At 42.7% G+C, this 72,089-nt stretch overlaps 1 protein-coding gene across 2 annotated transcripts; it reads right to left on the reverse strand.

The window, feature by feature from the left end:
• Window positions 1-563: 563 nt before the first annotated feature.
• On the reverse strand, window positions 564-44,814 carry RYK (receptor like tyrosine kinase). Of its 2 annotated transcripts, none has more exons than XM_056849304.1 (15): window positions 44,598-44,814; window positions 30,533-30,654; window positions 29,096-29,195; window positions 27,467-27,601; window positions 26,056-26,112; window positions 21,322-21,466; window positions 18,745-18,845; window positions 17,743-17,868; window positions 17,097-17,183; window positions 13,561-13,630; window positions 10,894-11,026; window positions 7,583-7,692; window positions 5,267-5,426; window positions 2,575-2,711; window positions 564-1,017 (listed from the first exon to the last, which is right to left on the reverse strand). In XM_056849304.1, the coding sequence occupies exons 1-15, from the start codon at window positions 44,812-44,814 to the stop codon at window positions 906-908; spliced, it is 1,812 nt and encodes a 603-aa protein (XP_056705282.1). In that variant the 3' UTR covers window positions 564-905. The 2 variants fall into 2 exon arrangements, with proteins under 2 accessions (XP_056705282.1, XP_056705281.1); XM_056849303.1 differs by having other exon boundaries at window positions 17,743-17,876; window positions 18,744-18,845.
• Window positions 44,815-72,089: the final 27,275 nt, after the last annotated feature.

The following is a 72,089-nucleotide window of genomic DNA, read 5'->3' on the forward strand; positions in this document are numbered from 1 at the left end:
TAAAAAATCCTAAACACAAACCAGTACCTTTTAAACAAGAAAAACTGAATTCTACAGTCCATAGTGAAAGATTCCTAATACATGGGCTGCTGTGGCACTTTTACCATTTGGAACATCCTGTCTGCACAATAAGAGGTTCTGTATTATTAATGCTGTGAATGAGGTAAACATGAACCAGTTTTACCTGACTGTTGTCTTAAAGGGTGGATAATGCACCCAAGTTTCCCCCCTAAGATCTGCTATTGAAAAATGGGATTAAAACATAATAAAAGGCCACTCGTGGTTCCAACCATATTGTGCTGTCGTCGCTAAAGAAAGTCAATTGATACTAAAAAAAAGGCTATTCCAGATACACTACAAATCTGAACACCAAAACCAGTCAAATCAATTTAAATATTTGATATGGCAACACTAACATTTTGGGGGTGGGATAAGGAAAAATTATTTGTTGGTTCAGTTTTACACACAAGTACCCCCCATAACTGCCAATTCAAGCACCTCTGAAATTAAGTTTGCATCATCTTTAAGAATGCTAAAATTAATCAAATTCCTGACTATGGTAACTACATTCGAGGAATTCTGGTGGGAATTAAAATGTCTTGCTTTCAACACAAGTGATACGCAGAATAGAATCTAGTCGTACAAAAATGCCAGATTATTTTAAGGCACAGTGATTTTGAAAGAAATTCTTCTGCTAGTGTTGCTGGCTTCATACCTTGGCTTCCTGATTCCTAACCATACTATGTGGACCTTCCACTGAAATCCGTGGAACTTACTTCCACATAATGAGTTTGGGATGGAGGTTTCAGCGGGTATAAACAGATCCGCCCAATGATGCCTTTTTGCTGTTAAGTGAACCCACTGTCCCCTGGTAAATAGTGCAGAGATGGTGTGTGCGGCTGGTGTCAGACGTAGGCTCCCAATGCTGCGTGGAATTCTGTGAGGCACTGCACCAACTGCTGAAATTTGGGTCTCTCCTCCGGATCTAGTGCCCAACAACAAGCCATCACAGCAAATCTGCAAGATAAAGCAAGCAATGGTCAGGAAGCTCGTCACAAGGTCATCCCTCTGCTGCTTCCCTGCAGTGACAGTTCTAAGGTCAACATTTGTGACTAATTCATTCCTGTAGGGTCTGGATCTCCTTCCCTCCTGATACAAATCCAACGCTTCTCAAATTACAGCCACCATTGTTTTACTTGGCTCTTCCTTTATTAGCAAAGAGCAACAACTGATTCAATTACACTGAGTGCATACGTGTAACATGATCCTTCTTAGGTTGCAATGGTTTTAAAGGGTTTCTTTAGTATTCCTCAGCATAAAGAGAAGAATGGGGGGGGGGGGAGAGTCAAACATTTAAGCATGCTTAGGTGTCATGGATAGTACAACCTTTGCCTCTCATTCTTTGTGGTCACAGCCGTCAGTAATAAAGCAGCACAGAATCAATTTGTTTCCCTTGTCTCTGTATCTACCTCTTGTCATGAGGCAAAGAGATATGATCCATCTGCCTACTGAAAGGCCCCACAGTGCATTGTGGGGAAAGCAATCAAATCATAAAGGCTGACATCGGATCCATTCAATACTTCTGCTGACCATACATATCACTGGTTCTTGTAGGTTATCTGGGCTGTGTAACCGTGGTCTTAGTATTTTCTTGACATTTTGCCAGCAGCTGTGGCAGGCATCTTCAGAGGAGTAACACTGAAGGACAGTGTCTCTCAGTGTCAAGTGTGTAGGAAGAGTAATATATAGTCAGAAGGGGGTTGGGTTTGAGCGGAGTCATTGTCCTGCAAAGTATTAAAGGTAATGTGCAAATCATTGTCCTGTAAGTATCAAGATAATGTGCTAATGAGGGTGTGGTATGTTAATGTGGAACCATTGTATCCTGAAGTGATCTGTTAACATGTGGAATCCAAGGCTAATCCGCATGGCTATAGTGGACTGTAGTCTTCGTTAGTCTGGAGGTTTTCAGGACAGGAAGCCAAGCCTTATTCATTCTTAAACTCTCCTCTTTTCTGTTAAAGTTGTGCTGATGTTTATGAATTTCAATGGCTTCTCTGTGCAATCTGACAAAATAGTTGGTAGAATTGTCCAGTCTTTCAATGTCTTGGAATAAGACCGTGTGTCTTGGAATAAGACCACGGTTACACAGCCCAGATAACCTACAAGAACCAATTGACCATGAAAGCCTTCGACAATATACATATCACTATTCCATCTATCCTTCTCCAAAGAATCGGTCAGGAAACACAGAATGGAGAAACCACAGTATATGGAAAGAAGAATTCACTCTGTGGCATGTGGAGTCTATTTTGGGGGAAATATTAATCAAAGAGAGGTTTAACAATATTTAGTTGTAAACCTCTGCTCTCAGACTCACAACATCTCAGTTCAGCCAAAGTTATCATTCCATCTCACATTTTGACTCCAAGCACAGAGAAAAGCTTATAGGAATGTAGTACTATTTTTCAAAACACAATCTGAGTAATTCTTGTTGATTATCTTTATACTACCTCAGTGTAATGGGAAACAGCAGTAGTCTTGTGAAACCAAACAATCTATTTAGTCACCACTTACAGTTCATCAGGACAGTTGATAGGCTGAGCTATTCTGTATCCATCTTTTAGATAGGCAGCCATCTCAAAGGGGTCGATATCAACATACGGAGTTTGTCCTAATGTCATCAGTTCCCACAAGGTCACTCCAAAAGACCACTGGAAAGAATATTCCAAAGAATAACTGGCTGTATTTAGAAGTGTTGTTTCCATTCTCTCCCAGAAATATCAATTATATGCAAATATTTAAAAGGCACACCCTCGCTTTTCATATATTATTCATATAAATATTTTACACACAAATATCTAAATTCTTACAACTGCTGTGGTATAAACAGGACTGTTAGTCCCCTACTACTATGATTACTCTACTATTAGAGTTTACTTCAAATAATGCTGTTTTGTACGCAGGCATTATGATCTCCCAAGCAGCAAATATACATGCTCTCTCTTAATTTGAAGTATTTACATACACACACAGGTGATATTTGTGGAGTACGCATTTTGTAACATTACCAAGTGAGCTTTATGGCAGATTTTTAGCTCAAAAATAAATATGCACTCAAAAAAAGTATCATCTTTATTAAACACGATAATAATTTAGTACAGATAATATTTTGGTGTGAATGAGTTTTCTATTTACCGGTAAGTAAAAGTAGCCACATTTAACACAATTATTTCCTAAAAACAACTAAGTTCTCTCTGAATTAACAAATTCCAGTGAACGATTTTGATACTAATAGTGCTATTAATACTGTCCAAATTAATCTAATCCCATTCAGCATTTCATTAGCACCACTAAATGCATTAGCTTAACAGGAGAACCTCCCACTGTTTCAACCTGAATGTCTAGAGCAGTGGTTCTCAACCTTTTTCGAGTCGCGACCCCCTTTTACAATTGCCAAGTAACCTGTGACCGTCGTCACATTTGCATATATTTGCATAAATTTGCATAAATGACATTTTCAATAGGATAAAGAAAACACATTTGTTTTTTGGCAGTCCAGGGTCTCCATATATATAATTACTTTAAATTTTAAAGTTAAAAACAAACAAGCAAACGGTACTACCACCTGTTACGCAGCGGCTATGACTGTGTGGTGTGGCAACCTTTCCTGGCACGGAGGAAAGAGTGCCTCTGAGCATGCACTGCGTTCCTTGTCCTCCCCTCTCTCCCCAAAAACTCTTCCAAGCAGGCCGGGGCTCTCGCGAGGAAACCCCCTCTCTTGTGACTGGGACACTGCTTGTGCACAGAACTGCAGTTATCCCTCAAAGCGGAGCTCCGTTTAATCACCTCACGAGAGCGAAGGGCCAGGAAAGAGCCGAGGGCCGCTTATCCCGCTCGGACTTTTTGTGCCTTTTTCTCCCCTCCGCCAGTCACCGCTCCTTCTGCGCCTCACCGAACCTGCGCGCTCGAGGGGGAAATCCCGAACTGCGCATGCACCTCGACTCTCTCCCCCTTCGCCTTGCCAGAGCGGAACTGATGACTCCGGGCAGAAAAGCGAACCTACACTACCGACATGCACACTTGGATTCCAGGCTGAAGCTCCCGCCCCGCCCCACCCCCCGAGCGCGGCTAAAAGTAAAAACAACGTGGCTGTAACGGCCTCAAGGGGGACCGCCCTCTTCTCCTCCTAGACCTGAACTGGCCGAGCCAGGGGAGCTTCCTTGGCCTCCCACACATCCTGTCGCATCATCCACCCGGCGCAGGTGCGACCGCGCCCAGGGCTGGCCCGCCCGCCTCTCAGCTGGGCAGCAAGGCTACAGCTGGTGTGCGGTGGCATGCCGCCGCGTCTCTGCAGCCCGGCTCCTTCTGGCTGTCGATCAGCCAGTTCCTCACCTCTCTGCTTGGGGTCTTCCCTGCCCTCGCGGACGGATCAGGGTTACAGGGCGTCTGGGTTAGTCCTGGACAGCCCGGGATGGGGGCTGTCCCAGGACAGTGGCGGCGACCCCCCAGAAAACACTTCGCGACCCCCTTGGGGGTCCCGACCCCTAGGTTGAGAACCACTGGTCTAGAGAGTGCGATCCAAGAAATAGTGACAATGGCATGGGAATTACTAATGACATTAATTTAAAATTGATTTGTTACAATTCGATTTAAACAGAATGTATATAACAGAATGTATATAAGGCAGCTTTAAACCACATCATAGCCTTGATCCACTCTGGTTATGAGGTCTCCTCTGGTAACTACAAAGGCAAAGGAGTATCTTTTCAGCTAGTAAATATATGTAGCCAATTCCTCCTTTCTTCTGGAAGCAGGATACAAAATAACTGGATGCATGGGTTTAAGAAATTGAACAGGTGAAGTAGTTAAAGTTTAAGAAGCTGGAAATGCCTTGACCATTCATCAATACTTTGATCAACTAAAACTAAGACAATGCAAAAAAGGCAGAACGCTCTAGCTTCTACTGACCAGTTCTTGCTTGTACAAATCTGAAGCTTTTAAAAGCTCTGTTAAATTTGGTTTACACTTCTGAAATACAACTTCTAGTTCCATCATTGTCAAGAACTGCTTTGGCAATCACTTTATCATCACAAAGGATACATTTAAAGAGCCCAACTAACAAGAGAACTGCCTTCTGCCTGGATGATGCGCAAGCATGTGTAACTCCTTAAGGTTAGGACGTAAGAGTAGTTGTGACATGTCCCAGGAAATACATGGTGGGAAAAACAGGGACAGGAGCAACATACAGCTTTGGCTGATAACTTACCACATCACTGGCACCTGAAAACTCATTGTTCACCAAGCTTTCAAGAGCCATCCACCGCACTGGCCTGTTTTCATTGTCTCCGAGGCAATGGTAATCCATGGGAAACAGATCTCTGGACAGGGCATTGTCTGTAATCTTTACCTGAAGTGCCTCATCAATGCTGCATATTGAAATAAATACAGACAAGAACTTATAAACGATTTACATACAGGCCAAAAAACGATTTACATACTGGTGTTAAGTCATATGGAGAGAAGGCAGCATTGTATAGCCCCATCTCATCAAATCTCGGAAGCTAAGCAGGGTCGGTACTGGGATAGGAGACCACCAAGGAAGACTGCAAGGTAGCCCAGCCCTCACTGACAAAGAAGTAACCATTAAAGAACAAACACCCCACCTCTGTGCCAAAAAATATTTTCAAGGTGGCTCACCTATGTGGTGGTGGCTAAGCCTGCTTTGGTGGCCCAACTCATTCATCAAGCCAACCCATATGAGCATAGGAGTCTGCATTCTGTTTCTTGGTCACAACAGAGTAGGGTGTAATGTTGGGAACTGGCTTTATCACCGCCATCATCACTCCTAATGGAAAACTCGACTGTCCCTATGCATGTTAGTAGACTCCCCAGGCATGCAGATCAGTGTTTGTAAATATTTGGATGACACTTGCAGTCTTTTAAGCAGAGGCTGGACAAACACTTGTCAGGGATGCTCTAGGCTGATCCTGTATTAAGCAGAGGGTTGTATGGCCTGTATGGCCCCTTCCAACTCTATGGTTCTATGAACCCAGGGAGGCTATAGAAACCCTAAACCGGTGCCTGGAGGCAGCTCTGGAATGGATGCAGGCGAATAAACTGCAGCTTAATCCTGAAAAGATGGTAGTACTACTGGTGGGGAAAAGCTCTGACCTGGGAATTAAAGTGTCCACTGTCATGGATGGGGTTGCACTCTGCCTGCTGTGGTGCATGGCCTGGTTACATCTAGATTAGATTACTGCAATGCGCTCTGCATAGGGCTGCTCTTGCGAAGCATTCAGAAACTTCAACTGGTGCAGAATGCTGCTGCTAGGATGCTGGCTGGAATGACAGCACTGAATGAGGAATGGAATTAAAAGTAGTGGTTGCTTGCCATGAGAGGTGCATTCCCCAGCCTCAATTTCACTTCCTACATACTCTCATACACTATTTATCTCTCCTTCCCTGTGCTGCCCCCCCCCCCAACTTTATGCTACCCTGGTTCAGACTAGGCGAACAGGTTCCAAGCCTGTACGGTCAGTGCAATCGTGTAATAGTACTCGAGAGCTAAAGTTCAGTCCTAGGTGAGTAGGAAGATAACCAATATAGCCCCAGGGCTCAGCAGTATTGAACTACTGTGTCACTGGGGTGGTGGTGGTAGTTTATTTCTTGTTGCCGTTATCAGGCTGCTTGCAGGTCCATCAGCAAAGCAAAGACTATAACTGCAATTTTATGATAATGTGTAAGGGAAATACACATTTTATCTTGTTACCACTTGGTGACTTGAAGCCTATTGATGATGGCCAACATCTGTCTCACCAGCTGATTCTTTGCGCCAACTTAATGGCTGCAGTACGGATACTGCAAGTTATAACATTCTCTGTAAGCATCCCTTTGCCATGCTGCATCTACACCTGTGTAAAATGGGTGTGCCCTGACTTGGATGGCCCAGGCTAGCTCGATTTCATCAGTTCTCCAAAGCTAAGATGGGTAGGCTCTGGTTAGTATTTGGATGGGAGACCGCCAAAGAATTCCAGGGTCGCTATGCAGAGGAAGGCACTGGCAAACCACCTCTGTTAGTCTCTTGCCTTGGAAACCCTACGGGGTCACCATAAGTCAGTTGTGAATCTGAAGCTTTTAAAAGCTCTGTTAAATTTGGTTTACACTTCTGAAATACAAATACTAGTTCCATCATTGTCAAGAACTGCTTTGCAATCACTTTATCGTCACAAAGGATACATTCAAAGAGCTCAACTAACAAGAGAACTGCTTTCTGCCTGGATGATGCGCAAGCATGTGTAACTCCTTAAGGTTAGGACGTAAGAGTAGTTGTGACAGGTCCCAGGAAATACATGGTGGGAAAAACAGGGACAGGCGCAACATACAGCTTTGGCTGATAATACACACACAAGAATGCAGCTACAAGCTTGTGATGGAAGACAGTGGTTTACACACACACACGAAGGGTGCAGCTACAAGCTTGTAATGGAAGATGGTGGTTAGAACACAGAACAAACAGCAGGGTGCTTTACAGTACATCCACTGAATGGACACAGAGTGACTTCAGATGTACTGCAGTACTTACACACAGTTTCTAGCAGCCAGATCTTTGTGAATGACCTCCCTTCTAGCCAAGTAGCTCATTCCGCAGGCAATCTGAATAGCCATATGTACAAGATCTTGTTGTGAAATTGCCTATAGAAAGATGGTAACAATTAAAAATTTGTTTGGCGTATAAACCCATAATTTGGTCAATATTATCTACCTGTCCAAAGTACAAGGTAGTGTTTTTTCCAGTACAATGAAAAGCTGTTGGAGTTTGTGCCAAAACACAAGGTTCTTTGAACACCGGAGCTCCAAATCTCAGTGTGTATTTGCTATTTTAGTGGAGAAGATGAAGAACAAAATTTGTCTCCATTGCCTTTCAAGTGGGAGGAGACTAGAAAAATGTGTTTCTTCAGTACAACTAACTGAATGAAGGACTTGCATTCTTCTGGCAAGGCATAGACAACATGAACTAGGTGCAGAATTCTCTGGATGCTGGACTTTGTCAACTACCAAGCCAATTTTCTAGCTCCCATGCTGGGGACAAAGGCTTGAAAATGTATGGGAAAATATCTGGCAACCTCAAATGCCAAAACAAAGGGTTTGGCTTTAGTCACCCTGCATAGCTCTTTTCCCTTCAATATGACTAAGAGAAAGAATTCAAGTTATTAAAAAATGCACATTTGTTAAATTTTACAGACGTTATATTTCAGCTGTTTCTGATTAACTGGATTTTAGAAGTACTATAATAAGAGCACATAGAGTATGTTCACCTTTATGCCTAGGTTTAAATCTGCCGCAATCTCTTCCAACGTATTTTGACTTCCTGACAGTCCCACGATAGACACATGTTGGCTAGGTTAAATGCCATTCTATCAGGGGAGCTAATGGGTCGTTTAAATAGGGTTCCATACTCTGAATGAGTATGTCAGGGTGGTTCTAGCCAAATAGATATTCTTCAGCATTCTTTATTTAGTTGTGCCCTGCTCAATGAGGCCAGAAACTGACAGATAAAATATTTTATTCGGGATCCTGTCTGGCTAATCTGAGGGTCCTTTTAGCAGGGGTGGATTTTAATATTACATTGGAAGTTGCCAAGTTTCTTTCCCAGTCAATGAAATTTAAAAAATTAATTATTTTATTGGTTATCTAGATATCTATTTATAAACAAATATGAAAATATATGGTTCCTTTCGCTTTAGTTTCAATCTCAGTGTGACACTGTTCAAGGTTGGATTGGCTACATGAGCAGTATCATTAAAGTAAAGCTGTTTCTGATGCAGAATTGCACTGTTCCCAGGCCTACAGCATCCTGTCTAGAAAGAGGTAACATTCCAGTTCAGGGGCACATTAACAAACTATAATGAAATACATTGATATCAGATGACATAAGCTATATTGCGCCGAAAATTCTTTGCGGAGTTTAGAGGATCAATGTCAAAAAAAGAACAGCATCTGCTCTGGGAGAAACAGAAAAGAACACTGACTCTAAAGAGTCTTTAAACACACTCAGACTGAAACTTCCCTACAATATGATACGGTAAATCGGTACTTGGCATAGGTTTTTAACTATCACTTTGTGGTTAGAAAATGTTTCACATGGAAGACAGAGAATTCAATGCTGAAGAATCATCCTCTGGAAGGAAGAGAATGTAGGAGCAAGTTATTTATATAATGCACTTCAAAGATTAGCACCCCAAGTACTGAACACATGGAGTTTTCCACAACACTTTCATGTTTTAGGACAGAAGTTTCCAGAACCCACAAAGGCTTAAAGTGGTGTGTTAACTGTGAAATAGCTTATGAGACTTCAAGTTAAACAAGAGCACACCTATGAGGAACGAGTGAAAGGCACTCACCAAAGCAAATCTATTCCTGCAACCTCCTCCCTACATCACCCCCTTTTGGGCTGTACAGATGATGCAGGCTGGGGGGACACTTGGCCAAAAAAAAAAAATAAAAGAGAGAGAGACGGGGGCCTGCCATGAGATGAAGAGGAGCTTCTAGCTTTTTCACCAGTGTTGACTCCACAAGACTATCTGCTGGTGTGTGGGGGCGGGGGTGAATTTTGCCCACTTCCTCCTCCTTATTGCAGCCGTCTATGTTGCACAACTTCAATCTAAAAAATAGTCCAAACCCCAGCATATTGAATTCAATATTGTTTTAATCACCCTGACCTGGATAGCCTAGGCTAGTCCAATCTTGCCAGACCTCGGAAGCTAAGCAGGGTCAGCCCTGGTTAATAATTGGACGGGAGACCACCCACATACATAGAGGAAGGCAATGGAGAACCACCTCTGAACATCTCTTGCCATGAATGCCCTAAAGGATTGCCATCAGTCAGCTGCGACTTGACAGCAAAAAAAGTTTTAATCATGGCTGCAACCTGCTAGAATACTGCTTTACTGGACAGGTAAGATATTTAGAAAACAGTTTTGCATAGGCTCCAGGTGTAGTCTGCGAAGTGACCGTGTTGAAATGACTCAAGATTAATATGATGACAGTCTTACAAAACTTGATATATAACGTACATACATAATGTATGAAGTAGACAGATCTTTTAAAGTTACCCAACTATTATGAGCAAGATTAACGTTCTTTGGAAGTGATTCAGCCAATGAAACTGTTACATATGCATCCTCCACCCAAGTTTTATTCAAACGTGCAATAAAATGTTGCTCAGTTTTATTTGAGAATTTTTTTTCATTTAAGTGTGGCATCGTTTGGTTTTATACTAATGACTTGCCCAATAACAGAACCCACATTTTGTCATGTGGCTTTTAATATTTTTCTCCTGCATGCATTCTAGAAAACAGAGAGCAAAAAGTCAATTTTCACCCCCTCCCCCTGTGCACACCCACATTCAGTTTCAGTATAACTCTGAAACGCTGTCCTAGCAAGACAGAAAACATTAGGGTAGCTCCCACTGCTTCAATTCTGCCACTGTTACACTATTTTCAGAAGCTTGGATCCCAGATGCCCTTTCCACTCATGTAAGAGGGACGGGCTGGTTTGGGCCTATTTCTTGCCTCAGTATGACCCCATGATGTTCCTGGGGGCTCCACTTACCTATTAAGGTAGAACTTTGGGGGGGGGGGAACCCATTTGACATAGCATAGGTCCACTCATGCTACAGAGGATCCAAATCTAATTCTTCAAATAATACCATGCTTATACTTAATTACTAATGGTAGCACCTTTCCAAAAAACAAGAAGCATATTTCTTTTGCAAAAGGCTTTATAGCATAATAAATTCTTTATAAAGATCCATCCCTTACTAAGTCACTGTATGCTCGACCGTTTAAATACTAAGAGGCAATGGCGAACTATTTGAAATTTGCAACTTCTTACCTGAGGATTGTTTGCTTCTACTAGTTTGCACTGCCGCAAAAACAGCTTGAGGTTCCCCCAGTTCATGTAAGGCAACAGCACCATGGGTTTTTCTCCTTCTTCTATACAAACATGGGTGATAGGAAGCAGATTTCTGAAAGAAGTAATAGTTCTGGTTGGTTGGTTGCTTTGCTTGATAGTCACTCACAACCAATAACCGGTAACCTCACTTTACATACGCTCCCCTCAGATGTGCCCTATACTAGTGACTGGTAAGCAAATTCCCCTCATCCAAACTGCAAATATTTCCTAGATTTTTTACATCTACAGGTCTCTTTTTTTGGTGTGAAAATGGGCTGCGGCTTCAGCGTAATATTAATTAGGACAACTGTTTATTCATTTACTTAGTACATTTTTATCCCGCCCTTCCTTCTAGGAGCTCAGAGCAGCATCCATGGTTGCCCCCCTCTTCAATTCTATTCTCACAAACCTGTTGCATCCCTGCGAGGTAGGTTACGAGAGGGCCTATTCCAAGGTCACCAAGCAAGTTTCATGGATGAATGGGGATTGGGATCTGGGTCTCCCAGATGCTAGTCAGACACTCTCACCGCTATGCCATGTTGTCAATGAATACACAGCCAGTGCATCATGTAAAATTTTTGTTGTTCCATCCTCTCTTCAGTTATGCCTTAAAAAGTTTGTTCTAACCATTTTAAAGTACTCTGCATAATCACCTTGGTTATGCATTCCTCTGGAATGCGATTAGTAGATTTGATCTTTTTGATTCACAATGACTCTTTGAGGAGATTTCGGCTTACTGGTTCAATGTCACCCAGCAAGCTAGGTGATTGAGCAGGGATCAATCCCCCCACCTATGCCCCAAACTGTATCGTACTGCTCTCAAATGTACTATTTGATAGACTTTTTAAAATGCAAGAGAAGTTGATATGATGATTTTTTGTTTTTTTTTAAATGAAAGTCTCTATCCAGGTGTTTAACAAGGCTAGTGTGATGGTGGGGACACTCAGAGGACTGGCAAATGTTTTATGATTCCATTAAAACAAATAATTGAGTAAAAGGTCAGGGGACAAATGCCTTAACTTATTACTTGTTTTCAAGGTAAAGCACACATTAATAACAAAAAGTAATTGCTCAGTATTTTTAATAAAGTACTTACATCTTAAAAGCACAGTATGTTATTTCCCTAGCTCATTCTACAAATATTTACAATGAGGAAAGTGAAAAACCCCATGTGCTCTTTATCCAAGACAGCATGCCACAGAAGTGAAAGGATATCTGAACATTCTCTTCTCCTTACCAACTAGCTGAAAGACCTTACCCATTCTCAGTTAACACTTTACAACAAGATAATATCTACTAATAGTACAGTATTTACTCAAAAGGAAGACAACCTTGAAGGTAAGATGACCCCACAAAAAAAAGTTTGCACAAAAAGATGTGAACATAATTAACTTGTATGTGAATTTAAGACACATACCATTTTTAAATGGCATACCTGGAAAAAACCTAGTCTTGCATTTGAGTAAATACAGTAGCTGCTTAAGATAGTAGGATGGACAGAATTTTCAAGGTTGATTTTGGCTTAATAGAGTCTGCTTCACTTTTGATGGAGGGGCCCGACTTGTTTAGGACAACTGCACCTGTCATTTTATGTCATCATCATCATCATCATCATTCCTTTATTGGCATAAAAACATAATACAAAAAGGGTACAAAAGGAACTGAGATATTAAAAAGTGCCCTTTATGGCATAGTTAAAAGACAGTTACCTCAAATGGCGCTGTTTGTTACTGCCATCTAATTAAGCGTTTGGCGGGCTTTTAAAACAAACTTTAAAAACTGCCACCGTCTCCAATATATGGGCGAACGATTGTTCAATAAATAGGAAACGTTAAAAGAATCGGAGACTTTCTGTCTATTAACCAACAGGGAGCTTAAAAGTTCGTTACGAGATTCTATGTATAAACTACAATAAAATAAGACATGAGCAACTGTTTCAATACAATTGTTGCCACAAGTGCAAAGCCTGTCAGACAGAGGAATTTTCCGAAATCTGCCTTCAAGTAGCACAGATGGCAAAACATTAAATCTGGCCAGAGAAATGGCTCTACAGTGAGAAGGATCACACAGGTGAGATAAGTATGGGATCATTTCATGTAAGACTAATGACTGAAACTTGCATTCTGCGAACTTCTATAATTCTTGGCTAACACTAATACTCAATTCCCCACCCTCCAAATTTGGATGTATGCATGTGAAAAGGCAACAGAGCTCAAAGCTTGATATTCTGCCACTTCTGTGGCCTAAAGAACAAACATCAGAGCAACCCAGTGGAATCAGACCAAAGGAAGCTTACGAGTATGACATGAAGGCAATGTACCACCCCTGCTCCTGCCCTACAGCAACTGCTTTCAGAGGCATGCTGATGCTGAGTACAGACTTACTGTTAATAACCGATAGATCCATCTTTCATGTATTTGTCTAATCCTCTTTGAAAGCTGGAAAAACCAGTAGCTGCCACCACCATACCCTGTGGCAAAGTACTAATTCAGAGAGGCATTTTTACAGAAGAAAACAAAACCTGCTTTCATTAACTGCTGCCCCCCCTTACTCCCAAAATAAATAAAAATGACTTCATTTTCATCTTAAGGACGTAATAGTGCTAACCTGTGATGAAGGCCTCTGAGTTTACAGCTTTCTGTCAACATCATTGTCACTTGAACTTCTGAGGCTTGATCTAAAAAGTCAAATGTTTTTAAAAGCAATTTTGCAACCACAATAGAAAAGCAAATGAATAAATTGATGAACAGGTAAAGTCAATCCTAGGCAAAGCCTTAAGCCTCTAGTATAACACCTTTTACTGGGATTCTCACAGTGACCTACACCTGCCAGTGATTTTAGACACTAGTTTAACCTAACTTCAGCTCAAAACCATTGCGTAACTTCTTCTATGGGCACTCTTGCAGGGAAATTCTCTGGGCCTTGAGTATACTATAAAAGTATTCCCCAAGGCCCACAAGCCTTAGAGCACCACGCCAAGCCCTCACTCTCCCTCCCAGGTCCTTTCTTGCCCATATGCCTGATATGGAGTCCTGGGTTGTGTAGGATATTAAGATGTGCGAGAAACTACATGCCACATCATACTTACTTTTCTTCAGACAACTTTCCCGCACTTCTAAGTTTAAGCACAAGCCAAGAACAAAGGGGAGCTACCAGGCCAATGAACCTTAAGTGGCCAGATTTCTGCTTTTGAGACAAAGATGCTTGGAGTGGGGGATGAGTGGGTTGCTGGATTAAAAAACTGATTTTAAATCTCAGAGCACCATTTAAGCGAAAGAGGATACTGAACACTTTTGTTGAAAAGCTAAGTGAATATTCAATGCAGGTTAAGTGGACTTCGGTTAAGTTACTGAAGCGCAAAACTGAATGTAAAGTAGCAGACAGGGTTAGAATAATAAAATGTATCTAAATTACTATCTAAAATACTATTTGTACACCCTTTTGAGTGCTACATGGGCCTTAACTGAGGGATTCACCACACTTATAGTCATCCCTAGTAAGTTTAAATGATGAAATTGTTTTAAAAGATTACCATGAGAAACACAAAAAGAAAAATCTAGTTCTTGGATCCCACCAAGATTTCCACGGGTGCAAGAAGGGAAACACCCCTATTAGTACAGACTTAGCCTGATGTTGGCAAAGCTTGGAAGGTAATCAGGGCTGGCCATAGTTGGTACTCGGATGGGTGACCACCAAGGAAGACAGAGGAAGACAACAACCAACCACCTATACTCATTTCTTGCCTTGAAAACTCCATGACGTGGAGCAGCTCACGATCCCTTTAAGGAGGGGAGGTGATTTTTGCTGATTCTCCCCTCCCAAGGGAGACCTATAATCCTGCCACCTAAAGGATTCCCATTCCCCAGAAACAGTATTTTGGGGATGTTTTGGGCAGCTGTGGGAGGAAGGAATAGGTGAAAGTAACCCCCGCTGTGCCTGCAGAAATTTACATGGAATACAAGCCTAGATATTATATTGTGAATTTCATTCTCACATGCAGCTCGTTTACAGGGACACATTGTATCTCCAAAACATGCCTACTTAATGGACTAACTCAGCTTTATATACAGGTAATACTTCCAGTTAGATGAACTTGTAATGCCAGTAGTTTTTGGCTAAAAGCTTCCTTTTATAGAGGGCTGACAATAAAAATTCCGCAGCTCTTTCTCTATGCATACAGGTTAGGGCAATAGACCAGTCTTACTCTCCTTTCTACCAGAAAGTTACTCCCATTTGTAATGGGAACATTTTGATGCCTCACCCCTTCCTCTCCTCCCAAGAATTTACCAGGCAAAGAAAGCTGCAGCATTTTTTTGAAGATACTTGAAACTACATCCAATGTATTGTTTATTCTGATTATTGTATTTTTATCCTATCCTTCCTCTTAGGATCTCAAGGTAGCATAAATGGATCCCCTCCCATTTTTTTATCCTCACAACCACCCCGTGGCATAGGTTAGGCTGAGGGTATGTGACCGGTCCAAGGACAGTGAGTGAGACTGATGGCAGAAGGGGACCCGAGCCCAAATCTTCTCAGTGGTAGTCTGACACTCTAACCCCTGTGCCTCTCTGGTTCTCAAAGAATGTGCATGGCAAACTCTATCAACTTTTTTGATTGGATTTTAAAATGCCAATATGCCTCTAATATTGTTGATTTGAATGATCTGGGTTTGTTTTGGTAAGCCTGCTCCCTGTATAACAGAGTTCTCAGCAATGAATTGCTGAACATCGTAAAAATGATTGACCTGTATTCAAGTATATAAGGAAATTCAAATCTTATCTCATAAAACAGTTCCAGCACTTGCATTGTGCTTTCTTATCAATATTATTTCCTTGTTTCTTATAAGTCAACCCGTTCCCTCAGCAAAACACATTATGTAAGCTTAACCCGTACTTAGGGTAGATTATGTAACTCAATCTGTAATGAATTACACTACAACAATTCTTGAGCCTCAACTAAGGCACAACAGACAGTGAAAATTAGTTAAATACTGTTAAAAGCATTATAAACAAGAAGATTCAAAAGAAAAACAGTTCATTCTTACTATGACTGGAGTGTATTTGCAAATTAAAACCTGCAAAAATTGCACACAGTGGACCCAAGGAACAACTGGAGGGTTGTTGTAGCTCCTTGTTGATCAGACCCTGCTCAACCCCTTTCAACATTCTGGAAAGTGGCCCCAGAGACATATCTAAAACTGTTCAGTAATATTAAGTTGATTGGCACTAAAGGAATGCTCTTCTGATGCCACCCAAAACTCAGAGGAGTCTGCGCAGGCTTAAAGAAAAACTCAAATCCTAACCATTAACTGAGTGGCAAAACATGACATGTCCTTTTAATGTGCTGAGGTTTATAGTGTTCCTTTTTAAGGCGTACATGCTCACATGTGCTTTAGGAGCACAGAATTTAAGAGGACCACATCCTCCCATACTGTCCTGCTGGACAATGAGATAATGACTGCAGGCTCTCCACTGAGTCCCTCTTGTGAGTGTAGTGAGCAGAGTTGCCAGGAAAGGCAAACCACTTCCACAGCTGCTTCCCATCTATGAAATGGTCTCCCACTGAAAGTCCATACATCCCCCTCCTAGACCACTTTTTAGCCACAGCAAAAAACTTCTATTTTGTCAAGCACTGACAATTCTGAATTTGCTCTGCAATGACTGCTTTATGCTGATGATTGTGCCCGAGGCAGCTTAAAATAAAAAGCCAAAACAGAATACCATCTACTGAAAATGACGTTGCAGAGAGCCAATTATAAATATTTAAAATAAAGTAAACAAACAATCCATAGATAAGCTTTAGCTACTGCCACTCCTGCCTTTCCTTGACATTCAGACATGTCTCTTTTTCCTACTTCACCTGTACTGTGTAGCTGACCTCCTACTAAAATTATGTGGCGGGACACTGCCCATTGATGGCTGCATTGCACTTATGGCTCACTGGGAATCAGCTGTCTCCCAAAAGTAACACAAACGCACAATCCCTTCAGTCTTTCGAGTCACAGCACTGACTATGTCACAGACTCTGGGAGTAGCTTTTACCAATGTTATTTTTCTCTCAAAAAAGGTCTAACAGCTATGTGGTCTGATTAGGTCAGTTTGCCTAAACAATGACAATCAATCAACCTCACAATGAAAGCCTACCTTTTACTGTTTTGACAAATACTTGTTTTTCTTTACTAGGGTCTTTTTCTTCTACTAGAGTTCCATGGAAAATCCTCCCAAATGTGCCTAAGCATGATGAAGAAAGAAAATGGAGTTGACATACATGTCTATACACTTTTAATAACTCAAGAGATGAAGAGAAACCAAAGGTAGCAACTGCCCTTTCTCTTATGAACCTTCACATCCATGGCTTTCTTGTTGAGAATTTCAATCACACTGCAGCTGATACAATCTCTTTGACAATGTCTAATTTGGAGATGTTCAAAAAGCAGCCTTTTGATATAAACGTTAGAAGGTGATGGAGTTTTAGTAAAGTCCTTTTTGCCAAACATATGTAGAATATCAGTTATACTACCTACACATTCAACTCCAACTATTTACCCAATAGCTTAGTTGAGAGACTGATCAATATTTTTTTTAATGCTAAAGACTGATCACACCAGCAAGAATTGGTCTTGGGAGTACATGGATTTTTTTTTTTTTTTTAGAGAACATGTACAGCATAGCCCTTACAACTATCACTAGCCATCTGAAATCTTTTTGGAGAATTCCAAAAAAGAGGTCAAGAAGCATGAAAAGCACACTGCATGCATATCAAATCACATGAGAAACGTTTTGCGAATACCTTCTTGAAGAACGTCTTTTAGTGTTATTCTCTCTCTGGAGATCGCAATGTCCTTTACTTTCACTTTTGCCTCCATCAAGGTTACACTTTTAAGGTCATTCTTCTCTATCCGTAAAGTAGGATAACCTGAGGAGCCAGCAGACCCAAACAATACCAATATAAATACCAAATGTAAATACCCTTACAAAAAAACCCCAGTTAAATTATTTTGCAGAGATAACACACAACAGTTAAAATTAAATGATATATAACACGGGGGGAAATCCCATGCCACTGGATAGCATGAAACAAATATTTATCGCTTTGGTCATATTGGCAAAACCAATGCAGGGTGCACTGCAGAATGGTTAAAAATCCAACACACACACACCTTGCAATATTTTAACACGTCATTGCCCTCTTCTGGACTCTAAATGATATTGCTATATAGGAAGTGCTTCCCCTGTTTAATGAATACTCTAAAATTATGAGCCACACATTTTTGGAATAATTTTAGTTTCTAGTAAGAAGGGGCTTAAGTCTTTTAAGAAAGGCTTTGCTCATTTATGGAGATTGCAAGAAAGTAAATCCTGTAAGGTAAGAGAGATTCTATTCATTTCAGTAGGCAAAATACGCTGAAGGAAAGTTATGCAAGAGGAAAAAAACATCCCTGTCTCAGTTCATCCTGACATCAAGAGTTCCAATCTTGCTGATGTGAGAATGGCCAGCTGTACTCTTGCATACTAAACATAGTATGGGGGGAGAAGTCTCTTCCCCCATCAATTCTCCCCCTCCATTTGCACTTTCCTGCCTTAGTATTAGGAAAGAAACATGAGTTGGGAACTTCATGTTGCTCTTCTAATATGCAGTTTCTCAGTCTGGTAGCCCAGAGAAACATCAGCCATACAGATGTCAAACTAAATTTTTCACACTGGAACCAGCGGGCCAGTTTCAGTTCGATTTCTTAGAAAGACTCCTTGATTAATAGACACCACTCAGCCCTGCTATTAGATTAATACTTACTAGTAATTGGAGTTGCATTGTTGGGTGTGTCAGCCCTCAGGTACTGTGTTGTCTGAGTGGAAGGCTGAGATAAGCCTTGAGAACTGCTGCTGTCACTAACGCTGTTTAGAAGACATGAAAACAGTGTTTGTAGCTGCTTCTGTAACTGCTTTTCGTTTCCTGCACAAAAACCCAATATTTAACCTGAGCTGGAGGCAGGACACTTTAGCTGTAATGGTACAAAGTGGTATACTGCAGCTATAATAAATCAGCAGAACTAGACTGCCTCCAAAATGTAATCAAAGACTTCAAGTAGTTCTTGTAGGTTATCTGGGCTGTGTGACCATGGTCTTGGTATTTTCTTTCCTGACATTTCGCCAGCAGCTGTGGCAGGCATCTTCAGAGGAGTAACACTGAAGGAAAGTGTCTCTCCAGTGTCTCTTCAGTGTTACTCCTCTGAAGATGCCTGCCACAGCTGCTGGCGAAATGTCAGGAAAGAAAATACCAAGACCACGGTCACACAGCCCGGATAACCTACAAGAATCAATGAACTCTGACCGTGAAAGCCTTTGACAATACTTCAAGTAGTATTCATAAAAAATGCCAGCACACAGTAAAGCTTTTCAATCAAACAATCTGCAGTTGAAACTATTCAACTTTACACAAGATTTAAAGTTGTAAGAAGGAAGAAGAAATATTTAATAAAATCTCAAAGTTCAATTTATAGGCTATTAAAATATTTGTTTTATATTTCAAATCAGAGTGAATAAAAAGGAATACATGTTTCATCAAGTATGTCTGAATGCAGCTGGTGACATGGAAGACTAATCTTGTGTAATTTTGTTGCTGGGGCATGCAGCATTAATCCAACAAAAATTCAAAACACAAAAATTCAAAATACGAATGTGTTTAAGGCCAACCAAAATCACACAATAGTGTGTGAGCTTTTGAGTTCTCCAAAACCTTTTCATCAGGCTGGATGTTGGAAAAAGTCCCCCTTTTGTTTGTATGTTTTAAACAATCAGCCTGATGAAGAGATATTTAAAACATGGGTTGTGGTATTTTGGTTGTTCTGGATACATTTATTATTTTTGTAGTGTTTCCAGTGCCCTGACCCTGGATGGCCCAGGCTAGTCTGACCTCATCAGATTTTGGAAGCCAAGCATGGCCAGACCTGGCTAGTACTTGGATAGGAGCCCACCAAGTCCAGGGTTGCTACACAGAGGCAGGCAATGGCAAACCACTTCTGGATGTCTCTTGTCTTTAAAATCCTATGGGGTTGCCATAGGTTGGGTGCAACTTGATGGTAATTTCCATTGCTAGTGTTACCAGTACATAACAGACACTGGGCTAGGCATAATGGTATTATGGTTTTCCCATCTTCGGAGATGGAAGTGCTCTTGAGAAAGTGCATTATTGTTATTTAAATATTAACACTGATCTTGACTGAATGATACTTATGATGCTAGAGATCCAACATTACCCGTTTCCTACAAAGCTAACCTTCACTTAGGCCTGCAAAACCAAGCTTTCAAATCTTTTAAGTATTTGTATGTTTTAAATTTCTGAAATTTAATATACATCTCAGAAGAATCTCACTATATACTACAGACCAGCAAATAAATCTCATACCATAGACTATACAGAGAGCAAAACATCTAATTCAGCTTTATGCAGTTTAAGGCAGTTTGTTAGGAGCTGCACAGGTGAAGTGCTATCCTAGATTTACTTAAGTGAAAGAGGTAATTTGAAACCAAAGAACAGCAGACTCTTTGATCTTTTCCCATTAAAACTCATGGAATTCTCAGAGATCCCAGAACTATTTTGGGGGATATGTAATCTTGCACCAGATGTCTTCTACCTCCAACACTATATCCTGAATACGCACTTCCCATCTAGTTTTTTGACGCCTCAATTCTTAACCTACAGAAATTTCCAAATAAATCCAGCAAGTTATTTTTATTTGACTCTGCCACCACCAAAGATTGTTAAGAGTGTTATTAAACAATGAACACATTTTAATTATGGCAGAATTTCAATGAGGTGATAGATGCAAAACTCTCGATGGGGAATTCCATCAAACATCAGCCATTACCCGCCATGATGGACTACAGTACATGAATGCTTGAAGCATTAAAGAAAGACTTACATGGCCAAATTATTTATAAGTACCTACTTATGAAAAGAGATCCGGTTTCTACTTAGCATATATTCCTCGCTCAGTATAGTTCCACCTTCAAGGAAACCATTAGGCTATGTAGGCTCCTAACAGGATTGTTAGAGAGGAAAATAGTCACAGAAATGGACAATCCTGGGGAGGGATACCAAGAAGTACCAGATCTCCTTATAAAGAAATGTTAGCTAAGGCCTGTTACCCTGTTATGGCTGCTTCTTCAGTCTTGAGTCAAAATAATCTGTCAATTTAGGTAACTAAAGAAGCATTGTATTACTTGATCTAAGAGCCTTAAGAAAAACAGGATAGGCAAAGGCAACATTTTAAATTCCCAATGTCCATATTGCTACAACTGCCTTGTGAGGCTTATAGCAAAGCCAACAAAACTAATGTAAGAAAATAAAGATCCATGCTTTGTTCTTTACCTGTCTTCCAATTCTATTCTCTTCATACTGTGAAGATGTAAAACTGCTAGTATTATTGCTACCAGGAATATGACTGCACAGCAAACTCCTACACTGATATAAAACACACGAGTAGAAGTGGTGGGAGCTGCATTTACAGGATCAACTGAAATTGAAGTGAAAGTATTACTGCAACAAAATGGAAATAACATTTGCCAGTTTCAATGAATTTCATATACAATTGTGGAAGGAAGGGTTCCCCCACTTTCATCTTATCCTAGTATTATACTTCACTTCTTAATTTAAAACCGTGACAAAGGAAAAAGCTAGTATTAAGGTTTTTCCCAGGATATTCTGAGCCCAATTACTAACAGGGGTGAATCTAGAGACAAAATATACCATAGTATCTAGGCACAAGTTAAACTCAGAAGTTTTTTTCCCTTCCATTTTTCGGCACTAGCAAAAAAGGAGCACCAAGGATTGAAAGAAATGTCTAGAAGTACATCTGGGGGAAAGAAGTCCTGGAAAATGCATCAAGGGGAGTCTGGAGGTAAAAGTTCGGAACAAGATTAATACACATTTGGGGATATGCCAATTCTGAAAATGTTGGCTCCTAAGCTGAAATCTGAGTTCTTGATCTTTTTATTTGAAAAGCATAAAATAATGATTAAAATATATTTATTTTGATTTTCATATATGTCATGCACATACACACTTTTATTTCAAACGTTTGATTGCATAATTTCTTGATCATGTAAATGTAACTTAGAAATCAATCACTAAGGTTACAGCAACTGGATTTAGTGAAGAGAACCTGAAATAAAATATACATAAATCCAGAATGAAAGAGTCCAGGAGCACCTTAAAGACTAATAAAATTTCTGGCAGGGTATCTGCAGAATTTCTCCATGCCTACTACCGCTCTGCATATCATATCTGATCCAATCACGCCTGCTAATGTCATTTACCTGGTTTTGACATTTACATGCTGTCGCCATTGGGTGTGTGTGAATTCACTACTGAAGGATAGATGGACTCACATTCTAGCTGTATCTGAAGAAGTGAGCTGTGACCCATGAAAACTCATACCCTGCCAGAAATTTTGTTAGTCTTTAAGGTGCCACTGGACTCTTGCTCTTTTCTACTGCTACACAGACTAACACAGCTGCCAATTGTGATATAAATCCAGAACGTAACTGTAAAACTTCCAAATACTAATACTGCAAATGGGCACAATCAACAGTTGCTCGTACGTGTGCCTTGTCTGCTTGTGGCCCCCACCTTGTGGTAAGGTTTCCACTCTCCTGGCTTTCCATAAGCGAGGCAAAACTGAATTATTCAAGAGGGCTTTTCTACACAGGCAATAGGGTGGCACTGTACAAAATGCTTCACAAAGTCACTTGGATAAATTATTAGGGATTGTGGTCTACAACGGGTACATAAATACATTTTCTGTGACGTCGCCTACAGCGGGCCTTGACAAATTTTCTTCGGCTCTATGAGCCAGCCCAAACATTTAGGAGCCAGGCTCCTTTTTCATCTTTCAGGTTTTCACATCTTAATGACCAGTGTCTGTGTTGCAACTTAAAACAGAGACTGTAGAAAAGGGCCCATCTGGTTAGGGATAATGCTTTCTTTGTAATAACCGCACCACCACCCCCTTTTTGCCTCTGCCATTATCTATTTCTATTCGTGATCTGGGTCTACTTGGTTGAATTTATGCAGTGCGTGCTTGACAACAAAATGGCCTTTTTCAAACTGATAACACATTTGAGCTGGTACATAGCAGCAAGGTAAACAGGACCTCACTTGGCATAACTGTCCCAATTGTACCTCATGAAGTACATTAACATGATTCAGTTAGTTCATAACGCTAATGCAGACCATCAGGCAGGGCACAAACAAGCTGATCATCTTGATATACTGCTACCATCTGAATGCACATTTTCTTTAGATTTCTTCACCACATATTCTAACAACAGCTTCTTAAACTGATCTGTTCAAGCAAGTATAACACTATTGCTATCTGTTTAGGTTTGTCTTCAGCAGCAACTCTTCGAATCTTATCAGCCTTGCAGAATAAGCACACCAAACCCTTTCACCATGAAATGTGAATGCGCAACCGAGTCCAGGGTGCTTTGCCATAATTTTCCCCCACCCTCTGCTGATCCCATAGACAAGATGCTGAGCAACACTTAATATTTTTCTCTATGCATCACCTTCTTCATCTTCATCACTGTCACCCTCTAAAAAAGCCTGGTCACCCGAATAAGTTTCAAAAATATGTAGCAGTTCTCTGGCATGCACTCTGCTGCATCCTCTACATTTTCACAAATCCTTTTATGGCCTGATGTTGCCATTATGTTATTATGGATTTTTGGGGCTACATGAATTAGAGATGCAGAGTTGGCTCATGTGCTAAGTCTCTGTAGAGCAGAGCAGGATCTCCCCCTTCCTCTCCCACTGCAGCCCCAAATGCCTCCTCTGAAATGGTGCTCTAAGGCCAAGGTCTGATGAGGGAGGCACATTGGCAAATATCACACACACACCCAATCAGTAGAAAATTTCCACAAGATCCAACCCATATATTGCCCAGGACAGAACAACATCAATTAATAGTTACAGTTTCCTGGTTTTCAAGTGTCAGATAGGGCTTCTGACAACTCCGTCTTCAAAAAGATGGTTCCCCCGCAAACAAAATGGAGTTCTCCGTGCACTCCTTCCCCCCCGGTTTTGCATACGAGCTCCGGCTAGAGATTTACAATTGTATTGGGACCCGCCCGTGTAAATCTTCGATCTGATATCGGGTCCCGCGCACAAAGCCGAGAGCTCAGCCATCTCCTCCACTGATTGCTCATGATTGTTTCTGTTTCAGTTTTACTTAAGTCGTTACCGGCAGGAAACGACTACATTGTCTCTTTGTTTCTGTAACCCTATTGTATCAGCCCTATAAATGTATCCCCACTCCCCCTGTCATGTATTCCAACCTTGCGTGTCTCTTACTGAAATCACTGACTTCTGAAATAAATCTTTGAATCGCTGCTCTGCCTGGATTGAAGGTCTATTGCTGAAACGCTGTGAATTTGCTGGAGCCTGACATCAAGTGCCAAATGCTTCACTACTCTTATACTCATACTTTGCTGGAATCAACAGTTTCTCACTGAGGCGGCATTTTGCAAGAAGCTGAAATTAATGGGTCACCAAACTGCTTGATGCTTTTCCTTTAATGTTCTATTATAATAAGCCTTCTTCCTCTATCATTGTGATTCCTTAGCCAACAATTAGAGATTTGGGGCAGAACATTTTTCATTTCTAAATATACATTGTTTCATAAAATAAACAATGAATGGATACCATTGCAAATAAAATATTAAGCAAGCCTGGCAATTTTAAACTCGTAAATGATATCTTTCAGATGATTACTCAAAGGAACTATGTGAAAGAATACACGTTTTAATGATTTGTAAATAAGGAGTGGGAGCTCAAACTACACACTAAAAATCAAAACAAAAAAGTTATGAATTCAGCTGACTGGCTGTGCAAGTCAAATAAAATCCAAAATTAAAATTCTTATGGACAGGTCTCCTTTCTTATGGCAGAAGGGATATTGTAAGCAGGAATCTGAGACAGAACTAGCAAATGATAATACAGAAAGTGGTAATGAAAGGTATTCCAGTGACCTCCACAGAACGGAACCAAATTTTCCTGAAACAGATGAGTGGGCAACCATGCACAGTCCTTTGGGTGCGCTAAAATTAGTTTATCAATTAGTGTGTTTTCAGCACCTTTGTTTTTTCATTATTTCAAGTATTTGTTGCTATTGGGGCATGCAATTAACAATGGATACTTTTAAATGTGTTTAATAGATATGTCCTCAACTAGCAAGTGCTTTGTGGAAGCAGCCATGCCCTGACCCCTTCTGGAGACAGGTGAGATGTCTAGGTCCTTGGCTGGCCCATCCCCACCCTTATGGAGACTAAGGAACAGGGGGAGGAGCTGGGATCTATCTGGACTGGCAGCCCATTGGTGACCTGCCATGATGCTTAGGCAGCCGGTGGCAGGCAGGCTGAGATGCCAAGAACTGTCTTTGCCCCTTTGCCATTTAAACACCGACCTGCCTTACAGCTGAGAGATGGGATATGGAGGGGCTTGAATGCATGACTGCACACCTTACCCAGCATTCCTGAAGAATACCAGGGGGGTTGAGGCAAAAGCATGCCCCCTTTAAACTTTAAAACCCTGCCATTGAAAACCCTAACCATATTACAGCTGACAAGGAGGATGAAGGATAGCTCCTTAACTAAGTGCCCAGTGGCTTGCTCAGCTGTCCTAGGACTGGGGCAATACCATGGCCCCATTTAAAACTTTAAAGCCCCATATCAGCAATTTTAATCCTTGAATTAGTAGGTCAAAACTTTAAAATGCAGCATAGGAACCAATATTTTTGGATTTGGCATACCCAAATTCTGTTAAAGACTGGTCCATGACTTCTACTGCCAAACAACCATTTTTTCCTAGAAACATGACCAGTATAAAAGAAACAGCAAGCAAATTATTACAACCAAATTTACAACCTAAATCAGTTTGAAAGGCCCACAGATTATTTTGTTGTGGCCTTCAACAGCAAGCAAGCTGTCTACTTCTTCCCATCCCCAGTTTACTCTTGATGTGATTTCTATTCACACACAAAAATAGACCAATGTAACATGTGACTGATGCTTTCAGGAATATTACATGAAAAGCACATTTACTTACAAATAGGTTTGCTGCTATTTTTGTCAGATATTGGTGCTTTTACTTCTAGTTCTAGCTCTGAAGACAAGAGGAGAAAACAGGATTTTTAAAATCACTTTTCCTGCAAAAGTGTGAAGTAAACTTTAAAAAATTAAAAAGCAGTATGGGTTATTAAGGTTTCATTGAAAGATGGTCATCTGCTACATAACTATTTTATTCAATTAAAGACTTTTCATTATAGGGTGACAACTGAGAAACAGACAGTCTAATGTTGGTCTACAAAGAAAAAAATAATCAGTGTGGTGCCACTAACTCCAGCCACAACACCATAAATATTCCAGCCTGTAAAGATGTTTTCTAACTTAATTCTGTGCTAACTTCCAAAAACAGCAACTTGTCTAAGCATGGGAAATTATGGAAGAAAACCCCCCTAGTAAGCTGAATTTAAATTTAAGATTTTGAAAGCCCGAAGCAAGGGATGAAAGGCTGAATTCTTTCAGGCATTTATATCATATCCTCCATATTTCATGCAAACACAACCTTTTCCTAATTTGAGGCCTTCCTGAACCTCTCACAAATCACTGACTCCACTCATACCTACAAGGTTATGCCAATAAGGTAAAGAATTGTGAGAAATTCTGCTACACTCAATACAGAAGTGTTCCTTAACCAAATTACAAATGCAGCATATTCAATAAAAACATTACCCTTAACTGCAATAAGATATTTTATTCCATAAACTTGTAATTAGAAATCAAAAGGGGGTTTGCACTTAAAAAACAAAGTCACTAAACACTGCTGGTCAAATTGATCAAAAACAGTGCCTGTGGCATTTTTTCATTTGTCTGAAAACCATAACCTATTTGTAGCCTAATTTATCACAAGGCCTACCATTAATATCATAGTTTTTCCTCATGGTAAATGCAATTAGATTATGCTCCTCTTTTTTAACAAGTTTCATTGGCTTCACACATTGAGAAAGCATATAAAATACTTCCTGGAAGATAACACTCCTACTCCTCTACAACAGTCCAAAGGAAACAGGTTAATTACTACTAAGCTTCATTTTTGTTTTCATTCCTCTTTGTTCAAATACTAATTTGCTGCTATTCCAATGATAGCAGTGACTATGGAACTCTTTCTAATATTCAAGTATAATTTATAATTTGTATTTAGCTTGTATCTTATATCTCTTCAGTTTGTTTCTACACACCTGAAGACCATTTAATTGGCCCCAGCCCCCATACACCTCTGCACTCACCACATATAGGAACCACAATACTTCCATTTCACACTAGAGAACTGCAGCACTTTATCTGACCCTTAGAGGGATGAGGCAACAGAGGATCCCAGCAGAGGGGTGGCTTCCCTGAATGATTTGCAAGCATGCATTACATTTAAGAGGGTGGGTAAAATAAAACTCATTACTTACTTTTGTAACACATTTTCCTCCGTTTGAAGTTTAAAACTGTGATGTTTTTGGAAGCATTTACTGTCATGTTGAGCTGCATAAGTACCGTAACTTCAGAATCTAGCCTGCCAGTGCAAGGGAGTTCCACTCGGAACACTGTAAATAGAAAAGCCATATGTGTTTTTAAAACATGCATTTTTTATCCTCTAGGTACCTTCACAGCAGTATTCCCTTTGCTACAAGTTGTTTATTTTACTTCGTTTCTATCCCACCTTTCTCCCCAATAGGGACCCACAACATCCCCTTCTCCATTTTATCCTCGCAACAACCCTGTGAAGTAGATTACGCTGAGAGTATGTGACTGGACCCTGGGTTACTCAGAAAGTCTCCATGGTAGAGTTGGGATTCAAACCTGGATCTCCCAGATCCTAATCTGATTTAACCACTACACCACACTGACTGGAAAAAAATAAGTAGGATTCTTTGATCACCCTTTGTTATTTCCAGTTCTCCAAGAATTTAGACACATAGCCTTAGACATTTAGACATATTTTAACCATAGCCTTCCTGATAAGCTATAATATGGGTGTGCGTGCAATATGCAATATTAAATTCAAGCATGCTGGAATTTTTTCAATCATTGTAGGGCCTAGTTACGATCACTTAAAAAGAAAATCATTTGTTTTGCACTTGGTGCACATTGCTGCCTTGATGAATACCACAGAAGACTAGTACAAATTGACCACACTGTTCTTTTCAGTAAGAACTGACCACTGGTCTCCTCTGCTCATCCTAGTCTAATCTAGTTGTTCTTCAAGAAGCACCTTTGAGTGCCAGCCTGCTATCATTTTGGTGATGATTACTTTAAAACAAGTCACACTTAAACAATCATTTAGAATTCATTGACGCCATTAGCATGCATATAAATAAAGCACCACAAAGCACTACTTTGCCTTTCCAGTATGAAATCAAGCCAATCATATTATAGGTACTGTTTCACAACAACTAATAATTCAAAAATATAAACAATCAGATATCAGACTGGAACCCAAGATAGCTCAATTCAGCTGAACAACAACAAAAATAACAATATCAAAATATGCATTTTATATGAATGGTCAATTCACTAATTGGCAGCACTGAGAATGGCTACATCCTCCGTGCTGTATGCATTCTGCAATTCCATGAATCATAGAAAAAGTGCTGGATACAGGAAACAGCTTCTAGAGGAAGTGTGGAGACAGTGTCATACAGGTGACCAAAAATGATTTCCAGTGTCAGGACTAGACTGAAAAGCTCCTTGTCTAAGTGAACCAGAATGAAATCATGAAAAAAAAAATCATAAAATTCTGCTGTTACTTCATGCAATATGTTATGTTTTATACTGAATAGCACTAAGTAGTTTCCCTTCTAAGAGCAGGAATCATGGGCCTTTCCTCAAGGTATCTTTGATGAGTGGGAGTTCAGCTTCTACAGCTAGAGTTCAGCTTCTTCCCGTACTAGAAAAGTAATGTTGAAATCTTGGGCCCATGTGGGAGCAGCTCATCTTACAGATCCTCCCCATATCAGTACTTACCCTTCCCAGCAGTGGAGTCAACTTAAGTGTTTCCAAGTGTGAGAAAATATAATTGTTAATGAAACACCACTTACCTGATAGAGTACGAGGTATTTCTCCTTGTAGAGAAATATTTGCCTGCGGCATATCCATAGCTAGCAGGTTATCAACTTGAAACCCCAGTTTATATTCAATCTGTAAAAAATAAGAGACAATAAAACATGTACCACCGTTATTAAGCATATTTATATTTGTTTCTTAATTTAGATGAATTAAGATCCAAAACATGATAAAGATGCAGTTATGTTCCCCAACTAAAATGATTATGGTGTAAATTCAGAGGACCTCATCAAACAATTTTCACACTGACTTTGAAAAAAATATTTATGTACTTCCCAGCCTCGGAATTGGGGTGGGTGGGTGTGGAATCTAGATGAAACCCAACGGTGTGGCTGGCAGAAATATTTTTAAGCAGGGTGGATAAAAATCAATTATTTTTGAATTAAATCGGATGTTTTTAAATAAAATGCTCTTTGAGTAAAAACCTATCTAAAGATAGTTTTCTGTTTAAGATACACTATAGTACAAAGGTTATTCATCATGAAATACAGAATAATTTTAAATTATGTGGCATGAAGCTGTATATTCATGCAATGTTTAAATTTTTGGTAAATGAATTCCATTAATCCATTCACAATGTCATGCTTTTCCAGAGGTTTTTGTAATATTATTTTGGGCAATTTTTCTATCTAGAAGATATTATCAGATGCTTGGTTTTGCTGTTCTCAAAACTGTGACTTTGTGTCTGCAAAGATAATATGCCTCTTCACAGCAAAAATATTATAAAATAAACATACAGAATTGAGAAAAAAAACCTTAATCCCATTGTTCGTTTGCAAATCTATGTATACAGAATCAACCCTTTACCTCTTAAGTGCTAAGTTTAAAGAAGTTCAATGAATAGAAGATTGTTTGGAGTGGAATAGATCTGCACAAGGAGCTAAGCATGAGGAGGGAGGGGCAAGCAGTACACATGAAAGTGAAACCTTTTGAGCAGAATACTTCACAAGTCTTTATGTAGAAAATCATGATTTCAATCTAGTCTTACTGACTAGTAATAGTGATTTAAATCGATTGGATTTAAATCAAATACACCCTGTTTTTAGGATCAGGGTGCCAAACATATCAGATATTTTCGTTTATTCAGAGACGACATTTCCTGTCATTACATTGCATTAAATACGATGATCATTTTAATGTGAGAGAAATCCATGTAAAATGAAGTGATGAAACAACATTCTTCTGCCAACAGAAAATTCTTCCCTATTCACGGGTAGCTATTACCTCGCTATAGCTGGCAAAAGTTTCAATCGAAGTTCCAGGTTCATAATGCAGCGCCTCATTAAACTGAACATAATTGTCGTTGGTCCATGAGGCAGTTTTGTCTATAGCTTTCCTATATTACACAAACTCGGATGTACAATTTTGTGGCTTAGTTTATCCACATTTAACTTTTAAATGTTGATGCTTACCTTTGCCTTAGCATGCCAACTGAAATGGAGGCTGTTTGTCTCACTGGGTACTAAGAGATTGAACGACAAGGCATAGTGATTGATAAGACCATTCCTCACATAGTAGAGTTCTGCATCAATACCTAGAGTGTTTTAAAGGGGGAAAGAAAGAAAACAGAGGTGAAACGCTCAGCTACAGACACAGGAAACTTTGAGCACAACCAAAAAAATGATTATGGTTGGGCTTAGGAGCATTATTTATTTATAAAAGGTATCTGCCACCTCAGACACTTGCTTGAGTAAAGCTAAAACAATACAATGAAATCATAAACACAGCTACATAATTATCAATAATAAAACAAGCCACAAAAATATGCCAGGTGCATAAAAACAGCATAAAACAACATGCAACAGCCTAAAATAATATTCACAAAACAGTTGTCAGGCTAGAGAAAAACAATAAAAACATTTTTAATAAATGAAGCCCCTCAGTAAAAGGCCTGGTAAAAAGGAATGTTTAGACTTGGTATCTCAAGAGTTAGGGAAGGCACCAGATGACCCTCGGGGAGGGGGTCATTTCAAAAACAAGGCGCCACCACTCAAAAACCACTCTCTAGTTGCCACCTGCCTCTTTCTCTGTAGGCAGAACTACAGAGAACAAGGCTTGGGAAGAACTTAACAGGCAGTCTGGACTCTGGATAGTACAGGAAGACATGCTGTTTAAATACCCCAAGCCATTTATAGTTTTAAAGGTAAGAATAAGCACTTTGACTAATGCTCAGACACAGACAGGCAGCCAAGTGCACATCTTTCAGCACATGAGCGATACAATCCCTGTATATAGCCCCTAACAACAGCTTGGCTACCACCACATTTTTGACCAACTGAAGTTTCTGGGACGTTTTCAAAGGCACCTTCATATTAAGTGCATTACAGTATTTAATCCAATCTGGACTTGATCAGAGCATGGATCACTATAGCCACAGTAAAGATGCCTCTGAATTTTGATTCCTGTGTAAAAAGCTCACTTTCAAAATAAGGACAGCCTTAATTTAGTTCCAGTAAAATCACATGTATTAATCAAGCTGGCACTTTAGTCATTCTTGCAAGCACAAGGACTGCTTGCAGGGGGGAAATTAATCTGGCAATTGTGAAGGAGACTACGCTGAACTTGAATGCTTGCTTCCCTTCAACTATGCAAAGTGACATTTGTAACATGATGCCAAAACGTGCACATAAATTTCAGTTGCAGTGATTTTTTAAAAGTACTTCTGACAGTCAGTGGCAACCATGAAGCTGTCCTATGATTATAATTAGTTTGCATGTGTTTGGTCAAACTGAGTACATGTGATACTTGAATGCCATGTTAACACATCAGAAAAGTAAAAAAATGACCACGAGTTGCGGGCAGCTTTCCTGCTACTAATCTTGAGACATCATCTAGCACAATTTTATTTTCTAGAGGAGACAGTTTTTTCAAAGCCCAAATACTTGAGTAATGACATACACATTTTTATTATATCTATTTTTGGTCCCCACTGAGAACTGGGAAGGAGGGAGGGAATTGTTAATATCTAAGCCAGCTGAATAAGTGCACCGCTAAGCATTTGCCCCTCCCTTTCCGCGGGTACTTTAAGGATTTAGCGTGTTCAAAGGCATGCACAGAAGAACAAGAACCAAAGGGGAGTCTTAGCCTGTGACCTTGGGTGCATCATGCTGACAATCAACTTGACACATCTTTGTACCTCATAACTTGCTTGAAGTTTGAGGGAAAGAGGGAGGGGGGAGAGTTATTCTAAATAACTAAACAAATTAATGTGGAAACTGGCTCAGTCATGTGAGTGGTGTGGCCAGTGCCACTATGTTATCCAGAGTGACTGTATCACAGACCTCCAACTGCCCCAAATATAAGGGCTGAGACATCATCATGTCCCAAATCCTAAAAACTCCTTCTGGCACAAGGCAAGACCAAAAGTAAGGGAGATGATGTGTGTTTGTGTGCTGGAAAACTCTCACCCAGCATATGCTCAGGAGCCATATCCATATTTTTTCATTGAAAGTATCACTGATGGGGGGTTAACTTGTAGAAATAGTCCTCATTATCAGCACCCAAGGTGTCCCTTCTACAACTTGCTTATAAAGTCCCTTACCATGTACCACTGCCTCACACCAGAACCCCCTTCCTAGACTTAAAGCCCCTTCTACAGCACGTCCATCCCAACTCATCCCCCTTCCTGTACATGACTGCTTGCCCCCTACACTCCTCTCACATGCCAAAACAACATCCATCCTGCCATCCTAAATATTCCCAACACTTCCACAGACCACCATCAATGTGCCTTCCACACCCCACCTCCTCAGCTGCATGTGAGGGAAAATTATACATTTCACCCACTTCTCTAAGACACCGCCCTCTATTTTCACAGCCAACTTAAAGAGAAGTTAAAAGGAAAAGTGGGAGGTGCTGATACTTGCAGGCAGCAGCAAATATTTGCCCTAGAAAGGACATTTATTTTGTAGCTTGGATCACTTGGTTCCATTTGTGCAGAATGTTGTAGGCATGCCACAGGCAATGTTGTCTTGGTCATGCTTCTCTGTGCCTTATGTTACATATCAAGGAATCATGTGGTTCCTGCAGTTGAGCCCAGCTGGGGATAGCATACGTGAAGTTGCCATACTATTGATTCTAACGGCAGAGCTCTTAGGGATGATTCAAAGTGTTGCAACTTTAGATGTTGTTATAGAGTCTCCTACGGGACTGATTCTTAAACATTATAGCAGGAAACTTCTACAGGGGCAAGAGAAGATCTGAGAAGGATCTCCCACTCCATCACCCTATCTCTTCTTCCTTTGTAGTGGAAATACACAGAGAGAGAGACTGGTATGTCATCCATGCTGGTCTGGAGGGTATAAATATGCATACTTAAGGTTCTCATGATGTTTTAAGAAGAGGCTTTTTTTTTCAAATATGCAGGACTGTACATAATAATGGAGAGCCAAAGGGAATTCTTTTAAATCAACTGTGCCACCACAGAACAAAAAACCGACAGGAGCAGAACCAAAACACCAATCCAAGTATCAGCTTTTCCATTCGTTAAAACTTGTAATGATTCTGTTTTATTATTATTTTCACTGAAGAAAACATCAGAATCCATTAGTTACGACTTATCTTTCCCTTTCTGTACATTAGATTCAAATTCAAATGTATGTATAATATCAAGAGAAGATAGCGGCTGGCTTGCTAGGTACCAAGAAATTTTATGCTGGAACCTATGAATGCAAAATAGCAATTCTAGCCAGTACACACCTTAAAAATATAATACCTGTTCCAAGACTTCAGAAATATTTTGAGCCCTGACCCGGAAAATAGAGAACTAGACTATAACAAGGTGATAAAACTGATATACTAGCTACTTTAAAGTATATTCATTCTATAAAAAGGAAACACTACTGAACAAGTAATGTCAGGCAACAGATTTATAAACATTCAGGAACTCTGTCCTTGTTTGGTAAGTAAATGAAAATACACACTTCAGAACATAAATCACATTAATGGATTACAAATATTCTAAATGCCTCAAATCTGTCCCTATTGTTAGGAAGGCACTGTCTGAAGGAACGGTAATTGTAGGAGAAAAGAACACAGTAAAATAAATGTTATGAACATACAAAAAACAAAGTGAATTTAGAATCTTCAAATAATCTATTGCAGATGAGGCAGGAACTATCGATGCAATTGGTTTAAATAACTTGCATTGCAAATGTACTGAACAAATTTATTTAAAATTCTTTTGACTTGTAGTCCCCATTAAACAAGCTCATATGCAGAAAAAGTAAGGCTTGGAGATCTAGTTTCTCATTACTGAATCTTACTTAACCTAAAGGAAACCACATGACAAGGCTTGCTTTTTTGCTTTATATTTTAAGAGGAAACATTGTTTTGCCCAAGCAAGCCCTAAATCACATTAACATATATCTTTGTGCTCTGCTTCTGGGTATAAACCAAAGAGAATAAATTAAATCAAGCGTAGGACAAAAAGGTAGACTTGCACCATACCATAAAAAGACAAGGTCATTCTTTAAAGATAACACATTCTGAAGCACAGACAAGAGGGAGAGGCAGGAATTCATTGTTCATCATGAAGGATGCTGGGGGGACCCTTGCGTTCATTACAAAACTTGATCATGTCACTCCAGAAGTCCAACAAAACAGGGCTTTTTCAAGGGGTCCTTGAATAAAAGTAGCCTAGCTTTAATGCTATAGAGTTTTACAAAACGGGGAAAAAAGTTCTCAATTAGCATGGGAAAGTGATTTTTGTTTATTTAACAGGGACTTTGTGAATTCAGAACTTCTCTTTGAGAAACACAACAAAATGAAAAGCTGTATTTTGTTTTCCAAGCATTTAATAGATTTCAAAAAATTGTAGGCAACTGTAGTGTTATTTTCATCTTTGTATTTTAAGTAGGCACTTAAGAGTTTCCAATAAATTAAGATCCTTTTTGTGTATCCATATCGTTCTCATTATTGTGGTAGTAATTAGGTTAAATTTTTGAAGTTAGGAATATTATTCCAGAAAAATGTTGCTTAATATTTCTGAAGGGTCTTTTGTGAAGCAGTTTCCATTTATGGGCTATGTCATGGAGATGGGAAGCAAAGTATATGCACATCCTCTCAAAACACATATCTACATCAAGTTTACTATAGAACACACCAGGCATGGAGCTGGGGGAAGGAGTGCCTAGAGCGGGGTGTGTGTGCCATGTGCATGCTGGAGTCAGGTGCTATTGGCCCAAAGGGTGGTCGTTGCTATGCTGCCATGTGCTCGCCTGTCCCCTGGCCTCACACACAACCGCTGTAGGCACAACGAAGAAGGCCAGGCAGCTACACTCTGGGCTGTGGTGCGTGCACCAGCCAGGCCACAGGCGGGCAGCTGCGCCCATACAGCAGTGGCAGCATTCCTCTTCTCCATGCCCGCGCTGGTGTCCCCTCCTTGAACCTGGGGTGCTTGGCCACTCAGCCCCCCCCCCAAAGATCCAGCCCTGGAACATACCTTCCTTTTAATTGGACCCCAACAGGCATGGTACCTAAAGTCTGCAAGCCTAGTGTGATGGGCCACAGCTCACTTCAGTGTGATGGGCTACAGCTCACTTCAGACCACTACACATACTGAACAACTGATGCCCAACATACTCCACAAGGGTGAGTTGTGATCTTTTCTTGTTTCTGTTTCCCACCCTAATCTATACATATTATGACAAGGCAGGAAACTACATTAACAGTACCTCCTCTTCTCTCTCCTATATGGTGCTGTTCTGGCTCAGGGGAATAATTTCCAGGGTTTTCTTCTTTCTTGGAATTTAACACACTCTGTAAAGTAATGCTAACTTCATTGCTTTTTCTTCCACCTGTATACAGTGACTACAACTGGTGGAGCTGCCCATCTTTGCTTTCGTCTGAGCCCCATTAAGGTCAGGTTTCCCCCCTCTTAAAGAATGACCACTAGACATCGATATACAACTCCATTAAAAAGCTACTGCAAAGGCTAGCTTCTAGTTCAGTTTACCCAAACCTATATATACAATTAATGTGTTCAAGGTCTGACATGTGAAAAAGCCACCTTTGGGGTTGTTCAGCAGCAGAAAGGTTGAGAACCTCTGGCCCAGGCTAAGAAACACAACAGATGTAGTCTCATGAATGCTAATTAACATGAAAAACACAAAACCTGAAACCCCAGCATAGCTACATTACCATCAAATAAATGTGAAAGTTCTAATGGACAAGAACAAATGATTATTTTTGCTTCACTAGTCTAACTTTTCCAAGTACAGAATGAATTACAGCTCCTAAAAAAAGTTGAAATTTCTTCTGTTAGTGAGAGTCATGTGTGCGTAAAGTGCCGTCAAGTCGCAGCCAACTTATGGTGACCCCTTTTTTGGGGTTACTGATACACATTTTCAAATTATGATCAAGATGCCTGTTGAAACAAGTCACAAAATATTCTGTTTCATTCAGTTCTGGCAAGGGATGGTGGGTCCAACACAGATCGTGCAGTTGATCAGCACAGTCAGAATTACTGAACCAGGTTTCTATGCTTTTCTTCAGCACCGCTTTCTGCATTTCCTTCAGCACTCAGTCTTTCAAACCTGTAGTGCAGAATGCTACAGTCAAGGCCACCTTACTTTGCATGCAAGGAAACTGGACTGGTACGAATTGCTGCCCTGACGTGGATAGTCTGATCTGATAAGCCCTGCTCAGTATTTGGATGAGAGACCACCAAGGAATACCACGGTCGCTATGCAGAGGAAGGCTATGGCAAACCACCTCTGAACATCTCTTGCCTTGAAAGCTCTATGGGGTCACCATACGTTCGCTGTGACTTGACAGCAAAAGAAAAAAGAAAAGAGAATTGCTACTTCACATTCAGAAGATCCCAATTTAAGTTTTAAGAAAAATGTGCTTTGTTTATTTGCAAAAGGTTCAAGTACAGGGCATAACATAAAAATATCTACTAATTCAAGTCAAAAGAAAAATAGCCTTCTCTTTTAAAAATGTTCTATGCCACTTACTACCAAAGAGACAAGCTACTCTAACAGAAAAACAGATAAGTTGTTGCTGAACTTGAAGCTTTTGTAGTAAAGCCGACAAAAACTGTATTTACATACAGTTCTCCACCAGTCATTGCTTCTTTGGATTACAGTCATAGCCATTCAAATATGTTGACTCCTAACAAAATAGGGCCTTTAAACTATACCTGGGCTTATTGCTAACTAAACAGCTTAGTACTAGATACTGTACACTTGAATGAAACTTAATTTTACATAACACATTTAAAACTGGAATGCCAGAATGTTCCTATGATTCTTCTTTTTCTTTTTGCTATGCATACAAGCTAGAGCCAGCGTGGTGTAGTAAAGAGCAGCAGACTCTAATCTGGAGAACCAGGTTTGAGAATCCCCACTCCTCCACATGAAGCCTGCTAGGTGACCTTGGGCCAATCACAGTTCTCTCAGAACTCTCTCAGCCCGTGCGGAGGCAGACAATGGCAAACCACCTCTAAACATCTCTTGCTTTGAAAGCCCCAGGGTTGCTATAAGCCAGCTGTGACTTGACAGCACTTTCCACCACCATGCAAAAAGTAAAGCCATGCATCTGACATACTCAAGACCATCTGAAGAAGATACCTCTTGCTGGCTGGGCAGATAAGTGCCTGAATATGCCTAGGGCAAAAGACCTGTTGTAATAATATCTTTTGCCTCCAGAGCTGTAGTAAAGGAAAGATTCCACCCATTTCTTCTCACAAAGAAGTCAACAAATGAACCAAAGCATCCCATCTATTTGAATGCAATTCTCCCTCGCTTGAGGGCCACTTCCCCCTGCCCCATTTCCATAGAACAAGCCTGGTATCTGCTTTTTCAACAAGCATCAACGTGAACATACTTAAGACAACAGAACCCAGGAAATAGGGCTTCAAATCATCTCAGTGAACCACAAATACTGATTTTGCCACATCTGTGCATTTATTACAGTGCATTAAAAACTGCGTAAATTCTCAAAAGGGACCCATCCATGCACTGCAGAGGTTGTGCAGACAGTGCCTATACAGTTTTAGCTACTCAGAAGTCAAAGCAACCAGTCAGTTCCAAACAAAACCAATTTTAGTCAAAAACTAATTATATGGCTGCCCACTGGAAGTTTAGCACACCAAATATATTCTCTTCAATCTATATGCAGAACATATAATTAGGAAAACTGGATTAGATTTAGATGAAGGTGGAGTGAAAATTGGAAGGAGGAACATTAATAATTTGAGATATGCCGATGACACTACATTATTGGCACAAAATAGTGAAGATTTGAAATGACTACTGCTAAAGTTAAAAGAGAAAGTGCCAAAGCAGGAATACAGCTGAACATCAAGAAAACAAAAGTAATGACTACAGGAGAATTACACAACTTTAAGGTTGACAATGAAGAAATTGTAATTGTTGAAGACTTTCTATTCCTTGGCTCCACCATCAACCAAAAGGGAGACTGCAGCCAAGAAATCAGAAGGAGATTGAGACTAGGAAGGGCAGCCATGAAGGAGCTAGAAAAGATTTTGAAGTGTAAGGATGTGTCACTGGCCACCAAGACTAGATTAATTCATGCCATCGTATTTCCTATTACTATGTATGGGTGTGAAAGCTGGACAGTGAAGAAAGCTGATAGGAAGAAAACAGATTCCTTTGAAATGTGGTGTTACGGATACCGTGGACTGCCAAAAAAACAAATCAGTGGGTTATAGATCAAATCAAGCCTGAACTGACCCTAGAAGCTAAAATAACTAAACTGCGGCTATCATATTTTGGTCACATCATGAGACGACAAGAGTCACTGGAAAAGACAGTCATGCTAGGAAAAGTTGAGGGCAACAGGAAAAGAGGAAGACCCAACAAGAGATGGATTGACTCAATAAAGGAAGCCAAAGCCCTCAATTTGCAAGATCTGAACAAGGCTGTCAAAGATAGGACATTTTGGAGGACTTTCATTCATAGGGTCGCCATGAGTCGGAAGCGACTTGACGGCACTTAACACACAATACAGGTTGAGTATTTCTTACCCGGACTGCTTGGGACCATATTTTGGATCTTTCTGTATTTTGGAATTTTTGCATATACATGAGATACCTTTGGGATGGGACCCAAGTCTGAACATGAAATTCATTTATGTTTTATATATACTTTATACACATAGGCTGAACATAATTTTAAACAACATTTTAAATAATGTTGTGTACATTGAACCATCAATGGCGCTGCTGAGGGCCTGTGAGTAATGCCTGCATGCTGGTTCAAAACATCCAGTTTTTGGATAGAGATATCCGGATAAGGGATAGTCAACCTGTATATTAATTCACTGCACCCTAAAAAATCTTCAAAAAGTCAAAGTAAGCTGAATCTCAACTAATATGTTATCAGCTTGATCACCCAATTCACCAAAATCATCTTGTGGCATCACCACCACAAAAACAGAGCATGAGAGTAGGCCTCTTCTTAATATGACAGGACCTAACTTGAAATTGGGACTCACTTGAGCAAGGGGAAATGTTAAGTGTGTGAAATGTATTTCATGGTAACCTGGAAACTGCAACTGGTTCAAAATGTGGCAGCCCAGGTATTGTCAGGAGCTAGCAGATAGGGACATATCTCACCCATCTTTAAACTGCTACATTGGCTGCCAGTTTGTTTCCAGGTTCAATTCAAGGCACTAATTATGACCTTTAAAAGAAGTCCTTCACTACCCAGGACAGACAGGACATTCTCTTCCCATATGCCCTTGCATGGCAACTGTGATTGGTTATTCCTTAGTTTAAGGAGGTTCACCTAGCATCGACCAGAGTTATGTACATTTTCAAAAATATTTCTAATCCTATGGAACAGACCCCCTGAGAAGGAGAGGGGAGTGTTCTCTGTGGAAATTTTTAGGAGGCCTTCAAGGCTATTTTATTTGCTAGGGCTTTTAATGGAGTATAAGGCTGCAGCCATTGGAGGTGGTGATATTGAGGGGTTTTTTTTACAGTATCTTATATGTTTTAAATTTGATTTTACCATCCACCTTCAGCAAAGGAGGAAAGACGGGCATAAATTAATAAACCTTCCAAACACACACACAAGGTATTTACCAGAATACAGATAATTTTATTAGCCATCCACACTCATATACCTGTCACAAGACAATTCTGGGGGCAGATCTACCTGTCAGGAAGCAATTCTCCCCCCATGCAGATGAGCTGGCATACTGCAAACTGCACACTTGTGCTAGGTTCAACATTTACCAAATTTTAACACATCCATTAGACTTTCACAGGCTTAAAGCAAAATATTTTCAACAAGCCACACATTCTTCAACATACTACATGTTTCTAGGCAGCAATAGTACTGAGCAACTGATGAACTGGAAACATTAAAAATTACAAAATAAAAAGTACATACAAAACATTTTAATAGACCTGAGCCAAATATAGTACTCCTTAAACATGCTGTGCCTTTAAGTTTTTAGCAGGAAGTAAGGCTCCTGACCTGGATGGTCCAGGCTAGCCTGATCTCGTTACATCTCAGAAGCTAAGCAGGGTTGGCCCTGGTTAGTATTTGGATGGGAGACCACCAAGGAATACCAGGGTTGCTATGCAGAGAAAGGCACTGACAAACCACCTCTGTTAGTCTCTTCCATGAAAACCCCAAAAAGGGGTCGCCATGGGTCGGCTGCGACTTGACCGCACTTTACACACACACACACACGGCTTCTTAGAATACAGTTTTGTCATCTCTACCAGATACCACCATAATTGTATCAACTATCCAGGACTACTCTAAGGAAAACAAGATTATCTCTCAAGATTTTTTGTAACAGGGAGTGCAGCAAGCTTGCAAAAAAAAAAAAAAAGATTAATATACAGGTTCAATAAAATCTTAGTATCAACTTCTCCTTTACCATCTTCTATGCACCAGATTAAGTGGTTTAGGAAAATTATTTCAAAGTGATTTATCAGATATACTGCTTTGTAAGTAAGTGCAGGCTGTGATACAGAAGGGTGAACACTAAAACATTTTCTTCCCCAAATGATATTTTTAATAGTTAAAGCACTTCAAAAGCTAGAGACTTAATGTGCAAAGCTGAAAGAACTGCAGCATGTGCATGGATACTTCTGGACCACATATGCGATTAAAAATTTCATTACCCTTATCAGAGCATTCAACTCTATCACCATTACAGGTGTAAATTACCATGAAGCTACTGTGCCATTCAATTCCAGGTGAACAAACAGCATTAAACAAAAGCAAGTACCCAAGGGAAAGTTAACAGCTTAAGTAAGTAGTACAAATATGAAACAAGAGATAGTAGCTTATATAAAAACATTTCCTGAACAAGCTTGCCCCTATAACCTTTTTTTAGGATCTAGAAAGTCCTGGTTTTCTGAAGTAATGAGATTTGATACCCTGGCAGGAATCAGGTTGAAAAGGTGAAGGGAGAATGTTAGACTCTCAGTGAATGCCACAGACGCAGATATTCACTATCAGTATATTGACAACTTATATAGATACCCCTGTAAAGGTCATATTCTAGACATCTGATTGATCCAGTCTGAATGGGCAATGCTAGGTGTCTGCTTATGTCTATCTATAGCAGGAGCAACATCAACAGATCTACGCACCAATCAACAATTGTAACCACTTGTAACAGCAAGGGCACTGAACACAATAACCACTACTCTGTGATTAAGCTAGTTATTTATGGAGGATACTTTCTGCATCCACACCTGTGAACACTTTCCCACAAGGCACTGAGGTAAACACTACTCCTAATCACTACTCCTAATCTAAAGAGTATCAGATACACACAAACCTATTAAACAGATTTAATATTCATGTCCTGCAAGTGCAAGAACACCATTTGCCTTCTCCTATTGTCCCCCCCCCCAAAAAAAAATTCACATGGACCCTGCATTCTGCCATTTCCATCTTTCTTTCCTTCTGGTGGTGAGCCAGCATGGTGTAGTGGTTAAGAGCGGTGAACTCTAATCTGGAGAACCAGGTTTGATTCCCCACTCCCCACATGCTTTTAGAGTATTAAGGCTAGGTGCAGAGAGCAGCTGGAGAGGAAGTGAAGGAATGACTTGAGGGCACAGGCACGTCAAAAATCCCTCTGTCAGGGCACTGCACCATAGGCTCCCACCGCCTGTGCCCAGTCTGCATGTAGGTCAGCCAATGGCCATCTGTACTCAAGGGTCTGTGCCTGAACAGGTGGTAAGAAAAGTGGCAACATTTTAATACTGGATTGTCCCAGAAACTTGTGCACCTTATGTGAGAGCCAGCGTGATGTAGTGGTTAAGAGCGGCAGACTCTAATCTGGTGAACCGGGTTTGTTTCCCCACTCTTCCACACGAAGGCTGCTGGGTGAACTTTGGGCTACTCACAGTTCTCTCAGAACTCTCTCATCCCCACCTACCTCACAAGGTGCATGTTGTGTGGGGGGAGGGAAGGCGATTCTAAGCTGCTTTGATATTCCTTACAGTAGAGAAACGTAGGGTCTAAACTTCAACTCTTCTTCATCTGGTTCCCAGACTCTTATTTCCAAACCATCCTAGTTCAGATGTGTTTCCAATGTACATATCTAGTCAAGTATGTGTGTGTTAAGTACTATCAACTCGCTTCTGACTTACAGCAACCCTACGAATTAATGCCCTCTCATCATAGGATTTTAGAGGTTGGTCAGAAGTGGTTTATCATTGCCATCTTCTGCGGAAATGAAAGTACACCATGACCTAGGAAACTTACTAAGTTTAAGGTAACATCAGAGCATGCTCTACCGTGTTCTTATGTTCAAAGACAACCACAGCATTTAACTAAATATATCTGAAAGGAGCAATGTTTCATTGTAAAATTTTACTGTATGGATATGGGCTTACACAGAGATATTTACAGTGGTTTAACACACAAGCTCCTGCTAGTAAATTACAACCCCCTAAATTATAATTTCTCTTTGCTGCATGTCCCAGATATCTTTGGGCACAGACCAATAAATAGCCACTCACCTGCTCATCAGGTAAAAAAAAAACTTTTGTAACTGAACAGAGATGGGGTTTTGTTGTTTAAGCAATCAATACACACAAATTGATACAGTATGTATGCGTATATATATATATATACACACACACACACACACACACACACACACACAGAGATGGGCTGGTAAACATTTTTTGAAAGCTAGTACGGTAATTTGTTGCAATATACAAAAGTGTTTAATCATGAACAAAACATATGCTGATATTTAAATTACCTATGCAAATACGTAGTATCTCTTCCTCTGCTATGAGATGAAGCAGCAACTGATGCAGTTTCTGGCACACACTCTTGCAGCAGTTAATAATGTCATTCATAATACTTTACAACCAGCAATTTTAGAAATAGGTAACCACATGGCACTCATTTGTTCTGCTACAACTTTGTGAAAACACAAGCTAATAATCTGTGTCACAGCAAATAAGAATGTAGTTTTTAAATGTGCATTTTATAATCAGATTGCCCAGATCAGAACATTTCCAAATGAAAAACAAATGACATGTTGACCCTTCATTCTAACACAACAATTTTGGTGGTTCAAGCACTGTAAATGTGCAGGCCAAAGCATCTGCATTTTGACACACCTAGGGCAACAAACTAATTGTTTACCTACCTGTAAAAATCCCTCAGCTGTGAATATTAACTAGTATGACTGACTTGTATGAAATGTCATTTGCATGCATTATACAAATCGGATTCGCTTTAAAACCAGCTTCGTTTAAAACGGCTGGCTTTGCAACGCGCGAGGACGAGACTTTTGGCAAAACAAAACCAACTCCTTGAGCACTAAAGCCAGTGTGGTTGAGGTATCAGAAGAAGTGAGCTGTGGCTCACGAAAGCTCATACCCTGCCGGAAAATATTCTTGGTAGTCTTTAAGGCGCTACCGGACTCTTGCTCTTTTCTACTACTGCAGACAGACTAACAGAGCTGTGGCTCACGAAAGCTCATACCCTGCCAGAAAATATTGTTGTTAGTCTTGAAGGTGCTACTGGACTCTTGCCCTTTTCTACCAGTGTGGTTGCGTAGCCTGTCGGACTTGGCTCTGGTGGATTTCTGTGCCCACCTTCGCCTTCAACTTGCCTGGGTGGGCTGAGGCGAACGACTCCACCGGCCTCAGCTTCCTACCCAGAGCAACGACCTTCCCCGGGCGGTTAAGAGGGCAGATCTGGAAAGCGGACCCTCAAGCCCCTTGCCCATTTAAAGAAAGGAAGACGCCTACAAAGGCAAACGCAGCCCCCCCCCCCCCAACCCTCCCAGGTACTAAAACGTTTTCCCACCCGAAACCCAATCCAATGTGCTCCATGCAGGAGGCACCAAAACCAGGCCGTGCAGGACCCGCGGGGCCTGAGACGCTGCACCGACGGCCTTGCCTGGGATCCTCCAGCGGGAGTCCGTGAGCCCCGCCGCCCGAAGGAAGCGCCCCCCTCACAGGCGTCCCGCCACCGCCTGTCTCCCCTCCCCTCCCCTCCCCCCAACACTCACCGATGAGACGCCGCACCTCCTCCTGGCTCATGTAGACGCTCAGGCCGGGCCCGGCGGCGGGAAGGGGAGCCCCAGAGGGCCCCGCGCTCGGCCCCCTCAGGCCTGCGGCGGCCAGCGGCAGGACGGAGAGCAGCGCGAGGAGCAGGCGGCGGCCGTGCCGGGGCAGCCGCGTCCCGGCGGCATCGCGGCTTCCGCTCCCCCGGCCGCCCAGCACCATCGCTCGCTGCCGGCTCCCCCGCTGGGGAGGGGACGCGGCCCTCCCGAGCCCTCGGCGGCCGCTCGTGCTCCGGCCGCGCGCGCTCGGGCCGGGATCATGGAACGGGCCCGCCGCGCGCTCCCTCGCGCGCTCCCGCCCAGAAGCGAGCGAGGCCGAAGCGCGCCGACTGGGACGGGCCCCGCCTCGCCTGGCCTTCCCCCGCGCGTCGGACGTGCGCGCGCATCCGCCCTCCTTGTCCCGCGCTTGCGCAGAGGGGCCCAACGTGAGCTTGCCCCGCTTTGCCGAACGGGACAGATTCCCTCCGTGCTGGGAGACGTCATGTTGCCCCGCCCATTTCACAAGTGGCCCTGTTTGTGGCCTCTTCTCTCCAGTTTTGCGTGGCTGGGAAAGAGCGCGGTCGTCCCGTTTTGCAGCTGGTTCTGAAAATCTTACACAGTTCTTTTACATTGCAATTGTTAAAAGGAAGCGTGATGCTGCTTTTATTTCATTTTCCAGTTCTGGAATCTGCTGTACGAATCAGTGAGAAAATTGGGCTATAAATGAAGCGAGTAAATAAAGAAGCCAACAAGGGCCTTACACAATTCTGAAAAGAGACAGGCAGATGCTGGGAATGACGTTTGGAAGTCTATTTTCTTTTGGTAGACTACTATTAGGCATCTCACTGTGTCTGTTTGAAGACATTACAAAAAGACTGTAACCAAACACTGCAAATTTGCAAGGCATGGTACACCAGGAGATGTGAGTGATAATGCCCCTCCAGAGACCACAGAACGTTTGCAAAAGAATGGGACTTTGTTCCCACTCCATGTGACACAAGCTGGAGTCTCAAGGGAAAACAAGTAACATGGTTGCTGTGTAATATGTCAGTAAGATTTGCCTGAATACAAGAGGCTGCAAGCCTATTGGACAGTAATATTTTTGTTAAAAGGTGAAGGCATAATGATGGTGGGAACAAATGTGTTACATATGGATGCATGGAGAGAATAATTTGGGGGGAACTCTAGGAGAATTTGGAGAAGGCACTGGCGAACCACCCCGTAAACAAAGTCTGCCTAGAAAATGTCGAGATGTGACGTCACCCCATGGGTCAGGAACGACCCGGTGCTTGCACAGGGGACCTTTACCTTTTACCTAGGAGAATTAAAATCATCAGCTGTAGTGAGAGTTGCACAAGTTAATTAAAGTTTGTTCCACAATATACAGTGATGTGTAAGCAGAGTTACAGCTTTCTAAACCCATTGAAAGTCAATGGGCTTAGAAGGGGTGTAATTCTGCTTAGGGTGGTACTATCAGCAATCATAACCCATTCTACTCAAAAATAAGTATTCAATGGGGCTTATACCCAGCAAGGTGCTTTTAGGATTACAGCTTCAGTCTCATATGACATTCTTTGCAAAGTTTACAGTAACAAGAAGAAGAAGAGTTGGTTTTTATACCCTGCTTTTCTCTACCGTAAGGAGTCTCAAAGCAGCTTACAATCGCCTTCCTCCCCCCCCCCCACACAGCCGGCACCTTGTGAGGTAGGTGGGGCTGAGAGAGTTCTGAGAGAACTATGACTGGCCCAAGGACACCCAGAGGCTTCATGTGGAGGAGCAGTGAATCAAACCCACTTCTCCAGATTAGCTCTTAACCACTACCCCACTCTGCCTCAACTTTCGCTTGTTGCATTTACATCTTGTTCTTCCATCATAGAACTTGGCAGTATACATAGGTTGCCAGGAGGTATCCTATCCAAGCATTTGCCCAACCTCAACCTAGTTTCAGGTGGGTAGCCATGTTGGGCTGCAGGAAAAGAGCAAGATTCAAGTTTGGAACACCTTAAAGACCAGCAATATTTCCGTCATCAAATACATGATGTAGGGAGTTTTGTCTCTCAAAAGCTTATACCCTGGAAAGCTTGTTGGTCTTTAAGGTGCTACTGGACTCAAACGTTGCTCTTCAATCACTTCCTACTTAGCTTTAGCAGAGTGGGTAATTCATAATCTGTTCAATGATACCCTGGACCATGATTTTTTGATATGTTCTACTTCTGGGAAGTTTGCAGGGAAAAGACTAATTGATTTCCTTTTCCAAGGTCTGGAAGGAATCCAAAGTGCCTCAACTGTGTCTTCTAAAATTATAAGACAGGGGTCCTCAAACTACGGCCCGGGGGCCGGATCCGGCCCCCGGAGGGCTTTTGTCCGGCCCACGGACCAAGAAAGCCAGTCCCCCCTTGCCCCCCTTCCCAGAGCTTTTCTGGGCTTCCTGGCCGCATGCGCCCAGCCGGAAGCCTCCCTTCCGCCCCAGTTGCCCCCTTCCCTTCTCCCTCTCCAGCCCAAAACCCCCTTTCCTGGGCAAGCGGGGCGTCTTGCCGCCTTGTGCGCCACCCAGTCGCCCCCTTCGCCCTCTCCCTCCCACCCTCCCCGGCCCAAAACCCCGTTTCCTGGGCACACAAGGCGTCTTGCCGCCTCACACGCTACCCAATCGCCCCCTTCACCCTCTCCCTCCCAGGGCCAAAACCCACTTTCCTGGGCCCGGTCGCCCCCTTCTCTTCCGCAGCACACCCCACCAGGAGACTTCACCCATTGCCTAGCTTTGTGGCTGCCTGGGCCTGGCCTCCTCGAGCTCCATGCAGTTGCGCCTGGTCCTTCGGGCCCTCCACGATGCAGCCCAACGTGGCCCTGGCGTTCCTAGTCAGGCAGCGTTCTCTCTCTCCTCCCGGGGCTATCCTTGTTACCTGGAGGTAATTGTAGGGGGCCCCTTGGGGGGGGGGGCTGGGCATACCTCCAGGGAGAAGAAGAAAAAGACTAGTAGCCATTTATGCACAGGAGGTTTTGCCTTGGATTTGCCGCTCTCCAGATGCACATTTTCCCCATCCGAATTCTCAGAACTAAGCTCCCCCCACCCCCGGGCAGAGTTTGGAGAATTCGGATGGGGAAAATGTGCATCTGGAGAGCGGCAAATCCAAGGCAAAACCTCCCGTGCATAAATGGCCTTGGTTTTTATATGCCGACTTTCTCTACCACTAAAGGGAGACTCAAATTGCCTTACAAGCCCCTTCCCATACCCTCCCACAACAGACGCCCTGTGAGGCAGGTGGGGCTGAGAGAGCTCTAACAGAGCTGTAACTTGCCCAAGGTCAGCCAGCTGGCTTTGTGTGTAGGGGTGGGGAAACCAACCAGGTTCACCAGATTAGCCTCCGCTGCTCATGTGGAGGAGTGGGGAATCAACCCAGGTTCTCTAGATCAGAGTCCACCGCTCCAAACCACCGCTCTTAACCACTACATTTGTAAGGCACAGGCACTTGCCGGGGACTCCAGCCTCTTTATTCCCCATTAACTCGCCTCTGTGCGTGCGTGCGGAGAGGGCAAGGGAGGCCGGGGCAGGGGTAAGGCCTTGTCTGCCGAGGGAAGGCCGAGCCCCAGAGCGAAGAGGGAAGGTCCGGGCTCTGGAGGAGGATGCTTTTCAGGAGAGCCCCCTAGCGCCTCCTCCCCCGCACACGCGGGGAATTTATTCATATTTTTTTCAAACTATAGCCCGGCCCCCAACAGTGTTTGAGGGACAGTGCACTGGCCCCCTGTTTAAAAAGTTTGAGGACCCCTGTTATAAGATGACTAGGGTTGCCAACCTCCAGGTACTAGCTGGAGATCTCCTGCTATTACAACTGATCTCCAGCCGATAGAAATCAGCTCACCTGGAGAAAATGGCTGCTGTGGCAATTGGACTCTGTGGCATTGAAGTCCCTCCCCAAACCCCGCCCACCAGTGAAGAGGGACCTGGCAACCCTAAAGATGACCCATATTTCATGATGCAGCATGATGGACTTGTAGAATATGATGGATTTGACTTATTAGAGGTTGTGAAGATTTAAATTGTCTCTGAAGTCTGAAAATTGGTTATGGGGTCAGAGTCATCAGAGAAGCCATCAAGCAACTTTCCCCATGATTTCTATCTCTGATTCAGACCTCTACTCTTTAACAATTCCAGACTGGAGCTTTATTTTTTTGAATTCAGCTTAGCCCCGAAGGAGGAGGCAGTAAGCCAGGATCAGAAGAATGGGGGAAGAATGAAAACTTAATGGGGCAGGGACTTTGTAAGTTTAAGGGATGGGACTTTGATGACCCAAATTGTTTACTCCTTAACACAAACCTTATTTTATTACTGCTTTATTACATCATGGTGTAGTGGTTAAGAGCGGTGTACTCTAATCTGGAGAACCGGGTTGGTTTCCCCACTCCTGCACATGGTGACCTTGGGATAGTCACAGCTCTCTTAGAGCTCTCTTAGCCTTAACTACCTCACAAGATGCCTGTTGTGGGAAGTGGAAAGGAAGGAGATTGTAAACTGGTTTGATTCTCCTAAAAAGGTAGGGAAAGTTGGCATATAAAAACCAGCTCCTCTTCTAAAACAGTACATATCTTAAATCTCTTTTTAAATTGATACCTTTCCAATTTCTATCTTATCACGCTTACATACTTTTGTATATGTGAAAGGGCATATGTTCTGAGTGAAGTGGAGACTTTCCAAGCAAAAGAGCTCTATGAGGCATTCAGTTCAATGCTAGACTTAAACTTCCTCAAGGGGCATTTTTCACGGTAGGTTTTGCTTCTCTTTTGCCATGGAGCAAACCCCCCCCGATTTAAATTACTTTTTCATGACAGCGTACCTCCCCCCCATCCCAAAGCAGTTTTGATTTTTCACGGGAAGAACTGCACAGTATTCTGCACTGCTTACCTCTGCTCCCTTGTCCTTCCCCTTCCATTCCTCTCGTGACTCACCGCCCCAAATCCGCCCAACCCTGCCCACTTTGCCCATGATGCTGCTTCGCTCCATCTGGCCTCTAGATGTTGCTCCCTCACTGGTGATTTGACAACACTCTCCCGGATGTGCCCGGGCACTGACTCGAAATTGTCTCATCCCCCCCCCCAATTGCCTACTTTGGCATAGTCATTCCGTTAGTATTGCAGTCAGTGGGTGTACGTTTACAGGTGGTTGTATGTTGCTGCCACCCACAACGTCCGCTCCCTCCATTAGGGGTGATTCCAATAGTGCAGCCTTGCCAACCTCTCTCCTCTTGCTGTACAAATTGTAAGCAAAAAGGAAAACAGAAGTGAAGAATGCCTTGTGCCATATGTACATGGACTCTCCGCCTCCCTCAGACTTGCTAAGCCGAGGTCCCCGAGTCCGATTGGTCAGGTACATAGTATGCGCCAGCTCTCTTTCTGCTTGTGGCCATGGATATCCCTCTTCCCATTGAATACTGTTACTCCCCTCTTCCAGGCTGCAAAGTTGGCTACTACCATCAACTCCTTGTGGGTATGGAGTTCTGCGTTTTAACCATGCATTGTCTATGACGATTGTGGTGGAGGGACCGAAGTTATGTGGCCTCCAATGGCTCACTCCCCCAACCCAACTGCCCCTCGCAATGACGCCATCACATGAGACTACACCGTGCGTGCTTGCAAAGTACAGTGCTCCACCCTCCTGCACCGAGAACCCCCTGCGCAAGCGCTCATTGGTAAAAGGGGGGGGGAAGTGAAGCAAATTGGGGGGGAAATCACAACTTCACATAAACACTTATGGGATCTGTGCTTGCAGCGACAGACCAAGAGAGGGATCTTGGGGAGTTAGTGGATAGCTGAATGAAGATGAGAAACCACTGTGCGGCTGCTGTAAAATAGGCAAATTCCAAGCTGGCCATAATTAGACAAGGAATACAGATTGAAACTGCTGATATCATACTGCCATTGTACATATGTATGGTGAGACCACACTTGGAATACTGTGTGCAGTTCTGGTCCCCACACCTAAAAAAGGAGATTACAGAGCTTCAGAAGGTGCAGAAAACAGCTGCCAAAATGATTAGGGGACTACAGCAACTGTCCACGGTGGAGCGTTTAGGACGCTTAGGGCTGTGTAGCTTTGACAGAAGGCGGCTAAAGGGAGATATGACAGAGGTCTGGATAATTGTGTATTGTGTACAGATAGTGGGCAGGGAGAAGTTGTTCTCCCTCTCGCATAATACTAGAACACGGGGTCATCTGCTAAAGCTGGAGACAGAGAGATTATAAACAGATAAAAGGAAATATTTCTTCACACAACGCATAGTTAAATTGTGGAACTCCCTGCCCCAGGATGTGGTGAAGGCTGCCAGCTAGGAGGGGTGGAAGGGGGGAGTGGACATATTCATTGCGGAAAGGGGTCTTCATGGCTGTTAATTAGAATGGATAGTAGTCATGCTGCATACCTACTCTCTCTGGTATCAGAGGAGCATGCCTATTATTTTGGGTACGGTGGAACACAGGCAGGATGGTGCTGCTGCACTCGTCTTGTTTGTGGCTTCCTAGAGGCACCTGTTTGCCCACTGTGTAAACGGACTGCTTGACTTGATGGGCCTTGGTCTGATCCAGCAGGGCCTTTTGTGTGTTCCTATGTTATTATGGTTTTTTTTATATAATTTTGGCAAGCCTGGAGTTATCCACATTTAGAGCAGCCGCACACAGTGTTGAAATCTTCACTGCGGTATCCGCCACCACCAACACAAGATGTGATTGAATGCCCCAATTTGCATTACCTGTGCTATTTTAGAATGCAAGCACACAATTTTCACTGGCTTATCCCTGTCCTTATGCTTACTCCCCCCCCCATGAACTGCTTATGCTGATTCATGGATATTGTATTTCAAAAATTACTTCCCAGAAAAAGATACCTGACTGTAATAGAATGGGAATGTGTACCTATTTTCTGGGGCCTGACCAAACTGAGACCTTACTTGTGTGGACCAAAATTTGAGTTGCAAACTGATAGTGCCCCTCTTTGTTGATTGGATAGGGTGAAGAGCACAAACCAGAATTTTTTTGTGATAGAGTCTTACCTGGCAAGACTTTGATTTCACGATAGTACACATTAAAGGGAGAGACAAAACAGTTACTGACCACCTCTCCCGCCTGTATGTGGATGCTGATGTTAACAGAGGTTTGGATGTAACCTTATTTTGCTTTCTGTCTTTGACTGTCTATTTGTGTATGAATCCATGAATGTAAGTGCAGCTACAACACCAAACCAACTCTCATGTGTTTAAGAGAACTGTTTTATATCCAAATTCAGAGTGTTGTTTGAGTTTCATTGACCATGGTAGATTAGCCCTTTCTTAGGATGAAACTCAGCTCACATCTGTAGTTTAATATTCCCCGAGGGGACAGACATAAACGAAAAACCACCTTGGTTTCCTTTTGCTACAAAAGATTTGGTCAGGCTGTGGCCTAACAGGGATTAATATCAAACCTTTGAGGGCTCCATACAGAAAAAAAGCCCCCTTGCAAACGCACTTTGGTGTAATGTTACTTTGTGTTTGTAGCATGTGGGAATGAGGACGGAAGCTCAGTCAAAGCTGCCTTCCAGGCAACATCCTTTTCCCTAATTGGGGGCCATAAAGACCCATTTGTTTCCCAGGTGACAAATCTGCGGAGGCGCCATCATGACTTGCTTTTGCATTTGCTGCAGATATGGTGTGTAAATAGCAAAGTTGTTGTTCAGATGCTAAAGAATTGAACCCACAGTGAGGTCGGCTTCAGTGGGCTGGCGCAAGGTTGACCCCGCCTTGCATTCTGCACTGTTAGTTAAAATGAGTAACCAATCCCCGCCTGAAACCCGGAGGCTCCCTTCCTCCCAATGTGTGTTATGCCTGGGAGGTTCCGCCTTGGATTTGCCGCTCTCTTGATGCACATTTCCCCCATCCGAATTCTCAAAACCCTGCATGGGGCGCTTACTGTTGAGTTTTGAGAATTTGAATGGGGAAATTGTGCATCTGGAATTGTGCAAACCCAAGGCAAAACCTCCCGTGCATCAATGGCCAAGGAGCCCCAGACTTCCTCCTCCTCCCCCCACCCTGGAAGGGGGAAAACCCCCACCAAGCCTCCTTCTGCGATCCCCCCACTCTTCCTCAACCCGGCGCCCTCCGGCCTGCCTTTCCAGCCCGCCCCTGGGGTTCCTGAGCAGCTGGGCTCCTGGCCGTGGGGAGGGCCCGGCTGGCCGATGACCCGCAGCGGCTCCCTTGCTCAACTCACTCCCAACGCCTAGGCGGAGAAGCCGCCGCCAGGGAGTCCTCTAGCCCTTTTCTGCGCCAGCCCAACCGGAAAGCGGATCCGCTCCGAAAGGACGAGGGCCGCCGCTTTTTGGGGGGATTAAGCCTTCTGTTTCCAGGAACCCCCTTCTCTAGATGCAAACTTTCCCCATCCTAATTTTCAAAACTCAACAATAAGCCCCCCTCTTCCATTCATGGCTGCGAGCTGCAAAACCCCTCCACCAGTGGCCAAGAGGGGGCATGTGACCTGACCGCTGGATGCGATTGGCTCAAATCCGCCAGCAATCAAGCGGGACTTTTGAAACAAAGGAAATAAATGAAAATAGTCACCCAACGCTGACCAATCCCTATGCTGTGTAGCGCGGTCAGAACACTGAGCAAGGAAGCAACACCTGCTGGCCGCTGCACAAATTGCAGCAAAAGGGGCGGTGTTTTCAACCAAACACTAAACTCACCCCAGCCAATTGCCGTTCTTGGGGGAGGGGAAATAGCCGTCATGGGCAGGGGCAAATGAACCGAAGCAAACAATTCTTCATGGGCCTCTGAGCCACAAAACGCGCACCAACAGGAAAGCACGGCTCAAAGGTGGTTTGATTTGCCACGGTTATAATGCGGCTTTTATTGCTCAATCCGAAAAAATTCGGAGCTGCCCTGAATAATCCAAAATTTGCACCGACGCAAATCAGATTTTAAACCGCAGCAAAAATGCTCCCAAATGTAAATATTCATTTTAGAACTGTAGTTTAATTTTGCTTTGGGGAGCTCAATGTATCAAAGTGAGCAACTTAAATTGTACCCTGAAACTAATAAAGAGCTACTGCAACTGCTGGAGCCTCTGTTTATCATTTTTATGTCTCCCAGTCCCCAAAACAAGCCAGGCTGTGTGACTTTCTGCATTCAATGAAGCATGTGTGGTGGTGGTCAGATCTCTGCTTTTCAAAGGTGGTACTGGCATTTCAAATGTAACAGGTAAAAGTCGCTCTAGTTGCATCTTCATGTCGTAGATTTGATCAGTGTGTAAAAATACTGTCTTTCCTAAATCACTTTGATCCCCATTCAACATCATCATTGTCTTGTCTGCCTTCAGAGGTGGGGTGGTAAGGAACACTCTAGTGGCAGGGCTGAGAGTCCCACTGCAGATTTAGCTGATTCCAAGTCCTGGCATAAGGTGGAGATTATCTCATATGGGAGTGTATGGGTTTGATCCATACCCAGTCCAGAGTCTAGAACACATGAACACATGAAGCTGCCTTATACTGAATCAGACCCTTGGTCCATCAAAGTCAGTATTGTCCACTCAGACCGGCAGCGGCTCTCCAGGGTCTCAGGCAGAGGTCTTTCACATCACCTGCTTGCCTAGTCCCTTTAACTGGAGATGCCGGGGATTGAACCTGGGACCTTCTAGATCAATCATGGCATCCAGAGGCCATTTGGAAAATTAATTTATTTGCTTTGAATTAATGATGGATGAGGTGGGTGGTCATTGGTCCAAGTCACCCTGTGAGCTTCCATGGCACAAGTGGGTATTTGAACCCAGGTCTCCCACATACTAGGCCAACAGTCTTAACCACTACACCACTGTGGCTCTCAGTGTGTCTTTGGAATTGCCCAGGGGGGGGGGGCAATGGGCATATTATGCAGGCCTTCTTTAAGTAGAGTTCTTCCTTTTCCTCAATTGCCTCCATACAAAGCCTTTATAATTGCCAGAGGCCCACATCCTCAGGCGATAGCTCAGGCTCCCTTAAGTTGTAGCTCCCCCTACATCACCAGCTCCCCCAGGGAAGAAGTAGTTTCTGGCCAGGTATGAAGTTGATGTACAGGGCACAAAGTCTGCCACCTAGAAGGGGTTTTCAACTACATCCCACTTTTACATCAAGACAGAATTTTGGCTATTGATTCTACAAATAATCTACCACTTAGGAGGTTTTGCATTTTCGTCCAGACCCTCTGAAACCAGGACACATAAGATTTTTCCTCTGAAGACCAAGAAAGACAAAAAAGAGGACAACCATGATCAAGATCTCTCATTCTGTTTTACTTCAGAGTACCTGAAGGGGCAGCTAATTTGATTGGGGATGCAGCCCAGTGCACTGAAGAAGGTGTTTTACCACTTTACTTGTGCACCATTTCCCTGAACAAAACTGTCCCAAGCAGAGATACAACTTTTCTGAATCCACTGAAGTTAATGTTTAGGATTACTGTGTATATCTCGCCATCCCCCCCGACAATGTTTTCAGCATTACAAAAATGCTTTCTTTAAAGCATGAAGCAGTGAGTGTGAGTTGCACATGCAGTAGCAACTCAAAAGATCAAATCTGTGGGGACAGGCTCCTTTACTTAGCATATTGTTACTTCCAGACAATTACACTGTGCTGTTACTGTTTGTGACTGGCTGGTGAAAACCATCACAAATGTTCCCAGGAGTGGCTTGTCACATGAAGTAGCTTCTGGAACATGTGTTGTCAAGGTCTGTTTTAGGACTGGCTGCATACGTTAATCAGGTCTGATGTTCAAGTTGCTGTGGAAAGTGATTTACTAATGCATCAAAACTCCAATTTTGTGTGGATCCTTTTGGTCCTTCTCATCGGAGGCAAACTCTCAAGGTCTCATTTATAAGACTGTGCATTAAAAGACATTAATGCTCAGGAGCCAGAGAGCCTCAGGGAAGGGGTGCTTTTGTTTTCAGTGAGCTAATTTATTCTCCCAAATTTAGCCAAGATGTGGGGCAGAAGAGCTGAAACACATTTTGGATGGTTAACATCTAACAGATCATAGTCAAAGCATTCTAGGAACATTAGCCTAGGAAATTAACTATAGCTATGACTGAATGAAATAAGCAGACACATGTGGGCCGAGCTGGAAAAGAGCAGAGCATCTGCACATTATTACAGCCTGTGGTTGGGAGCCTACATACCATTCTTTTGTTTGCCTTATAAGGGGAGTGGTGTGTGGGGCAACAGTGCTAAGCATGAAATGATTTTTCTCCAGGATTTTACAGTTGGCCGTTGCCTGTGTCCCTATTTCTGTAAGAGTCTGGAATCTTGGCCAGACTTCAGTGTAGTCTGAATATTAATTTACACTACATTTCTGGAAGGTTGTCATGGTAAATATATGACAAAGCCATCTCTTGTCCTGGCTGCAAGCTGAGCATTACATTACCCATGATTCTGTTTTGTATTTAGCAGACTAGAGCATAATTCTATGGAGAAGATAAGACTTCTCTTCCTTTCTCAAAAAACAATGGGGAGGAATCCTGCACCATACTGCCTCCATTTTTGCCACAGATACGCACTCCTTACTTTACCTCCTAAAGTGTGAATGCCTTACCAGAGAGACAGCAGATGTACTAAAATTGTATCTGGTTCATCTTTGTGTTTCCTCTCTTTCATCCACTTTTAGTTATGTAAGAAGAAGAGTTGGTTTTTATATGCCGACTTTCTCTACCACTTAAGGGAGACTCAAACTGGCTTACAATCACCTTCCCCTCCCCTCCCCAAAACAGGCACCCTGTGAGGTAGGTGAGGCTGAAAGAGTGTGACTAGCCCAAGGTCACCCAGCTGGCTTCATGTGTAGGAGTGGGGAAACCTGTGTAAGATTGTTACTTTTCCCTTGGCAGGGCTCCTTTGGCTGCGACATCTGCATAAGCTGCAGAAATTAAGCAGGGACAGCGTTTCTTATTATAAAGAGAGAGATGGAAAAACTGCATCTGCTGTATTTTCAGTTGTCACATGGCACAGCAACCCTTCTAGAAGAAAGGCAGCAAGTTTATCCAGAAGCACAGAACCCACTCAATTTGGCAAGGAGAATGAAGCACATCTCTGCTCTCTCCAAGCTTTCCCACCTACAAGCATGTCTGAATCTGTGGCAACACTTTCTACAGCTGGAGCTTAACCCAAGATGGGTGGGATGAGGAAGGGACCATAGAAAGGTTTAGGTATCAGCTAGGGTTGCCAAACTCTTAAGTTACATATGTTGCTTTATCATCATTACTTTGAATATACTCAGCTTTGAATCACAGACTTTTGTGGCTTGTGTGCTTGTTACAATTACTCTTGCTCAACCTCCAGGTAATAGCAGAAGATCTCCCGCTATTACAACTGATCTCCAGCCGATAGAGATCAGTTCACCTGGAGAAAATGGCTGCTTTGGCAATTGGGCTCTATGGCATTGAAGTTCCTCCCCTCCCTAAACCCCTCCTCAGGCTCCACCCCAAAAACCTCCCGCCAATGGCGAAGAGGGATCTGGCAACCCTAGTATCAGCCTCCTCATGATATTTGTCATGCCATTATGGATAGGTTTGCACAACTGTGGTAGTTAAAATATACACTTGAGAGCTCAAAATATGTATTGTGTATCCAATTAAAAGAAAAAAAACCCTATTGTAAATAAAAATAGCTAGTGACAATTTGCAGAGATCAATTACCCTGGAGAAAATGGCTGCTTTGAAAGGTGGACTCCATGGCATTGTATTAGGGATGCCAACCTCCAGGCAGCACCATAGAGTCCAATTGCCAAAGCGACCATTTTCTCCAGGTGAACTGATCTCTATCGGCTGGAGATCAGTTGTAATAGCAGGAGATCTCCAGCTACTACCTAGAGGTTGGCAACCCTAGTTAGCATAGTTAGGCCTTAGGTGCTTGCTTCTCAAGTAAAAGAACAACTCTCATTTCTCTTTAGATCCAAACAACAGAATTTTTTAAATATATAACACCAACTTGATAACAATAGAAAATTGCAGAACTGAGTATAAGAGACCTGTCCTTGTTCTTATTCCATATATTAATTCAGTCTTACAATCCTCTGAGGCTTTTCTCCCCGCGTTCTCATGGGGAGGGGAATCTCCTCTTCCCTGCACTTCAATGTGTTTCCGTGTGTTTTGTACACGTTTTCTGGATTTGTGTTTAACCAGCATCCAGAAAACGCAGGGGTAATGTGCAGGGAGAGCGAGGCGACCTCAGATGACTGGAAAATGCAAGCATAATCAAAGCAAAGGCCTGAAGTAGTTGGTGGGGCGACCGTTGAAGAAACAGTTATGCCTAAATGGCCCTGGACTTTCCACATCTTTGCGTTAATGCAAAAACGCAGAGCTTTACAACACTGCCACCAACTGTTTTTAATGAAAGAGACAAAAATAGCTGGTGTTGATCCATTAGGATAAAAATCCAAAGGTAACAGTCGGACATGTCTTGTTATCCTCTACTTATTCTGCAACAACTGTTTTGAATTGCTGGAAAGATGTATTTAACACATGAGAAATGGGATAGTATGAATCCACTCGTCCACTCGACATCTCAGCACCAGCGAGGGTCTAATCAGATGATTAGCTTGGAGTTGTGTGCACAGAGCTCCCAACATTTTTAAAAATCACATGCTTTTTTAAAGATCTAATTTCATCAGGGTGAAATATTGATAGCTGGAGACATGAATGGTGTCATGGACCCGAAGCTAGATAAATCAGCAAGATTCAAAGGAAATAAACTACCGAAAATAGTGTTCCAGTATCTACAGGACTGGAATTTGACAAGATGTGTGGCAATTGAAACATCCAAGGAGAAGAGACTATAATTTAAATTTAAAAAGAAAGAAAAAAATTGCATGCTTGTTGCTGCAAAGTGGATTGGAAGGGGACGGAGAGTTTAACAGTGCCATCCTAAAAAGAATTACACCCTTCTAACTCCATCAGATTCAATGGATTTAGACTGGAAAACTCTGTTTAAGATTGTACTATAAATTTCCTCCTTGCATGGTTTCCCCAATCCAAAATGGCCCCATGGATCTGCTATTTGTCCCATTAGGAAAACATACATGTATTGGCATAAGCGTGTAGGGCAGCCAAACACCAATGCATTCACAGGATTATTTGTGGATGTCTAAAAAAGTAATGTGAACCCAGCTTTAGTCAATCCAACATCTTTAAAATCCCTTGGGAAATACAAAGTGTACAATTTACAGAGATTTTGTCTTCTTGGGAAACTATGTCTCAAAACAATTTTCAGTGTAGTCTCTGGAACCCACATAAAGGTAAAGGTCCCCTGTGCAAGCACCGGGTCATTCCTGACTAGGGCTGCCAGGTCCCTCTTTGCCACTGGTGGGAGATTTGGGGGGCAGAGCCTGAGGAGGGCAGGGTTTGGGGAGGGGAGGGACTTCAATGCCATAGAGTCCAATTGCCAAAGCGGCCATTTTCTTCAGGTGAACTGATCTCTATCGGCTGGAGATCATTTGTAAGAGCAGGAGATCTCCAGCCACCACCTGGAGGTTGGCAACCATATTCCTGACCCATGGGGTAACATCACATCCCAACGTTTACTAGGCAGACTTTGTTTACGGGATGGTTTGCCATTGCCTTCCCCAGTCATCTTCCCATTACCCCCAGCAAGCTGGGTACTCATTTTACCGACCTCGGAAGGATGGAAGGCTGAGTCAACCTTGAGCCGGCTACCTGAAACCGACTTCCGTCGGGATCAAACTCAGGTTGTGAGCAGAGCTTGGATTGCAGTACTGCAGTTTACCACTCTGCGTCATGGGGCTCCGGAGGAACATACAGGTGTGCAAATACAAAATTACACTGATTAAAATATGCAAATCTCTCTCAATAGGTGGCATTGTGGGGCAAGAACTGACGCTTGACGGCAGAAGAAAAATGGGGAAAGTACACCTGAAACAAAATGTTGTTGATGATGAAAAGATCAAGGCATGCTGTAGTACCACTAGGTGTCAGTGTTCCCTAAGGTCCTAATTTAACCATCCTGAAATACTACTTCAGGCAAATTCTCGACTCATTATTCATGAAAACACACCTTTCCAACTCTCACAAAACATAAAATAATAATTGAGATTCAGCTGCACTATAAAGTCAATTGTGTTTATTTTGAATTTTTTAAAAAGACATTTTTGTGCTGGCAATATTCTCAGTCACTTTTCTGATAACTCCAAACATGGAATTTGCCATTTTCATAGCTGTCTCATGTGTGTTCATTGAGCTATTCATCACAAATTCAACCTTTCTATCCTGGTTCAGACTTCCCCCCCATTCTGTTGTTTCATGACTGGTGAGGTCCTTCAGGTGTTCTTTGCAGTCTACTTGTGTTTTCCACATTTTGAATGGTTTTTTGGCATCTGCTAACCTGGTCATTTCACTATTCACTTCCCAAATGATTGTTTATTAAATAGTTAAATTGACCTGACCCCGCTGCTTAATTCCCTCTATTGTTAGAGCTCACTTCTACCCACTGCCTTCAGTTACCAAATGCATAAGAGGATCTATGACTGACAAACTTAGTCACGACTTTGTTGTGTGTGTGTGTGTGTGGTGGGGGGGACTTTGTTAAGATGCTTTTGAAAGTCCACATCTACAAGATCAACTCTGTTCACAAGGATGTTCAAGGACGTCCTTCTGCAGAAGTATTCTGATTATTTCTCAGCATGGTAGAATTAATTCTACCTTAAGCAATGTTTTATCAGTGTATCTAGACAAGTGTTAGGCTAAATGGCATATATTCCCCCTGCCTGGCCCACTCCTGGATCATAAAAATTGGCTTTATGTTGGCCACATTCCAATCTTCTGTTAAGGAGGCTGATTTTAGTGACAGATTGCATTTTAAAAACAAGATCAGCAATTTTACATCTGAGTTCTTTAAGAATTTTTGGGCATGTGCCATCCACTCTGGTTGACTTGTTAATCTTTAATTTATCAATTATCCCTAGAACTTCATATCTTGAATCAGTTGTTGAATCAGTTGTTCAGATAAGGTTGCCAGGTCTTTCTTTACCACTGGCGGGAGGTTTTTGGGGCGGAGTCTGAGGAGGGTGGGGTTTGGGGAGGGACTTCAATGCCATAGAGTCCAGTTGCCAAAGTGGCCATTTTCTCCAGGTGAACTGATCTCTATCGGTTGGAGATCAGTTGTAATAGCAGGAGATCTCCAGCTAATACCTGGTGGTTGGCAACCCTATGTTCAGATGTACACATACAAACCCCCAAATCAAAAAATGAGGGTGTCTGTCCAAGATCTTCAGCAGGGAAAGCCAACAAAAAGAATTAACTTCTCTGAAATCTTCTCTTCCCTAATTCCATATTTTCCTTTAATGCTCTTTTTCTCTCCTTGATTATGTAATGATATATTATTATTTTTGAATTGATTTTAGATTTGTATTTAATGCTTATGGTGCTTGCATTACACTTGCAAACTACTGTAGGTACAATGCAGAAAGGTAGGATGGTTAATTGGATTGGATCCTGCCAATCACTTTGTTGTGTGCAAGGAAGGGGCAGTTTTCAGTGATTCTCCCTTTCACAGCACACCTCAGACCCTCCCCATTCATTTTGTTTGTGGGGATCCTGTATCCACCAGAAACACTTGTGTGGTGCTTTTGCCTGCAGCAGGAGGGGGAAGGTGACGAAATCATACACCACTGACAGAAATCCTCCCATCAGTGGAAATTTTGGGGCAGGATCCAAACCATTATAAAAATAAATAAATATAAATAGTGAAGGGGATTAATTTTTCGCACAGTTCGTAATTTATCTTTATGCTGAGATAATTTACAACAATATTCAAGGAAGACAAGATGTATCAATAAGTCTGACGTGGACTAGATCAGGATATACACCGTCACTTGCAAGTGACCTTGGGACGGTCACCAGGAGACAAAAGTGACCAGCAAAATGCTGGTAATGCCGGAAATGCTAATATCTTATGCTAATGCATCCTTCTTCTAAAGAAGGGGTCAGCAACCTTTGACAAATAAGAGCCAAATTACCTCGACATCCAAAGCAAGAGATCAACAAAGAGCCCGTATAAGAAAGTTCATTGGCCTAATTGAAAATACACAATTTAGCATTACTGATAATGGACATGTTGATTAATAATCTACAGCCCAAACACAGGTTATTGTGAATCTTTCATTAGGAAGTGGCACTCATGAGTATTCACAATAAAGAATAAATAAGAACAGGAGCACCCCACACAGTCGTTTAGTGCACTGGCCTAAATGCTCACAGGGTTAATTCTTGGATTACTAGCACATCTCTTATATCCCTTTCTGTAAAGATATATCTAAGAAGTCCTATAAAAAGCCCATACAAATCTTTCCCTCCCATTCTTTTTTTGGTTATTCCACCTACCCGTACAATATACCTTAACTTAAAGATTTCATATTCTTTTTTAGAATCACAGTTGTTTCCATACTGAGCCACATTTGGCTCTAGAGGCATCGGTTCCAGAGCCTGTGCTGAAGCACCCAGAATCAGCCGCTGTCAGAGAAAGACACTTTTGCCAGCTAGAGTGATGATTTGATATAGGAAAGCTGCTTTCTTCTACCCAGCTGGGCCAATCTTCCTCCCATTAATTATTCTTGCTGCTTAGTTTGATTCTGAAGTATGTGACTACATCTGATAGACTGATGGGAGAATTCCAGAGTTTGGATGAAATGTCCTTATGGCTTGGAAGTAAAAAAAAGAGGGGCGGATTTGCTTGTGGAGGCAAGAATTCCAGCAATTCCCTCTTGATGGTGTGTCATAAACATACCATTATTCTGTAGCATTCTCAGCACAATAATACATATATGCTGTCGGATGGCTACAAAGTTTTTTAACGGGGGATCCTCCACACTGGGAATAGGTAACACTAATACATTCTCCTTAAAGGGGATCTTGGCCAGCATTTCTGGGACCAACATCTGAAAGGAATGTGGCCTCTGGCATCAGGACAGGAACTGACATTCCAGTCCCATGTTCAAGAATGTGGACAGAGTGTTCGCTCCAAACTCCTGGCACATGAGTTCATTCACCTTCCCTGCACTATGGTGGGAGATGCAAAGTTAGAGGGAAATATCATTTGAGCAAATGGTGGGTAAGCAATGATGAGGTGGAAAGGATACTTCCAACCTTCAGGCCGAGATGCCTACTTTTATCCAGCTACAGACAAGCATTGGTTACCTGCCAGCTATCCAAATGCTTCCTCCACTTCTGGAGTTCTTAAGCACTTTCCAAGTGTGGGTTACACATGTTGAGACATTGCCTCCCAGCCACCTCTCCTCCGCCTGTTCACCATTGCATAAAATCTCCATTGTGACAGCAGCTATTGCTATGTGCAATGTAATGTTGGGAGGAAAAGCTTGAGGGCAATGGAACTTGTTTGAATGCAAGTCAAGTAATGCCCCTCTGTACTTCCATCAAGCACTCTGGAGAATAACTTGATTGGTGCCACAGGCCTTGGCTTTAGTTCAGATCTTTCCCATTTCAGGACTTCATTCCAGAATACAAGCCCAGGCCATTTGGGGAAACCATCCTGTGAAGAATGTGGGAAAGATTTCATCAGTGGTAGGCAAAGCCACCTCTCAGCCTTGCATTAAATCCTTTCTCGGGTAATTTTCAAATCCCACCTCCATAGCTCATCTCTGTTTCACTGATTTACCTCCTGTAGTAGTAGTTTATCAGCATTACACAGCCAAGTAAAAATGCCAGATAACTTCTCCACCCTTTGAACACACCCCTCGGGAAGCAGGCAAGTATTATTTATGTAATTTGAAAATATTTTGACCCACAACTTGGGCTGTGGCTGCACTGCTGGATATTCCTGTTGAATCTGGTACAATTTTGGTTCACAGCATTGTTTACTGCACATTTGCATTCTTGTTGTCTGTTCTTTCCTGTACACTTGTACATACTGCACATTTCACGGTTGTGAAATATAAACATTGCTTAAGGTCTGTCCAGTATTACATTTCCAGCAGCAGCCAGCCAGAAACTTACAAGCAGCAGGTTGTGCTGAAAGCCATTCTCTGTTGTTTGTCCCTAGCAGCTGGTATTCAAAGATAAACTGCCTCCAAACATTGAGGTTCCATTGAGTTCATGGCAAATAACTTTTAGTAGACATATCTTCCTTGAATTTTGTCTTATGATCACTGCTGACCAACCTATGCCACAGATGCCAGAAGTGACCAAGGCAGCACAGTTTGTTGAGGTTCTGGACAGAAAGACCCATGGGCTTGCCTATCATATGAGGACACAAGTTGTACTCCTAAATGTGTGTGTGTAAAGTGCCGTCAAGTCGCAGCCGACTTATGGCGACCCCTTTTGGGGTTTTCATGGCAAGAGACTAACAGAGGTGGTTTGCCAGTGCTTTCCTCTGCACAGCAACCCTGGTATTCCTTGGTGGTCTCCCATCCAAATACTAACCAGGGCTGACCCTGCTTAGCTTCTGAGATCTGACAAGATCAGCCTAAATACCTCTCTCATATTGTGCTGTTGCCTGATATCTCCTCAGTAGGCTAATACATCAGAGTTGTTGCACAGGTACTGTGATGTACTCTAGAATGGCACTGTCTTCGCTTTGGACCTCTCTCGTGGCTCATTCCCAGAACAGCACATGGCCACTAGCATGGAAAGTGTTTCAGCAAAAGGCAGGTACCTTCTCTAGAGCAACTAGCAGGTGGTTGGTTCAGCTTTTGGATAGAGGGTGGGACAAGAAGGCCTTTATAATTCTGTGATTCTGTGTCTGCTCTTTCTAACCCAAATTGCCACCCCCCAATGCACCCCATCCACTAACTCTTCATTGCAGTGTCTTTAGATAAAATGTATATTTCCTTACCATTGTTCATTCCTACCTCCCACACCACCCCAGAATTTCAGTTCTCTGATATATCTGATGTGATTTACTACTTCTGTCGTAAATGATGGGGAGCTGGATGCATGAGACAAAAACTACATTCACTCCAGAGAAAGGGGATTCCCCACGCTGAGTGTGGCTGAGCCCTGCAAATCAGACAGCAAGTCATTTGGCTGATTCCTGCATTTCCCAGGCTCAGCTGCAGCTGCAGATGACACACCCTATACTTTTCACAGGTTCCTCATTCCTCTCACCTGATTGTCTCCATAAGGCAAAGGTTAGCTCTTTCGACTGAGCTGGGCAGCTGTGTGGTCATGTTTGTTTTATTGTTCTGGCTGCTGGGATAAGGGTCACTAACATGTAGCATTGGCATCCTGATGTCCCTGGTATACAGAGCAAAGATTTGCTCTGTATACCAGGGACATCAGGATGCCAATGCTACATGTTAGTGACCCTTATCCCAGCAGCCAGAACAATAAAACAAACATGACCACACAGCTGCCCAGCTCAGTCGAAAGAGCTAACCTTTGCCTTATGGAGACAATCAGGTGAGAGGAATGAGGAATATATATATAAATTTTACTAAATGGAACAAACAGGAACTTGCAGTACAATACATGAATAGGCTGCCAATTCAGGCATTTCTTAACTGCAGACTTAAAAACTGGTTTAATAGACATTCTCTCCCTGAAGAGACACTGGGGGAAAGCAGAAGCCCCTTGTCCCTGTGCATCATGTTCCTAATCCAAATCAAGCACTGTACACACAAAATTTGAGGAGAACCCATAACTCACGTGTGATTGTTAGAATTACGGGGTAGTCCCAACCTCTGTTGACTGTAACACATGAGCTATTAAATAAGATGTTGTTAGAGCCCTGTGGCGCAGAGTGGTAAGCTGCATTACTGCAGTCCAAGCTCTGCTCACGACCTGAGTTCGATCCCAATGAAAGTCGGTTTCAGGTAGCCGGCTCAAGGTTGACTCAGCCTTCCATCCTTCCGAGGTCGGTAAAATGAGTACCCAGCTTGCTGGGGGTAAAGGGAAGATTACTGGTGAAGGCACTGCCACCGACAAACCACCCCGTCAACAAAGTCTGCCTAGGAAACCTCGGGATGTGACATTACCCCATGGGTCAGCAATGATCCGGTGCTTGCTTTTACCTAGATGCACAGGCCTTTGGATGCTACTCTCTGTTTATAGAACCTACTCATTATGATTAAGAGAAATGACAGAGTCAGTGTTCTCATTTTGCAGAAATACAGATAGACGGGGCCTAAACCCCAACAGACTGAGGAATTGCCAGGGTCATCTTCATCATAACAAGGAATAACCTATTGAGAGATCTTCCAGGAATTGTAAATAGGGCACTCAAGAAGGCAGCGGGTCTTTAATGGACCTCCCCCACATAAAAGTGCTCCCACTTGGCTTATGGAGGTTCTTTTCTTTTCTTTTCTTTTTTGAGGTGGGAGGGAGAAGAGAGCTGTAGCAGGAGAGGAGCTGAAATTAAAAGCCTGCCTGCTATTTTTCCAGCTTATTTCATTTTATCAGAATTTCCTCTCTTGGTTTCTATTTTATTTCCCAGATTCAACATTTTTTGACAGCTGGAAAAAATAATATGTTTCTATTGCCATGGCAATGCACTTCTAAACTTTGGATGGGCTCTAAGGAATGCCAAGAGCTCTAGGCCATCCAGCAACTATTCAAGGAAAAAAATATTAGAGTTTCCAGAAAAGAAAACACTGCTTGGTAAATGGCTGTGGTGTCCATGCTACATGTACGCAGGTGGGTGGTATGCACTGGGCATTCGCACTGCCTCAAAACCACACCACGAAGTACACAGCATTACTTCATACTGGATTTTATGCAAAAGCACAGGAAAGACTGCGCGTTGAGGCAATTAAAATATGGGTGGGTATATATTCCTCAGGATGTGTCACTTTCCACAGTCGGCATCTTAAATTTGTACTTATGTCCCTGACACACAGCACGCCTCCAGGATAATATTACACTTTTTCACCACTCATAGTTTTTAGTACACCCAAAAGGATTGTAATAGAAGCCACACTGACACACAACATGGAAGCTATTGCAGCAAGTGGTGCACCATTTCCACAGCTCAGCCCTTTAAAGACCTCAACATCCAGGGCCTGGAATATCTTAGGGCGCACTGGCTCATGCATGTGCCCCATGCTTTTTCAGTTGGGACTTACAAATGGGGCACCAAAATGAGGGCCAAATTCTCTCCAGAGTAATGATTCTCACGAGAGTTTGGAAAGCCCTTTAGGACATGTCTGGCTTGTCACTAGGGTTGCCAGGTCCCTCTTTGCCATTGGTGGGAGGCTTTTGGGGTGGAGCCTGAGGAGGGTGGGGTTTGGGGAGGGGAGGACTTCAATGCCATAGAGTCCAATTGCCAAATCGACCATTTCAGGTGAACTGATCTCTACTGGCTGGAGATCAGTTATAATAGCAGGAGATCTCCAGCTAATACCTGGAGGTTGGCAACCGTACTTGTCACACTGATATGAAAAAGACTTGGGGGAGCCATAAGTCAAGGACATTACTCTTCTTAGCCCCCTGAGCCACCACAGAGCTTAAGAAAACAGCAGAAGGTAGATCACTGCTGCTGTTAGAGACAATGGCGGCTGGGGTGCGAGGGTGGGAAGACTCTCAGGGATCATACATTACTAATCGGTAAAATAAAGACAAGACTACACATTGTCTTCAACTGTGTTTTTATACCCTGAGTTCATACTCTACAACTATGTGGTTCATGCACAGACTGATCTAGGGTTGCCAGCTCCAGGCTGGGAAACTCCTGGAGATTTGGGGGGTGAAACTGAGGAGGTTGTGTTGGGGGTGGGGAGGGAGCTCAGGCTCAGCATGATATAATGCACAGAGTCTGCCCTTCAAAGCAGCCATTTTTCTCCAGGGAAACTAATCTCTATAATTCCAGGAGATCTCCAGGCCCCACCTTCTGCGAAGGAGCAGAAGTAGTGAGTTAGACTGTCTTCTTAGGACTGAGGAGAACAGGATTCAAATTCCCATTCAGCCATTTATTTATGATGCTGACCATGGGGCTTATCAGACTTGTCATGGGGATAAAACAGAGCAGTGAAGACCTGTGTGTGGCATCCTGAACTCCTTGGAAGAAAGTTATTAAAATGGATATCTAGAAGCATTAATCACTTTTACTTATTAGATAACCCAACAGGTTTGGTATAGTGGGAGCCTTTAAGAAGTAATACTTTAGCATTCGGTAGGGTTACCAGTCTCCAGGTGGTGGCTGGAGATCTTGTAGAAGTGCAACTGGTCTCCAGGTTACAGAGATCAGTTCCCCTGAAGAAAATGGCTGCTCTGAAAGATGGACTCTATGGCATTATAACCAGTGGAAGTCGCTTCCCTCTCCAAACCCTGCCCTCCCCAGGTTCCAGCCCCTAAATCTCCAGGAATTTCCCAATCCAGAGCTGGCAACCCTAACATTTTGTAACAATTTACAAAATGGCACTAGGTATCATCAGTTCACATAATAAACAGTAAAGAGCAGCTGCCAAAGATATTCACGCAACCTCCAGCCACACAACTGTCATAACTGCAATAGATGTACTAGATGTGAAGGAAACCACACTTTCCCGGCAACTAAAGATTGTTTCCAGCAGCAGAAATGGTACCAGACTAAAAGCCGGCTGGATCTAATTGCAGGTAATGAGTAACAACTGTATATTTATTTTGCAATAAAGTTATTGTCGACAACATCCCTGATAAGCTGTTGATAGGCATCACCACTGGGGTCCAGGGATATGACTAAATGGCTACAGTTACAGAACCAAAGCCAGCCGTACTGCCAGAATAATAGAAACAGGGTCAATTCAAGCTGGGACTACTCTCAGGCAATTATACTGAATATTCCAGATGTGATGTGATAAGGACTAACCGTCGGAGGAACAGTGTTTTGTACCACCATCGGCTGTACACGGTCCATATCACATCATGAGACTTGGCAGCTTGCTGATACAAATGTATATGCGGATAATTCTTCTGCTCAAGGTAGAAAATGATGTACGATATTTCCCCACAGAATGGGGCAGGAAAAGGATGACAAAATGGAACCCTCCAGCGGGCTGCAGAGCAGCCACCCTCTACCCTTCACTAGGGCCTTTTATGCATGGTTATTTCCCTCACGGTCACCCCGCTGAAGACTTTGGCTCTTTGTTTTGATTATGCATGCTGTTTCCGACCCTCAGAGGCCGCCTGACTTCCCCCCCCCCACGCGTTTCCCCTCGTTTTGTCCACGTTTTCAAATTCGAGGTAAACCAGGTCCCCTCAAAACGTGGGCGAAATGCAGGGAAATGCAGGGGGAGAGCGAAGCGACTACTGACGGTTGGAAACTGCACGCATCATGAAACCAAAGACCCGAAGTCGTCAGAGGGGTGACGGCGAAGGAAACAGCCATGCATAAAAGACCTAGGACTCCCGACCCAAAAACCCTGAGAGCACCTGAGTGGTTCAGCTGTTTGGGTCACATCACGTCATACGCCCTGGGACTGTTTCACCTCACGAAACAGAGCAAAATGATGTCTAGTAATCCCCAGGCCCAGGTTCCTGCCCTGGCACAAGCAAAACCACAGCACCCTTCTCAGGAGAAAAAACAGACCGGTATGCTTTCAGGAATCTCATGCTATCTGCACATTTGTTTGGGGAACACACCACTGTTTATTAAAAAAACAGATGAGCAGGAATGTGTGCAGGATATGAAATCAGGGCTCCACCTTTAAGGTTAGGTAACCAACTTTCCATTATCAAACCACTCCTGAATTGATGTAACAAGATGTGTGTGTACGGTGACCCTATGAATGAATGGAGAGCCAGCTTGGTGTAGTGGTTAAGGTGTCGGACTAGGTTCAAATCCCCACTCCGCCATGGAAGCTTCCTGGGTGACCTTGGGCCAGCCACACACTTCCAGCCCTGCCCCTGGCTAGTATTTGGATGGGAGACCTCCAGGGAATGCCAGGGGCGTGACGCAGAGGCAGGCAATGGCAAACCACCTCCCAGCGTCTCTTGCCTTGAAAACCCTAAGGGGTCTCCATATGTCAGCTGTGACTTGATGGCACTTTCCACCACCATGAATTAATGGCCTCCAAAACGTCCTATCGTTAACAGCCTTGCTCAGGTCTTGCAACTGAGGCTTGTGGCTTTCTTGATTGAGTCAATCCATTTCATGCTGGGGTTTTTCTCTTTTCCTGCTGCCTTCAACTTTTCCTAGCATAGGGCTTGGTAAAATAGAATTTTATCTGCCACGGGATAGTGCATTAGTCAAGATCTGTTGGAGATTGCATTGTGAATACAAAACTTACTTTGCCTTAAAAAAACACCCCTTCTTGCTTTTATTTTGAAATTCCTCCTCACAAATGGCATTGGCTCCCTGCTTCAGATTTGTCCCAAATTTGAACTTGTCATATTTTAAAAAGGTTGGGTATTTAATCTGAGCTGTCTGTTGTGATAAAATTTTAAAACAAGTTCACTCTGCCCCTGTGGATAGCAGGTAGTTAACTCTTTCTTCCTTTCCTTCCTTCCTTCCTTTTTAAAAACAGATGTGAGCACACACATGCAGGATGTATATGCATTCACTTTAACATGCAAACAGGGCTTGTACATTTGATTTTTTAAAGGCTGAAACACGTCTGGTTTTATATTGGTCATTTGCATTTATTACAGATCATCAACATTGTTGGATATTTAACAATTTTAATTTGAAGCCTATATATTTCAGGCCTAGTGTTTTTAATGTGTGTACATCCAATGCATGTACAGCTCAATGTGTGATTTTAAACTCCAGGTACTGCTCCCAGTTTCATTTGTGAAGTGAACACGTGCAGGCTCGTTCTTACAAACAGATGTATGCAAGTACATGCAGGATGGTTAGTTATGGGTTCACTGTAACCTGTAACATGGCTGCTGAGACACCGTAGTGTATTGGTTGAAGTGCTGAACTAGATGTGAAAATGTGCCTTCCCTCTGTAGCAGCAAGTGGTGAGGAAGCAGCTGGGAACTGTGCCCACCTGCCCCATCCTCTTGTTGCTGGCACCTCCCCTTCCCCCATAGGGTTGCCATCCTCCAGGTACTAGCTGGAGATCTCCTGCTATTACAGCTGATCTCCAGCTGATAGAGATCGGTTCACCTGGAGAAAATGGCCGCTTTGGCAGTTGGACTCTATGGCATTAAGGTCCCTCCCCTCCCCAAACCCTGCCCTCATCAGGCTCCACCCCCCAAATCCTGACCCAGAGCTAGCAACCCTCTCCCTCTACCATGTCAGTGCAAAAGCATGGACACCGTAGCAATCATGCCAGCCCCCTCCCCTGCAGCCCAGCAACCTCCTTTTCTCCTCCCCAGCTGAGGGAAGAATGGGGAGCTTAGCTCGGACATTTTGGAGATGGAGCTTAGCTTAGTTGAGCACCCTCTTGCAGTTCATTCTTGGAGCAGAATCAAAGGAGGTTTTTTCTTGGATCTGGCTCAAAGGGCAAAGCCCTAGAAGGCCCATGAATCATGCTCACAATGAGCAGAATGTCATGTGGAAGCTTCCTTTAAACACAGGGGCACGCTTGTGTGCAATTGGAGGAGAATACCTATGTGGCACAGCCCAAGACTGTTGGAGTAACAGCTCTGAATCTGCACTCTGCTATGGAGGCTTGATAGTAACTTTGGGCCAGTCATTCTTTCTCAGCCTAGCCTTCCTCACAGGGTTGTTATGAGGATAAAACAGGGTAGCAGAGAACCATGTATGCTGCCCTGATAGGGTTGCCAGTTCTGGGTTGGGATATACCTGGAGATTGTGTGTGTGGGGGGGTGGAGTCTGAGGAGGGAGGGGTTTGGAGAGGGGAGGGACTTCAGTGCCATAGAGTCCAATTGCCAAAGCAGCCATTTTCTCCAAGGGAACTGATTTCTATCACCTGGAGATCAGTTGTAATAGCAGGGGATCTCTAGCCACCACCTGGAGGTTGGAAACTCTATACCCTGTGCTCCTTGTACAAATGCAAACAGGCAGATAACTGTGACAAGTTAAGAGACTTGCAGAAATGCCTGCTTTGTGCTTGGAGAATTTGAGTATGCCAATTCAATGCTGCTGTTCTCCACCAACCTAGCAATACTGGGTGGGGGGAGCTGTCACATTGTCTGCCTGGCAGAAAGATGAACTGAATTGCACACATTATGGTAACCCTTTTCTGCCACTGCTTCTGTTTGTATCCTGGAGTACTGAACCAAAAGCTTCTGTGCTTCAGATATGACTTCACTTCCTGGTGGCATTTCCTGTGCTACCTGAGCTTTAGAAATTGGCCTAAAAGCGATTACAATGAATAGCGAGTAAAGATTTGTGCCATTTAGTCACATAACCCTCCCATTCATTGACCCATCTCAGAAGACGAGTGATTCTGGTCCACATTCACCTGCTACTGAGCTGGTCGATATTACACAAAAGGTGTCTAGCCTGAGGTCACAAGAACACATCAGACTCACCTTCCCTGAGTTCTGTTATAGTGAGTCTTGGTTACACAACAAAATTACAAACACGTTGAACTAATGAATCTGCTGAACTTGATGACCCTTCTGTAAGCA

Source organism: Euleptes europaea, chromosome 5 (genome assembly GCF_029931775.1).
Source record: "Euleptes europaea isolate rEulEur1 chromosome 5, rEulEur1.hap1, whole genome shotgun sequence".
Lineage (NCBI taxonomy): Eukaryota > Metazoa > Chordata > Lepidosauria > Squamata > Sphaerodactylidae > Euleptes > Euleptes europaea.

Excerpts from the sequence above, each read along its gene's own strand:
- RYK (XM_056849303.1), bottom strand. The coding sequence starts at position 44,814 with ATGGTGCTGGGCGGCCGGGGGAGCGGAAGCCGCGATGCCGCCGGGACG. Across the intron at positions 11,027-13,560 it reads CTCAGAGGCCTTCATCACAG|AAATCTGCTTCCTATCACCC; the intron begins GTTAGCACTATT and ends TACTTCTTTCAG. Across the intron at positions 5,427-7,582 it reads CTGGCTGCTAGAAACTGTGT|CATTGATGAGGCACTTCAGG; the intron begins GTAAGTACTGCA and ends TTCAATATGCAG.